This window comes from Silene latifolia, chromosome Y (assembly GCF_048544455.1).
Source record: "Silene latifolia isolate original U9 population chromosome Y, ASM4854445v1, whole genome shotgun sequence".
Taxonomy (NCBI): domain Eukaryota; kingdom Viridiplantae; phylum Streptophyta; class Magnoliopsida; order Caryophyllales; family Caryophyllaceae; genus Silene; species Silene latifolia.
Window position 1 is genome coordinate 224,443,616 of NC_133538.1, and position 72,089 is coordinate 224,515,704.

At 37.0% G+C, this 72,089-nt stretch overlaps 1 protein-coding gene, 1 long non-coding RNA gene and 1 pseudogene across 2 annotated transcripts; all 3 read right to left on the bottom strand.

Annotated features, from left to right (window-relative positions):
* Positions 1 to 10,740: 10,740 nt before the first annotated feature.
* LOC141630147 (uncharacterized) lies at positions 10,741 to 29,458 on the bottom strand. Its single transcript, XM_074443016.1, has 11 exons — positions 28,457 to 29,458; positions 27,982 to 28,326; positions 27,706 to 27,876; positions 26,707 to 27,546; positions 26,560 to 26,622; positions 26,330 to 26,333; positions 12,163 to 12,727; positions 11,970 to 12,051; positions 11,668 to 11,855; positions 11,452 to 11,565; positions 10,741 to 10,855 (listed from the first exon to the last, which is right to left on the bottom strand). Exons 1-11 carry the CDS (start codon positions 29,456 to 29,458, stop codon positions 10,741 to 10,743), a joined length of 3,489 nt encoding a protein of 1,162 aa, XP_074299117.1.
* Positions 29,459 to 30,426: 968 nt separating this feature from the next.
* LOC141630148 (thioredoxin-like protein AAED1, chloroplastic) lies at positions 30,427 to 36,727 on the bottom strand (annotated as a pseudogene).
* Positions 36,728 to 71,619: 34,892 nt separating this feature from the next.
* Positions 71,620 to 72,056, bottom strand: LOC141633645 (uncharacterized). Its single transcript, XR_012538424.1, has 3 exons — positions 71,982 to 72,056; positions 71,754 to 71,906; positions 71,620 to 71,673 (listed from the first exon to the last, which is right to left on the bottom strand). It is a non-coding gene; the product is annotated as an uncharacterized LOC141633645 (long non-coding RNA).
* Positions 72,057 to 72,089: the final 33 nt, after the last annotated feature.

The window sequence follows — 72,089 nt, forward strand, 5'->3', positions numbered from 1 at the left end:
TGAGCTAATAAGGTCTAAAAACCTGCAAATGCACAATAATACGCGCCCAAAGCTGCGCAAAACCCAAAATAAAGCCTAAAGCGTATAAAATCCTAAGCAAGCAAAATAAAATGCGAAGTTTCGCGCACACAAAAGCAATAAAAAGTGTCTAACAAAAGCAAATAAAATGTTTGTAAAACATGTGATCAACTAGTAGTTGATCAAGAATGGCCACTGAATGGCCCACTTCATCGGTTTCTGGCTACTAGAGGTAGCCTCAACGGTGCTTATCTTATCAGCTGCACCCTTCTTAGCTTCCACGTCCGTATGGCTCAACGGATCAACACTTTCATCATCTCCCCAGTCAATGACCTCTTCTTCACATCAAAGTCCAAGTCGGACTCCCTTGCCTTGACCGGCTCGGCATCAACTTCCTCATCAGTACCATAGCTGAGGCAACCAAGACCGCCTCGTGAGATGATTGGCTTCTTTGCTGCTGGAGTAACTTGCAATTCTTCCTTCCCCAAACCAGCTCCTACAATATCAGAAATAGACAAATCTTCCTCCAATTTGCTCCCAATCTGGGGCGGAAGGGTTACAACAGGAATGGGACTAGAGATAGGCATATCAGGAAGTATAAAATAAGATTTCTTTTCAGAAACCGTATTGCAAGTCACTGGCCACATGGGGTCTTTCTTCTTAGCAGGTTGGGCAAAAACAATGGAATGCTTCCCTACTTTAAAAGTCAAGGTACCCGAACCAACATCTATGACTGCACCAGCAGTGTGCAGAAATGGCCTACCAAAAATAATGTGAATATGGGCATCCTCAAGCATGTCAAGTACGACGAAGTCAACAGGGAAGAAGAACTTCCCTATTTACACAGGGATGTCCTCTAAGACTCCTATTGGCTGGACCGCAGATCGGTCGACCATCTCAGATTGTCATGTCCATCACATCGCGAACCTAGTCAATTTGAGCTTCCTAGCAAGACTCAAGGGCATTACACTTATACTAGCTCCTAAGTCACATAATGCCTTCTCAATAGAGAAGGTACCTATATTGCAAGGAACAGAAAAACTACCCGGGTCTTCTAGCTTGTGAGGTGCAGTGTGAGACAAATAAGAGCATGACTCTTTGGTTAATGTGACAGTATGCACATTTTCAAGTGACTTTTTCTTAGACAAGAGTTGTTTCATGAATTTAGTATAGGCAGGCACTTGATTAACTAACTCAAGGAAAGGCACTTGTACATTCAAGCTACGAATAACTTTTTCAAATTTATTGAAAGATACCTGTTCCTTCGTCGGCACTAGTCTTTCCGGATATGGGGCTGTAAGAAGTAGCTTAGCCCTCTCCTCTAAATCGCACATGCCGGTATCCGTAGACTTAGGCTGGAAGTTCACTACTTTCTCCTTGTTGAAGCTTGAACCCTCTTCAGACCGTCTCAAATGTGAACCATTGATCGACATCGGGTCGTACTTCAGAGCCGTGACTGACCTATTAGCACTCGGGTCTTTCCCCAATATTTTCAGGACTGTCGTGCCCCGAAACAAATGATCCCTCAAGTTGTCGGGCATCGGAGGACGAAAAATCTCACTATCAGCAGCGATCTCAGTCGATCGACCAGTGATGTCATCGATCGATCGAGTTGAACAGACCGAAGCTCTGTAACCCGCACTTCGATCGATCGACGGGTATATCAGTCGATCGACTGATATACCTGGTAGACGCCTTTTTCTTTCCTTTGCTCGTTCCAGCTTTGTTTTGACTCGGTTTTGCCTCATCTTTTGCAGCATCATCCTCGACCATAGTAGGCCCTTCCAGGGTGGACTCACTCCTCAAAGTTATGGCATTTAGGGTCTCTTTCTGGTCAGTTTGAGTCGGTAAGTGTCCTGGAGCTCGAGTGGTACTCTTGCTAGCCAATTGAGCAATTTGGCTCTCTAGCATCTTCATCCCGGCCTCTCTAGCTTGGGACTCCTTCAGCAATAAGTTCTTCAACTCGGTGAACTTGGAATTTTGGGATTGTTCTTCTTTCTGAGGAACATACGGAGGCTTTTGATATGGTCGCTTATGTGGAGGCACATAAGCTTGCTTCTGCTGCTGTTGTGGAGGTTGAGTCGGATTCAGGACATTCTGGCTACTCCACCTCAAGTTGGGGTGGACATTTGGCTCATAGTACGTGTTTGTCTGCCTATAGGGTTGAAAGGCAGCACAAGACTCAAAGGGGACAGAACAATTCTCAGAGACATGCCCCTCAGCTCCACATCTTCTACAGACGAAAGGACCATCTGAAACAGCATTAACATGGTACATCCCTCCTTTAGAAGCTCCTCCCAACTCATATTTGTCAAACCTTGCAGCGAGAGCTTCTAGTGGAGCAACATAGGAAGATTCAGCAGTTCTCCTCTGGTTTCCTCTCGAATTCCCATATTCAGCCTTATGAGTGGCCAAATCATCAATGATCTTCCACCCCTTAGTCTCTCCCATGTTCTCAGCAAATCGGCCATTGGCTGCAGCATCCAAAATAGCCCTCTGATCGTCATACAACCCATTATAGACCTGATTGCAAAGACTCCATTTTTCGAACCCATGGTGCGGTATGGTTCGCACCAGTTTCTTTAAACGGGCCCATGCTTCATGAAAGTTCTCATCAGGCCCTTGTTTAAAGCTCGTGATCTGAGCTTTAATGGCATTAGTATTCGAGGCAGAGAAGTACTTTTTGTAGAATGCCAGGGCTAAGGAATTCCAGTCGGTGATCCCATGAGCGGCTCGGTCCAGATCTCTATACCACTCTCTTGCAGCATCACGAAGAGAGAAAATGAACATGGTCTCCTTGATCTGGTCTTGGGTCACACCGGTCGGCGGGGGTATAGAGCATCAATAATCAATAAAAATCTCCATATGCTTGGCTGCATCTTCATTTGCAGCTCCCCCGAACTGGTTTCTCTCAACCAGGTTATTATAGGAAGGCTTCGGCTCAAATTTCCTCGCCTCCCTAGGTAGTTCGAATCCTTTGTAGAGATTCGCAGCTGTCGGCTCTAAGTGACTGGCAATGGTTGTGTAACACCCCCATACTCCAAGTGCCTTACCAGGACCACTCAGGTATGAAGATATTACCATCTCGGTTACCCGAGGCAATGATAATCAAATAAACAATAAAGAAACAACGTTTAAATAAGAATACTTAGTGAAAGGATTACAATCTCGAAACCAAAACCAAAAGTATAATACATGTTCTCAACTGACTGTTTACTATTCTAACTGAAATGTAAAGAAACTACTAAGCTACAGCGGAAGACTTCTATCATCATATCGTGGCAATCCCAGCCTATCCCAAGCACTCATCTCATACCGCTCAATATCCGCTCACCATCCCCGAATGGATCACCGCAGTTTACAAAACAACAACCGGGTCGTGACAAATCACACAACTCAATATATTAACAATAAGATAAACAGACATGACTTAATCACACACACAATCACACCAATTCCAAAGCAATCTCAATCGATCGTCCACTTTGGACGAGGCCCCCGATGGGGAACCGCAGCCTGCACCCACCAAATCCCCGCTCCACATAATGAGCGATAACCCTGTCCATTAATGTGCACATCCCTTCTGTGGCGGGTTCCACAGAAGGAGAAACTAGGGCGTAAAGCCACTCCCGCAAGTGACCTCACTCAGCCGAGGGCACGCCTCGAGAACCATAGACAACGATCACAATCATAATCACAACCGTCACAATACAACTACTATATCAAACAATCAATCTCAACACATCAACAATCATCCCATTATGGGACTAATACTGAGTAGGAAATCCTACCTGGAAAGCACACTATCATACGGTCTCTACTGCTGTATCAAAAAGCTTCCTCTACGAAACCTCCTCCTATCATACAACATACAAATGCTACCAAATCACATACTACTCAAAAACCCCCAAATCCCTATATTAGGGTTTAACCAAATCAAAGGAAAGACAACAAAAAGGGTACATAGATCTTACCCTCGACGCAAGGATCTCAACGGTATAACCAACGATGAGAACCGACCTTCCAAACTCCGGGATTTGCTAACGATGCGATTAGGATTAAGAACGTACTTGCTTTCTCTCTTTAACAGTAAATTAGGTTTTGCAAAAGTGTTTAGTAAAGTGACGACGAAGGTTATATATCTTAATCGCATAATTAACAAAACCCGAGAAAAACTCCCCGTAAACCGCCTACTCGATCGAGTACCCAAGGTACTCGATCGAGTACCCCCTTACTCGATCGAGTATGCTAGTTACTCGATCGAGTACCCAATAGGTCAGAAACTATTCTAAAACGCAACTCACCCTTACTCGACAGAGTAAGGCCTACTCGATAGAGTACCCGAAGACTCATAAATACGGAGTATTACAGGTTGCTTCTTCAGCCATGACTGGAATTTCTGGAGAAGTGACTGTCTCAGCTAAAGAAATTGAAGCAGGAGATGTAGGTGGATCTTCCTCGAACAGAGCGTTCCCGTAGTAGCTTGACAGAGTACTCAGCTCTTCCTCTATCGGTAATACCCTTTGTGATCGTCTCAACTCGCGCAAGGATTTCTCGATCTCAGGATTGAATGGTACTAGTTCACCACCCTGTGACCTGCGCATAAGAAGAAACTACAAAAAGAATAAAAGAAAAGTGTAAGGAACGGAAGTCCCTTAAACTAAAGAAAGACTAAATAAAAAACAACTAAAAATTAGAACAATTGCCTCCCCGGCAACGGCGCCAAAATTTGATACCCGTCGTTGTGAGTACCAAAATAAAATTTATAATTTCCTATTAAAACTAACCTAGGCTAGTGGTAACAGGGTCGAACCACAAGGAGGCGAATGTAATTTCTAATTGTCTAATTTAGTCTAAGGTAACGAAAGTGGGGGTTGATTTTATTTGGTCTATACTAAAAGCAATAAAAGGACAACAAACTAAATAAGCAGATAAAACAGATAGAGAAGGGGTACTAGGATGGTCAGTTCGTTATAGTTTCGGCGGCAGCATACTAAACAGGTCTAAATCAAACACATGAGGCGGGAAATAAAGAGGTCCTCTCGGTCCACTCTTAACAAATAGCATCTTTCGATCTCGCTATAAGTCCCTAATATCACTAATACTAACTTTCGTCCTGAAAAGTGACTAACGGTCTAAACTTTATCTATCTTTCGATCTCAGCATAGTTTAGTCATTTTAATTGGTGATCTAACAACTGTCTCTATCTTTCGATCTAATGGGTCAGTCAAATATTAAGTATTCAACTAGTCGCATGCATTCGATTCGTCAAACACAACATTTAAATCAATTAAAACGAAGGAAAACCTTACGAGGTCAATCGATCGACCAAGTACGTCAGTCGATCGACTGACATGCGAATCAGGCCGTGTTCATTATATTGCCGCCTATACTATAATTCCCCTACATCCTAGCACAAACTATTTAGCTACTCATACTAAGGACGATAACAACAATAAAACTAATAAAATAGACAGAAGAATTCATGCTTGAAATAATAGAACAAACAATTAGAATAAACGATGAATCGGTTTTGGGAAACTAACTAGCAATTCTATCTTACAAAGCAATAACAAAGCAAACTGAATTATTAGCAGAAGAATACCGATTGGAATTGTAGCAAGAGATCCAAAAACCGAATGCGAGAGTAATTGTACGAAATAGTATTTAAAACCCTAATTATTGAATGTTGGAAAACTAAAGAACTAGTAAAAACTGAATATATAATCTCATGTTCTAGGTTACGTTATATAGAAAATATACGTAACACTTATTATCAAAACCTAAAAACAATGGGCTTGAGTTTCCTCGATCTTTTAATTCTCGTCTGGGATAGCGGCTTGGTCGATCGACTAAGAGTGGCGGTCGATCGACTGAGTAGCAAATGTCTGAGAGCTTTCGGAACCCGCAAGTTGGTCGATCGACTGAAGGCAGTGGTCGATCGACTGAAGTAGCTGACACTTGACTTCCAATTTCTCGTGTATTTGTCTTTTTGGCCTTGAATTGTGCACCAAGCTCGTTCCTTAAGTAAATACTTCACGTCAAAATGCAATGCAGGATACTCGGGGATGGATTTAGCTCAATTTCCGTTGAATTCTTCACATTTATGCAATAATGTACAAAAACACGAAAGTAGACGGAAATAGGGGAAACGGCAGCTTAAACTACGCGAATGAGCTCTGAAATGCGTGGAAAATAGGATGTAAAACATCATATAAAAGACATGCATCATAACCGCTCCCGACCCGGTTTGGGCGGGGTGTTACAAAATGAAGCGTACAACTGTCATAATAAAATATCAAAACCATAACCGTCAGGGGAAGACTAGCTATCAAACTACGTGAAGACTCTATCCGAGCCGAGACCCGTGAGCTATCCATAAGTATACCTGCTAAGCAACTACTCACCACCCCCGAATGGATCACTACAGTTTTCAAAATATTTAAACGGGGCCAGTTACTGCATAAACAAAATAAGCCATACAACAGACAATTACACAATCACAATTCTCCAACTCTGTCATATCACCAAATATCTGACTACACACTAAAGTGTGTAGCCCTGCAAGAATATCCATCGCAACATATGTTCCACACTGCCAGTGGGGGCCCGCAAAATTTTCCACATAAGCGCCGCTCATCTCCATCGAGGGAATAACCCATGTCCATTAATGTGCACATACCCCTTGTGACGGGAACCACAAGGGGCGAATCAAGGGCGTGAAGCCACTCCCGCAAGTGATTCGACTCAGCCGAGGGCGCACCTCTCGAACTATAGACAAACACAACCAACCACAATACCAATGTAAATAATGCCAATTCCAATTAACGATACAATCATTATGCCCATCAATCAAACAACCATATTATAATATTTACACAACAATTGAGTAGGGAAACCCTACCTTTTCCCAATCCGCTATAACTGCAGCCAATCACACAAATATACAAAAGTACCACATCGTCACCTATAACAATAATCAACATCATAAACCGATATCTACCCAAAACCCCAAATCACCCAATTAGGGTTAGAGCAATCATAACCAAACGATGTAAAAACCACATAAGGAACTTAGGCAATAATTGATGATTGCAAGGATGTAAAAATCCCCAAAAACTACGAACTTTAGCCTTGGATTTGATTGTAAAAGTGGGGAGAAGAGAGCGTCGTTTGAAGTTGTGGAAGGTTTTGAGAGAATGAAATGAGAAACTGCCGATATAACCTTTTATACCTCCTCCACTATTATAATCAAGCCCGCGTCAAAAACCTGTAAAACCCGAGCTACTCGATCGAGTAACTAACGTACTCGATCGAGTAAATTGTACTCGATCGAGTACCCGCTACTCGATCGAGTTGCCCCCACTCGATCGAGTACATTTAAAGCAAAATGTACTCCAGAATCCGTAAATAACTTACTCGACAGAGTAAGTCCTACTCGGTAGAGTACCCAACAGCTCAAATATCGGAGGTATTATAGTCTTCCCTCTTTTAAAATGAACTTCGTCCCTAAAGTTCAAACCCAACCTATAAAACATGTACACCTAACACTAACTCCACCAACTATGCCTACCTACACAAAGCGGCTCGTGATATCTTATCAACTATAGCATAGCCTTTCCACACTAACTACATAATACTACTTCCTTAAATGCGTCTAACTCCGTCTCACTAATATATTATCCACTAGCAAATTCAATATCAAGACAATCCACCAAGCGAGATCAACCACCAAACGGAATGTTACACAAACATATTTAACTTGCTCGCGTACTATATATGTCGAAATACGGTAAAACAGACAAGCGTTATTATAAGCTAGGTAGCACGGACACTTCTCCTAATCAGCCGTCCCGTGTCCGACACCGTGTCGGACACCGACACTCCTCGGACACACATCGAAACGTGTCGGACACCTACAAAGTCGTGTCTAACTTTCTACATTTATTCGAGCACGTGTCCGACGCGTGTCCATGACATTTGGACATCATTTGGACTGAATGATGTTCTTTAAGCGTGAAATGAGCTGTCGAAAGAGATTGATTAAAAGATTCGTTTGCATGGTAAATGAAAACGAGTTATAATCAAGGGCAAGTTTTAGCTTTACTTATTTAAATTTAATATCAAATACTTTTATAAAAATAAAATCAAACGTTTATAATTATAAAATATATATTTTATTAAATTTAAATAACGTGTCCTGTGTCCTAAATTTCAAGGGATGCCGTGTCACGTGTCCGTGTCGTGTCCGTGTCCCGTGTCCGTGTCCGTTTTGGTGCTACCTAGATTATAAGTATAGATAATAATAATGAGAGAGGGGAGAGGGGAAGTATAATAAGGCTTTTATACGCATGTAGAAGACTATTTAAATATGAAATTTGCATTAGTGGCCTGAGTCCATTCAAGTGCTACATGTTTAACACTCGGTTTGAAATTTTAAAGTCCATTCATTCTCACCCCTCCCAACCAGCCAACCAAATCCTAAAAGGTTAAAAAGGCCGATGAGAAAAATGTTACAGTAAATATGGTACTCCCCCCATACCACACTAAAGGTAACGTAGGAAAAAATAGAGTATTTAAGAAAAGGTGGAAAAAGTAAGGGTAAAGTGGGGAAAAAATAGGTGGGATATGTAATTGTGGGTATAATTGTGGGTTGGAAGGTGGGGTATGTAATGACATTTTATGTAAATATCAAATGGGTATAAGGATAACTTGGTAATATTGTTGGCCACATAAGAGATGTTATCTTTGGTGTGGTACGTTCGTTTATAGTAAGTGTTATCTTTGTTTTGGTACGGAGGAAGTATAATGGTATAAAACTAGGACATTACCCATTTTATGATACATTTAATTTGGAGTTATCCATATTGTCCACACAGCTAAAGCTAGCTAAAAGTTATGGCTCCAATCAAACAACCAATTTTTGGACATAAATTGTAAATGTGATACATTTGCAAGAAAAATCTACATATCTGCAAGGAGAGGTGAGAAGTAAGTGGATTATACATCTGATATAGTACATCAGATGGGGTATAGTTTTTGAGCATTAAGATAAAATTTTTGTGTTTTAATCTAAAATTTTTGAGTTTTATTTTAAAGTTTTTGAGTTTATTTACTTAAACTTTAATCTCAAAAAGTTACATTATAACTCAAAAAAATTACATATAAGCTCAAAAAAATTTGATTTTTGATATTATAAAACTAAAATGTAATTTATAAACTCTATAGTACTCGAAAAAAATACACAAAAACCCAAAAAATTATTAAGTATGATGTAATTCTATAGTTTTTGAGTATTCTAATCAAGCTTTTGAGTTTTATTTTAAAGTTTTTGAGTTTTACTATAAAGTTTCTGAGTTTATTCACTTAAAAATTAAGCTCTAAAAAATTATAATAAAACTCAAAAACATTACCTATTAGTTTAGTTAAATTTGAGTTTTGACGGAAAAAATATTAAAATCTAACTTATAAACTTTAATATGCTCAAAGAAATATACATATGCTCAAAATCAAATAAAGTTTGAGACAATAAGCTCAAAAAAAATACATATATGCTCAAAAAATAAAAAAATTGGATGTAGTACATCCGATGTATGTTCCTTTTGGCCGGGTAGGGGCTTTTAAATGGGATTTGGATAAAAAAAAAAAGCTTTTCATTCGAATGAATACAATTTTGGACTCAGTTACCATCCCATCATACAAGTGATGGCCAATATTTTTCAAAAAAAAAAATTAAAAATTCCTCATTGCAAGTATATTGTGTACGGCCGTAAGAAAGCCAACCTGAAACCTGAAAGTCCATCCTTCTTAGCACTGCTATATAAATGATCACGAGCAACTTAACCGATACCCACCAAAAGAGAATTAGTGCAAAAGTATAGGCGGCTAAATTGATTTTGTGTCAAGAGGAATCAGGAGGAGCCCAATAGATTAGGTTGACAAGTATTTGAGAGCGGGCTTCAAGAGTGTTGACAAGAGACCAAGAAGAGCAGAGAAAATGAGTAAATGAAAGTCACTGCGTGTCGAAGGAGGTCTAACATTCAGTTGACCGAAACCACCAAATGATTCAGGAGAAAAAATCCGAGTAAATCAAGAGATTTATGTTTTAAAAGAGTATAGGCTGGAGGTCAAATTAAAGGAATAGAAGGTAGTAGAAATTGATAAAAAAACCTAGATATTGTAAAGCGAGGATAGTTCCACAAAATGTAGATAATGCTGCTCTAAAAATGATGGTGACACAAGCCACAAGAAGGCGGAATAAGGTCATGAGTATGTGTAGTGCATAACAATTTATAGTGGGTCAAGAAAATAAGAATAAGATGAAGGTAAGAGCACTTTTTAGAATAAGTTAAGCCCAATGAGATATAACATGTATAACAGTCAGAAAGGGTTAAAAGGAAAATGAGTAAGAAGTGTTTTGATGATGAAAAAGGAGCACAACTCATTGCAAAAACGTTCTAAGACTCATTGACAATAACAAAAGACATCTAACGCGTAGTTAAAGTTGGGAGAAGATTAGGAGATGTCCAAAAATAAGGGATCTAAGAGGCCTAATAAAGGAGTATAAAAGTATCTCATTAACAATGGTGTGGTCTTTCCTATAGCAAATACGAGAATGTTTGTTATGGTATTAGCGCATCTTAACTCAAAAGTAGTGCAAAAGAGAAGTAGTGCAAAAAGTATAGGGGCTTAGGCGCTACATTGATTTTCTGTCAAGGGTAATCAAGAAGGGCTAATAGATTGGGTTGACAGGAGTTCGAGGGCATGCTTCAAGAGTTTTCGGAAGAGACCAAGAAGAGCAGTGAAATTGAGCTGAAGAAAGACATTGGGTCTAACACTGAGTTGACCAAAGCCGCCAAATGAAATAGCAGAAAATATCAGAGTAAATCAAGATGAGTTGGAATGATTTGGGTTTTGAAAGAGTTTAGGCTGGAGGTTAAATTAAAGAAGTATAAGGTAAGGAGGAGCTGGCAATAACCCTACACATTATAAAGCAAGCGACCGTATATCCCTCAAAATGTGGAAGTGCTATCTTAGAATGACGGTGACACATTCCACAAGAAGGTGAAATAGGCAAACCCCGAGAGGGGAGGGTAACATTATATGGTGGTACACCTCCATCAAGCAAGCCACAAGAAAAGAGAAATATGGTGTTGGTACGACTAAACCATAATCACTTAAGGTTTGGACAAAGAAAAGAAGGGTATGGTGAGGGTTAGACCACTCTTTAGAATAAGAGAGACCCAAGACTACTCTCTTAAAACCTTTAAAGGGAAATTTTATTTTACCAATTAAAACTCTCAATTTTTTTTTATTTTTTTCTTGGTGAAATGTGAATATATATATATATATATATATAATAATAATCCAACCAGTAAATCAGCATTGTTACACACTACTCACAAGCATGAATACACTCGCAGCTTAGCTTACAGCATGATACTAAGCTTAAATCTAGACGACTCCTCCCTGCTCCTATACAAATTTTGAGTGTCGCGCATAATTTCATTAACTATGTACCATGGAGCAGGAACCCTATTCTCCTCCCTACAAATATTCCGTGCCATCCATATATGTTAAATCAAATCCACCACAGCTGCATATACTAGCTACTTCTTTAACAGAGACCTACACCTCTACGCAATACACCAAGGCAAAATACCAGTAGCAGGCAGAGGTACTCCTAGCCAGTCCCGCAACAGAGTCCAGCATCTGACACTAAAATCACACAAATAGAAAAGATGTTGATGATCCTCCATATGTGTCCTGCATAGCTCACACAGGCCATCAGAAATAACACCAAATCTCATCATCCTGTCCTTAGTGTAAAGCTTCCCCTGAATCATTAACCATCCAATAAAAGAGTACTTAGGTAGATTTAACCTATTCCAAATCATATGACACCAATTCACCCTAATCTGACCCCCCTACAACCAAGCATAGCCACTAGCCACTGTGTACTGCCCCTGATTTGCACACCAGACATCATTCACAAAGCCAGCTTTCACCCTATCCTTGACCTTACAGATTGTCCTTCACACCCAGCTCGAATTAGAAGTAGGAGTGTAATCAAACCAGTGTCTTCCTTTCATATATATATGATCCACCCAATTAATCCATAAGTGGTCACTTTTGGAAGCTAACCAAGCAGTGTACTTAGCAATCTCAGCAGTGTTCCACAGCCTGTAGTCCACAATCCCCAAACCTCCATATTTTTTCCCCAGACAAATCTTTTCCCATGCTACAGCAGGAGCTCTACCATACTGATCACTGCCAGCCCATAAGTAATTCCTACATATGCTTGTGATCTTATCAATAACAGTGACAGGAATTATGAAGATTCTATCCCAGAAGACATGCAGTTGAGTGAGTACAGCTTTGATAAGAACTAGACGACCAGCATAGCTAAGCTTCCTAGCCCCCCATCCTCGTATCCTCTCAACAATATTCTCTACCAGCCTAGAACAATCTCCCACCGCAATTCTTTTGTAAGAAATGGGAATTCCTAAGTATCTGAAAGAGAATTGACCCACCTTGAAACCAGACAGTTGTAGGATATATGCAACCTCCCCAGCATCCATTCCATTAAAATAAATCTCTGACTTCTCTTGGTTCATTGCTAATCCTGAGGACCCAGAGAAGGTGGCAAAGGCTCTCAGAATAACAATAAGTGAGTGCCTGTCCCCTCTACAAAACATCAGAAGGTCGTCTGCAAAACACAGATGAGACAGCTTGTAACACCCCCTCATACCAAGGTACCTTACCAGGACTACCCCAGCATGAAAGGTTGTTAACATCTCGGTTGCCCGAGGTTAGTATATATAAAAAGCAACAGTCCAAACACATTTATTAATGTACGGTAGTTATAAAAGTTACATAGTCTCCAAAATCTAATAAACGAATTATCCAAAAGGTAACAACTACCAAAACAATAACTAAGGCTCGTGATGGTGTCATCTAATCCAGCGTGGTGACTCTCCCATGACTGCCCCAAGCTCAATAAATGTATCACCTGCCACAATCTGCTCACCATCCCCGAATGGATCACCGCAGGTTTCACAAAACAACAACACGGGGTCAGTACTATTCAATCAATAAAAGACATCAAACATTACTACCAACTGATCATCGATCTCACACAGTAACCGACTACACACTTCGGTGTGTAGCCCTGCCAGATTACCCATCGCAACAGGTAATCCTCGCCGCCAGTGGGTGACCGCAGCCCATCCCCACCTAGTCCAGCTCATCAACGAGCGACTAACAATCCATGTCCCTTAATGTGCACATCCCCTCCAGTGACGGGTTCCACGGAGGGCGAACTAGGGTGTGAAGCCACAACCGCAAGTGACTCCACCACAATCACACACACAGCATCACAGCTGTCACAACACCACAACCGTCACAACACAACCACATCAACACCGTCACTACAACACCCAACCACCACATCGTCACCTACAACAATTATAATCAACAATCAACACACATATAATGACCAAACCCTAAACCCCCAAATTAACCCAAAACAAAAATTAGGGCAAAACCCTAAAAGACAACTTAATGAGACTCATGAAATCAGAGACTTACCGACATAATCGACGCAAGGCAAGATTCGTTAGACTCACGAACAATCCACGCAAATGAGAGGGAGATTTGGAGAGGATTAGAGTAACGTTGTGTAGTTTAGGTTTTGTAAAATGTTTTAGAAACTGTAAAATGCGTCTCAATATAACTCTAATCCTTTCTAAATCAACCGCGAAAAATATTACCCGTCAGACCGGATACTCGGTCGAGTATAGAGTATACTCGGCCGAGTATCCTCTACTCTCGAGTATTACCCATACTGCCGAGTATTCCCGGGCGCGATAGCCAAACAGAATACCCAACACACTTTACTCGACCGAGTAGGCCATACTGCCGAGTACCACCTATAAAATCCGTAGTGTTACAATCTTCCCCCTTAAAAAGAACTTCGTCCCGAAGTTCCAACCCAACCTATAAAACATGAACACCTAACACCAGCTCCACTAACCACGCTTACTAGATAACATATCCTCTCGATATTGACTCCATAATATTATCAAATAACCACAATATAAAGTTGCCAACCTTGTCTCACTTCCATAACACTCACTAGCAACTCCATACCAAGACAATCCACAAACAAGATCAACCATTGAAACGGAATGTTACATTCTACCACCTTTAAAAGGAACTTCGTCCTCGAAGTTTACTCACACTCATCAACATCATCATCCAGCTGCCAAAACTCTCGAACTCATAAATATCATCATCCACTTTTATCAACACTATCGAAAAAAATTCTCACACTCCTAAACATCGAACTACTACAAGCACAGCCATGGCCTTTTAACACTATCAACCACTATATGTACCCATCCATTCCTTATGCTACAGCAACACTCTACGTCCAATAATATTACAACATGCACAACCCTCAAACGCTCTTTGCCGCATCCTACTCCTCTTAAGACACATGTTACGTCCTCGTAACTCACTATACTAGATCCTTAGCTATACCTCTCATTATCTTCATCACCACCACATGTGAAAGATACCCGCCTATAATCTAAACACTTACTATACCTATATCCAAGGCTCTCTTACTTAAATAGTTCTCATATCTCAACTCATTCTGCACTCCATCTAACCAAAACAAACACATTACCGAGACATGACGTATCTCTCTATATAAACTATATAAAACTCTTATCGCCAAAAGCATAACTCACGATCCACACTTGTTACGTACACTCACACTCGATCCTCAAGTTCCTTTCTTTCATTACCGCAAGACTCATACATAACTTAACACGACACTAATTACCCAACACCCTACACTCACTGTCTCAACAAAGGATTATGAACCACCTGCATATATCAGATCATTACCACACATGTTCTACAAATCACTTGCCATTAACATGTCTACCAAAGCCTCATCTAGAACAAGATCAAAATTACTGTAACAACATATCCCAACTGTGTCCCATCAACAAAATATCACTATACCATGACAACAACGAAACATATACAACTCTCTTTCATATCATACTCTACCCTCATTCTCAAACTGAAACTGGTAAGAAACATCAACAAACAAACAACAGTCTACATGTCTAACCAAAACTCACAAGAAACAACAAAGAATAAAACAACAACTGTGCATAACTGGTCCAGACTTTCGAAACTCAAATCGTAACCACCCCGTATACTCCACCACAACCGGTGACGGCATCGCAACACCGCCACCAACAGCCGCACCGCAGCGCGAAAATGCCCGCATCACAACACGAAGTACCGTGCCCAGATCACCACCCGAGGCACAACAACCACATCGATAAACATCACGCCCCCATATAATTCCCACAAACACTGACTCAGTATAACTCTCCGGACAAGAAAACTTACTCAAAACTGCTATACTTGACCATAACACAACATTTTATGCGGAATAAATATACAAGAATCTCATGCCTATCATCCATACCTTTTCACGGAATAAACATGTATCATCAATACACATACTATTTTAACTACCCATGCCAGATCAATCAAATTATTACCTTTTGAACCCTATTCCAATAGATTGTCGTACCCAACATATATCACAAACATTCATATAACAACTTTATGACTATCACACCCTACCGCTTCTCGTGAGGTCAGAACCTCAAACAAACATTTATACACATCATAGACCCATAATCACATCTAGCTAGTCAATCTTGATCACGTAAGTTACCACCTGTTAAAATTTACCTCTCACCCGAGCTTAACTCGTACACCCCTCATAACATATTCTCCCATTCGCATAATCATCACCCCCGCCAAATGTAACCATATCGTTAATACTCAATTACTAACAACCGCCTCATATAACCACATCAAATACTCTCTCACAACCATACATATCTATCTGGTCTCTACAAAATCAACCTCATTAGAACAACTAGTTTTCCTAAAGTAACATCATCCTCAACCACTAGTGACAATACTATGGCATCAACATCCTTCATGTGACCACTCTCTTACTATCACTTCGTAATATCACAATCCGTTTTCTCTCTTTGGTTATCATCCCAAATAACGAACATCCAATCCATCAACAAGATTTACCTCAACATTATTCCCAATTCTATCCTTTATCATATCGTTACCTAACTCTCCACCAAAATCTCAGATCGTGCAAACACTCTACAAGCTCCTTATTCCCTTAATACCTCGAAACTCACGGCTAACACGTCGTCCTGCTCTCCTATATAACCATTAACTCACACCCTCTAGTGGGGATATCGTACATTTCATAATTTCCTACCTTCATGCTCCTTAACTCCGGTCAACGTTCTCTCAACTTACTTCCATCTCTCTTTCCCTCCTTTTACACAATAATGCCAATTAATAAGTCATCTCCTTTCTCTTTCTACCTAACTCTTTAGTCATTTGTTTATTTTCCATAGCTCCACAACTCTAATTCCATTAATTCTTCTCAATATCTAATCATTCTTCTTATCATTTATCATCTCTCTTCTTGCTTCACACTCACCCTTGTCACCATCAAGTCCGCACACTAACAGTTACTCTTCAATTAGTCATATCTCCCTTTCGCATCTCTAGAAACCAAAATTCACTTCATACCGTTTGTCCAAATAATTACACACTAGGCTCACCCCTTTGATATTCCAACTTCCCAAACTTAGCCACTATCTACAAATCCACATCGCGACATAACTTCCTTTAAGTTCACTATATACCTCTCTTTCCTATCTTCTTACAACAACCTTCCATTACATATATCCTTAAGCAACTCTATCTTAGCTGTCTTCCTCCATAAATCCTTACACATCCAAATATGCCACTATTCGTGTCCCTTATCTCAATCTTTCATTCTCATGCTTCTTTACACTTACATCACCCTTGTCCATATACACTTACTTTTATACTACTCAACACACGACTATATCACTCATCATATCTCACAAAACATGCTCTTTGCCTCAATTAGCTCACATTCTTCCTTTTTCTTTTTCCACTATCTCTCATATGTCTTCCTTATCCAACACATGTCCCTCATAAGCCGGCATTCTCCCTATCATAGTATTTGGTAACTTACGTATCAAGACCGTCTCACATATAAAAGAATGCGTTAAGACTCAAAACATACATGTGTATATATACCCTATGACTCAAAACAATGTAAAAACATAGCCACCGGCTCAAAACAAAAGTAAGAACATAGACACCGACTCGAAGTGGTCATCCAATGAGGTACTCGGTCGAGTACATAACATACTAGGTCGAGTACAAGGTACTCGGTCGAGTAACTATATTACTCGGTCGAGTTTTCGACTCCAGAAGCAAACTCAATTGTCGCAGAAGGATTACTCGGTCGAGTATTGGGAATACTCGGTCGAGTAGACCTTACTCGGTCGAGTATGAGACTACTCGGCCGAGTTCACGACTACAGACGCTAAATAGTATTATCACAGAGAGATTACTCGGCCGAATATGGAATACTCGGTCGAGTATAAAAGATACTCGGCCGAGAAGGGACTACTTTGTCGAGTATCGGCGCAGTTCTCAGCACCGACCAGTTTTCGTAAAACAGTCATATCTCCCTCGTTACTAGGTCGTTTTGGGCGTGTGACATATCGTTAGAATCGTAAGAAGACAAGCTATCACCTCAACTTGGAATCACAGCAATATCATTTCTAGAACTAGACTTATGACAGTTTTAAAACAACCCTTCCGTAATCGTTCTTTCTACAAATCAAGTTTTCTAAGCCAAAACAACTTGAACATACATAAGGCAACAATAACAATTCAATACTTCAAGAAACCAGTACATAGAGGCACTTTTATCATACTCACATTAAAATTAAACACGACATTCACATATATAGACGCATGCCCTTAATCACATGCTTCTACCAACAATCAAGCATTAAAATCATCATGTTCACATGCACATGTACCACTACCATACTTCATGTTCAACATTGTATTAAACAGGTAACATGATCACATTCTTCATGCTCAATATCAACCAGATACAATTTCACAATTCACCTTTCATATTTTACCATGTTCCAACACTTAACATGCCAACATATTCATGCTCAAAGTTTAACATCAACAATCCTCGATGCATCTTTCAACAACTATCACATTCCACTTCTTTCATCATTTCATCCAACCATGCACAAGATTCAAACTATAGATATCAAACTCACATGACTCAAACATACAAAAGTTTCCCCCCATGTGACCGGCTTGAGATCGTAAGGGCCTTAATGCGACTTCGGGACGTCTCCCAAGTCTTTGCGGCAGCTCCAAACAACTCTCCCGGGGTTCATTTTATTTGGACTCCCTAAGTTCATTGGGTTCATTTGTTTTAGGTGCCGGAATCGTCGGCTCTGATACCACTTTGTAACACCCCCTCATACCAAGGTACCTTACCAGGACTACCCCAGCATGAAAGGTTGCTACCATCTCGGTTGCCCGAGGTTAGTATATATAAAAAGCAACAGTCCAAACACATTTATTAATGTACGATAGTTATAAAAGTTACATAGTCTCCAAAATCTAATAAACGAATTATCCAAAAGGCAACAACTACCAAAACAATAACTAAGGCTCGTGATGGTGTCATCTAATCCAGCGTGGTGACTCTCCCATGACTGCCCCAAGCTCAATAAATGTATCACCTGCCACAATCTGCTCACCATCCCCGAATGGATCACCGCAGGTTTTACAAAACAACAACACGGGGTCAGTACTACTCAATCAATATAAGACATCAAACATTACCACCAGCTGATCATCGATCTCACACAGTAACCGACTACACACCGAAGTGTGTAGCCCTGCCAGATTACACATCGCAACAGGTAATCCTCGCCGCCAGTGGGTGACCGCAGCCCATCCCCACCTAGTCTAGCTCATCAACGAGCGACTAACAATCCCTGTCCCTTAATGTGCACATCCCCTCCCGTGACGGGTTCCACGGAGGGCGAACTAGGGTGTGAAGCCACAACCGCAAGTGACTCCACCACAATCACACACACAGCATCACAGCTGTCACAACACCACAACCGTCACAACACAACCACATCAACACCGTCACTACAACACCCAACCTCCGATGATCAGCAGATAACAATCATACAGAGTACAATCACAATCTTAAATCAATTAACAGTAAACTGAGTAGGGAAACCCTACCTTTTCGCAATCCAATATGCTCTAATCAATCATACAATATGCATAGCAATTACCACATCGTCACCTACAACAATTATAATCAACAATCAACACACATATAATGACCAAACCCTAAACCCCCAAATTAACCCAAAACAAAAATTAGGGCAAAATCCTAAAAGACCACTTAATGAGACTCATGAAATCAGAGACTTACCGACATAATCGACGCAAGGCAAGATTCGTTAGACTCAGGAACAATCCACGCAAATGAGAGGGAGATTTGGAGAGGATTAGAGTTACGTTGTGTAGTTTAGGTTTTGTAAAATGTTTTAGAAACTGTAAAATGCGTCTCAATATAACTCTAATCCTTTCTAAATCAACCGCGAAAAATATTACCCGTCAGACCGGATACTCGGTCGAGTATAGAGTATACTCGGCCGAGTATCCTCTACTCGGTCGAGTATTCCTGGGCAGTAGCCAAACAGAATACCCAACACACTTTACTCAACCGAGTAGGCCATACTCGGTCGAGTACTAGCCTATAAAATCCGTAGTGTTAAAATCTTCCCCCCTTAAAAAGAACTTCGTCCCCGAAGTTCCAACCCAACCTATAAAACATGAACATCTAACACCAGCTCCACTAACCACGCGTACTAGATAACATATCCTCTCGATATTGACTCCATAATATTATCAAATAACCACAATATAACGTTGCCAACCTTGTCTCACTTCCATAACACTCACTAGCAACTCCATACCAAGACAATCCATAAACAAGATCAACCATCGAAACGGAATGTTACATTCTACCACCTTTAAAAGGAACTTCGTCCTCGAAGTTTACTCACACTCATCAACATCATCATCCAGCTGCCAAAACTCTCAAACTCATAAATATCATCATCCACTTTTATCAACACTATCGAAAAAAATTCTCACACTCCTAAACATCGAACTACTACAAGCACAGCCATGGCCTTTTAACACTATCAACCACTATATGTACCCATCCATTCCTTATGCTACACCAACACTCTACGTCCAATAATATTACAACATGCACAACTAGGGATGGCAATGGGTAGGGTCTGGGTAGGGTCCGCCTAGACCCGGACCCGACCCGAGATTTTTCCTTTGGATCCGTACCCGACCCAGACCCGCAAGGGTCTAAAATTTGAAGACCCATACCCGGACCCTATGGGTAAGGGTAGGGTCTGGGTCTACCCGCGGGTTCGAGTTTCAGCCACTTTAGTAACAAGATTAACAGCTATATGGTCTATAATATTAAAAAAAAAAAAAATCATACTACTTTAACATTATGAGTTTATTAATCTGCCGTTAATGGTGGTTGTCGGTCGCCGGCTATTAGAGAGGTGGTTGCCAGTCGCGTATCAGTGTTGTGGTGGTAGTTTTCTTGTGTCAGTGGTGGAGTGGTGGTATTGCCACAAGAGTTTGGTTGAGTTTTATCACTTTATGGGATGAGGAAAGAGAAAAAGACTTTAGTTGGGTTTCTACAGTCTGCCAGTATGAATTCAGAAAAGTTGTAATTTTGATTTTTTTTTTCTTTAATAAAGGGTCTAAGGGTCGGGTATGGGTCTCATAACTTAGACCCGGACCCGAAATATTTTCTTAAGACCCATACCCGACCCATACCCATTGGGTCTGAAAAAATGAGACCCATACCCGACCCATTAGGGTCCGACCCTCAGGGTCTGGGTCGGGTCCCCGACCCACTGCCATCCCTATGCACAACCCTCAAACGCTCTTTGCCGCATCCTACTCCTCTTAAGACACATGTTACGTCCTCGTAACTCACTAATACTAGATCCTTAGCTATACCTCTCAGTATCTTCATCACCACCACATGTGAAAGATACCCGCCTATAATCTAAACACTTACTATACCTATATCCAAGGCTCTCTTACTTAAATAGTTTTCATACCTCAACTCATTCTGCACTCCATCTAACCAAAACAAACACATTACCGAGACATGACATATCTCTCTATATAAACTATATAAAACTCTTATCGCCAAAAGCATAACTCACGATCCACACTTGTTACGTACACTCACACTCGATCCTCAAGTTCCTTTCTTTCATTACCGTAAGACTCATACATAACTTAACACGACACTAATTACCCAACACCCTACACTCACTGTCGCAACAAAGGATTATGAACCACCTGCATATATCAGATCATTACCACACATGTTCTACAAATCACTTGCCATTAACATGTCTACCAAAGCCTCATCTAGAACAAGATCAAAATTACTGTAACAACATATCCCAACTGTGTCCCATCAACAAAATATCACTATACCATGACAACAACGAAACATATACAACTCTCTTTCATATCATACTCTGCCCTTATTCTCAAACTGAAACTGGCAAGAAACATCAACAAACAAACAACAGTCTACATGTCTAACCAAAACTCACAAGAAACAACAGCAACAAAACAACAATCTGTGCATAACTGGTCTGTACTTTGAAACTCAAATCGTAACCACCCCGTATACTCCACCACAACCGGTGACGGCATCGCAACACCGCCACCAACAGCCGCACCGCAGCGTGAAAATGTCCGCATCACAACACGAAGTACCGTGCCCAGATCACCACCCGAGGCACAACAACCACATCGATAAACATCACGCCCCCATATAATTCCCACAAACACTGACTCAGTATAACTCTCCGGACAAGAAAACTTATTCAAAACTGCTTTACTCGACCATAACACAACATTTTATGCGGAATAAACATACAAGAATCTCATGCCTATCATCCATACCTTTTCACGGAATAAACATGTATCATCAATACACATACGATTTTAACTATCCATGCCAGATCAATCAAATTATTACCTTTTGAACCCTATTCCAATAGATTGTCGTACCCAACATATATCACAAACATTCATATAACAACTTTATGACTATCACACCCTACCGCTTCTCGTGAGGTCAGAACCTCACACAAACATTTATACACATCATAGACCCATAATCACATCTAGCTAGTCAATCCTGATCACGTAAGTTACCACCTGTTAAAAGTTACCTCTCACCCGAGCTTAACTCGTACACCCCTCATAACATATTCTCCCATTCGCATAATCATCACCCCCGCCAAATGTAACCATACCGTTAATACTCAATTACTAACAACCGCCTCATATAACCACATCTTATACTCTCTCACAACCATACATATCTATCTGGTCTCTACAAAATCAACCTCATTAGAACAACTAGTTTCTCTAAAGTAACATCATCCTCAACCACTAGTGACAATACTATGGCACCAACATCCTTCATGTGACCACTCTCTTACTATCACTTCGTAATATCACAATCCATTTTCTCTCTTTGGTTATCATCCCAAATAACGAACATCCAATCCATCAACAAGATTTACCTCAACATTATTCCCAATTCTATCCTTTATCATATCGTTACCTAACTCTCCACCAAAATCTCAGATCGTGCAAACACTCTACAAGCTCCTTATTCCCTTAATACCTCGAAACTCACGGCTAACACGTCGTCCTGCTCTCCTATATAACCATTAACTCACACCCTCTAGTGGGGATATCGTACATTTCATAATTTCCTACCTTCATGCTCCTTTACTCCGATCAACGTTCTCTCAACTTACTTCCATCTCTCTTTCCCTCCTTTTACTCAATAATGCCAATTAATAAGTCATCTCCTTTCTCTTTCTACCTAACTCTTTAGTCATTTGTTTATTTTCCATAGCTCCACAACTCTAATTCCATTAATTCATCTCAATATCTTATCATTCTTCTTATCATTTATCATCTCTCATCTTGCTTCACACTCACCCTTGTCACCATCAAGTCCGCACACTAACAGTTACTCTTCAATTAGTCATATCTCCCTTTCGCATCTCTAGAAACCAAAATTCACTTCATACCGTTTGTCCAAAGAATTACACACTAGGCTCACCCCTTTCATATTCCAACTTCCCAAACTTAGCCACTATCTACAAATCCACATCGCGACATAACTTCCTTTAAGATCACTATATACCTCTCTTTCCTATCTTCTTACAACAACCTTCCATTACATATATCCTTAAGCAACTCTATCTTAGCTGTCTTCCTCCATAAATCCTTACACATCCAAATATGCCACTATTCGTGTCCCTTATCTCAATCTTTCATTCTCATGCTTCTTTACACTTACATCACCCTTGTCCATATACACTTACTTTTATACTACTCAACACACGACTATATCACTCATCATATCTCACAAAACATGCTCTTTGCCTCAATTAGCTCACATTCTTCCTTTTTCTTTTTCCACTATCTCTCACATGTCTTCCTTATCCAACACATGTCCCTCATAAGCCGGCATTCTCCCTATCATAGTATTTGGTAACTTACGTATCAAGACCGTCTCACATATAAAACAATGCTTTAAGACTCAAAACATACATGTGTATATACCCTATGACTCAAAACAATGTAAAAACATAGCCACCGGCTCAAAACAAAAGTAAGAACATAGCCACCGACTCAAAGTGGCCATCCAATGAGGTACTCGGTCGAGTACATAACATACTAGGTCGAGTACAAGGTACTCGGTCGAGTAACTATATTACTCGGTCGAGTTTTCGACTCCAGAAGCAAACTCAATTGTCGCAGATGGATTACTCGGTCGAGTATTGGGAATACTCGGTCGAGTAGACCTTACTCGGTCGAGTATGAGACTACTCGGCCGAGTTCACGACTACAGACGCTAAATAGTATTATCACAGAGAGATTACTCGGCCGAATATGGAATACTCGGTCGAGTATAAAAGATACTCGGCCGAGTAGGGACTACTCGGTCGAGTATCGGCGCAGTTCTCAGCACCGACCAGTTTTCGTAAAACAGTCATATCTCCCTCGTTACTAGGTCGTTTTGGGCGTGTGACATATCGTTAGAATCGTAAGAAGACAAGCTATCACCTCAACTTGGAATCATAGCAATATCATTTCTAGAACTAGACTTATGACAGTTTTAAAACAACCCTTCCGTAATCGTTCTTTCTACAAATCAAGTTTTCTAAGCCAAAACAACTTGAACATACATAAGGCAACAATAACAATTCAATACTTCAAGAAACCAGTACATAGAGGCACTTTTATCATACTCACATTAAAATTAAACACGACATTCACATATATAGACGCATGCCCTTAATCACATGCTTCTACCAACAATCAAGCATTAAAATCATCATGTTCACATGCACATGTACCACTACCATACTTCATGTTCAACATTGTATTAAACAGGTAACATGATCACATTCTTCATGCTCAATATCAACCAGATACAATTTCACAATTCACCTTTCATATTTTACCATGTTCCAACACTTAACATGCCAACATATTCATGCTCAAAGTTTAACATCAACAATCCTCGATGCATCTTTCAACAACTATCACATTCCACGTCTTTCATCATTTCATCCAACCATGCACAAGATTCAAACTATAGATATCAATCTCACATGACTCAAACATACAACAGTTTCCCCCCATGTGACAGGCTTGAGATCGTAAGGGCCTTAATGCGACTTCGGGACGTCTCCCAAGTCTTTGCGGCAGCTCCAAACAACTCTCCCCGGGTTCATTTTATTTGGACTCCCTAAGTTCATTGGGTTCATTTGTTTTAGGTGCCGGAATCGTCGGCTCTGATACCACTTTGTAACACCCCCTCATACCAAGGTACCTTACCAGGACTACCCCAGCATGAAAGGTTGCTACCATCTCGGTTGCCCGAGGTTAGTATATATAAAAAGCAACAGTCCAAACACATTTATTAATGTACGATAGTTATAAAAGTTACATAGTCTCCAAAATCTAATAAACGAATTATCCAAAAGGCAACAACTACCAAAACAATAACTAAGGCTCGTGATGGTGTCATCTAATCCAGCGTGGTGACTCTCCCATGATCGCCTAAGCTCAATAAATGTATCACCCGCCACAATCCGCTCACCATCCCCGAATAGATCACCGCAGGTTTTACAAAAAACAACAACACGGGTCAAGTACTAATCAATCAATATAAGACATCAAACATTACCACCACCGATCATCGATCTCACACAAGAACCGACTACACACCGAAGTGTGTAGCCCTGCCAGATTACCCATCGCAACAGGTAATCCTCGCCGCCAGTGGGTGACCGCAGCCCATCCCCACCTAGTCCAGCTCATCAACGAGCGACTAACAATCCCTGTCCCTTAATGTGCACATCCCCTCCCGTGACGGGTTCCACGGAGGGCGAACTAGGGTGTGAAGCCACTCCCGCAAGTAACTCCACCACAATCACACACACAAAGATCATGTTGTCACAACACCACAACCGTCACAACACAACCACATCAACACCGTCACTACAACACCCAACCTCCGATGATCAGCAGATAACAATCATACAGAGTACAATCACAATCTTAAATCAATTAACAGTAAACTGCGTAGGGAAACCCTAGCTTTTCGCAATCCGATATGCTCTAATCAATCATACAATATGCATAGCAATTACCACATCGTCACCTACAACAATTATAATCAACAATCAACACACATATAATGACCAAACCCTAAACCCCCAAATTAACCCAAAACAATAATTAGGGCAAAACCCTAAAAGACAACTTAATGAGACTCATGAAATCAGAGACTTACCGACATAATCGACGCAAGGCAAGATTCGTTAGACTCACGAACAATCCACGCAAATGAGAGGGAGATTTGGAGAGGATTAGAGTTACGTTGTGTAGTTTAGGTTTTGTAAAATGTTTTAGAAACTGTAAAATGCATCTCAATATAACTCTAATCCTTTCTAAATCAACCGCGAAAAATATTACCCGTTAGACCGGATACTCGGTCGAGTAGAGAGTATACTCGGCCGAGTATCCTCTACTCGGTCGAGTATTACCCATACTCGGCCGAGTATTCCTGGGCAGTAGCCAAACAGAATACCCAACACACTTTACTCGACCGAGTAGGCCATACTCGATCGAGTACCAGCCTATAAAATACGTAGTGTTACACAGCTTCAGTGCTCTGCATAATGGGTGGAAAGTGAACTCCCTCCTAGCAGTGGCAGCCATGAGAATCCTACTTAAGTACTTAATACATATTGTATACAATAGGGGAGAGATGGGATCCCCCTGTCTAATCCCTCTCTTGCCTTGAAAGTAACCAAAGCAAGAGCCATTGAGTGATAACGTGAAACATGGTGAAGTGACACACACCATGATCAAATTAATGATCTTCTCAGGGAATCCTAACGCACCCAACATCTGCTCAATGAACTCCTACTCTATAGAATCATACGATTTATTTAAATCCACTTTCATCAAGCACTTGGGTGAGCAAGATTTCCTTTTGTATAATCTCACCAGGTCTTGACAAATCAAAATATTGTCAACAATTTCTCGTCCTTTAATAAAAGCACTTTGATTTTCACTAATGATGTGAGGAAGAACAGTTGCCACCCTATTACAGAGCACCTTAGAAATTGTTTTATAGATTACATTGCAACACGCAAGTGGTCTGAAGTCTGCAATAGATGTAGGCCGAGCTTTCTTAGGAATCAAAGTTAATGTAGTAGCATTAACATGTCTCAGCAATTTCCCATTAGTGAAAAACTCCAGAACTGCCTGAACCACATCTTGGCCAACCACTGGATATGCATTTCTAAAGAACTGAGAGGAGAACCCATCAGGTCCAGGGGCCTTGTTTGCAGGGATAGAAAACAAAGCCTCCTTGACCTCAGATTCAGACACAGGCCTCAGCAGTCCAGTCACATGCTCACCAGTCAGAGTCCTACCCATTTTAACAACAGGAACATGAATAGTATTGACCTTCTTGCTAGTCCCCAGCAGCTGGATATAATACTCAACAAAAGCTGGTTCAATTACATCAGGATCAGTGTGAGTAACTCCCCTCATATCTTGAATGCTTAAAACCTTATTCTGAAGTCTTATAGCCTTGATCACACTATGAAAATATTGAGTGTTCTCATCCCCACATTTCATCCATTGGGCTTTAGCTTTCTGAACTAGGAACTTCCTCCTGGCCTCATCTAATTCCTTATAAGCATCAGCAACTGCTTTTGCTTGTGCCTGCAGCTGGAGATTAATGGGGTTGCCCTGCAACTTCTTTTGAACCTCAAACATATGCATCTTAGCCACCTCAGCAGATGTTTCAATATTGGACAATCTATCACTATTCAATTCCTTCAACGGTCATTTCAAAGCCTTGAGCTTCTTGACAATTTGGAACATTTTTACACCATCAATTCTAGTATCCCAAACCTTTCTCATAATATTAATAAACCCATCAGCATGTCCCTACATATCAAAATATTTGAAATTGCTTCTCCTCTTTTCCACTACAGGTCTAAGCACCATTGTACAAGGGCAATGGTCAAAGATCCCTTCAGGATGAAAAGTAGTGAGTGTATCAGGGTATCTATCCAACCAATCATCAGTGATCAGAGCCCTGTCTATCCTACTTAAAACCATGGCTCCCACCTCATGTTTATTAGTCCAAGTAAAGAATGCTCCCTGAGCAGGAATGTCCATCAGTCCACAGTAGGCCACACAGTCCTAAAACCCTTTGAGTTCAGCATTAGTAATTTCAGATCCAATTCTTTCATTCATTGCTAGTACATTATTGAAATCTCCTAACACTACCCAAGGCCCATCAATGAGCCTACTCATAGTACACAGAGACTCCCAGAGCACCTCCCTTTCTCCTATTCTGTTAAATCCATAAACCATTGACATCCACCAAGATTCATTAGTAGGTAGATAAGTGACGTTAGTATTAATAACTTGAGCTTCAGTACTATGGACCTCCACTTTGTAGTTAATGTCATCCCAAATTATCCAAATTCTTCCTCCCTCATGACTAGCTATATTTGTTACCAATGACCAGTGAGCACCAATGCCTTGATGTACCTTTTTTATAGAAGCTAATCTAACCCTAGTTTCCAAAAGACCAAAAACTCCTACCTTATTATTATGCAGAAACCACTTAACTTTCTTCTGCTTATTCTCACTATTTATTCCCCTAACATTTCAACATCCTATGCTACCCATTTTCAATCAGTGAAGAATCCTCCTCTTGTTCACCACCACTCACCTTCCTGATTTGGATAGAATGCTCCAACATCTCCAAATAAGTACCCCTACCAATGCCAGTCCCAAACCCCCCTTGCCTTGTCATCTGGGTTATAATTCTTGTAGGAGAGAATGATGGGTGAAATGAGAAAGGCAATGGAGTAATTAATCCATTGCCAAGTCCCATTGTCACCGTTGACACCCTGGGAATTGTAACAGGCAGTACTGGATCAGGAGCTTTTGGAGGAGCTGCCTGAGTACCACCCCCAGTCTTCTTAGGGACCCATACTTTCTTAGCTTTAGGAGCCTCATTCCTCTCCTTCCTCCTACAGTCCCGTGCTATATGCCCCATGATCTTGCACTCAGTACAAATCACAGGCTTCCACTCATAATGTACTATTTGCCTATGATGTATATCCATTTCATCATCAAATTCCACAACATCAGGCAGTACATCCCCCACCTTCACTTCAACCATGACCCTTGCATACCCCAGAAAGGTTTTCAGTTGAGTGTTACTGTCACATCTAACTGGAACACCCACCAATCCTGCAATCTTTTTCAAGGAATTGCCCCAAAACTTCAATGGCAGGCCATAAATTCGAATCCGTATAGGAACCTTATTAACAGCCTCCTTGACTAGCTTAGTCGTTGGCGTCCATTCCTTAACAACCACAGGCTTGTTATCAAAGATGATGGGACCAGCCTGGAGCACTCTCAATTTCATTTCCTCAGTTTTAAATCTTACTACAAAAATTCCATTAGAATGAAAAGAGAGTTTCTCATAATCAGTATACCCCCAAATTCTCTTAACAAATCCGTCAATAACTTTCCACGGTGGGTTAGCTCCCAGGACATAACAATAAACGGCGGAGGACCAATACTTTAATTCATCATCAACATCCGAGTTAGTAAGCTGTAGAGAACTTACCCTAGACAATGATTCAGAATTAGAGTCCCCATTCTTGCTACTCCTTGAAACATCAACCCAATCCTCAGATTCTTCCTCAAGTATTGATTCCATCACATCATTCAAATTTTACGGCCTTAGAATAGAAATTGGCTCAGATGAAACATCCTCATCAGACTGATCATCTGAAACCCTAGAAATTACACGATATCGCGAACCATTATTTGTAATATGAGGCGTATTACTAGTATTTTTGTGTTTTTCTGTATTAAATTTTGTATTATTAGATGAAGTTATTCTAATTAGTCTACTAGATTTAGGATCATTCTTACGTTTACGCGCCATTGCTGCTTAACGAAGAAGAAACCCCAAATCGCCTTCTCTCTATATTAAATCGCATTCTCTCTCTCTCATCTAATATTATTTAGTTCTCTCTCAAAATAATTATCTAAAAGAAAAAGATGCGTCATTTAAAGCTAAGGTTAATTAGTTTAGCTAATAAAATTACAAGTTGAAGCAACAAGAATCGTTACTCAAATTTTGTTAGTAAATAAATTGTCCTACAATCCTCTTTACACTATAAAGGTTAACGTATTATATATTTAGCCTGTTATTTTAAAATCCGTGCGTAGGCACCATACTAATATATCTTATTTTCAGTAGTTAATTAGTTAAATACGTAAATGTTTAAGTTAATTGATTAATCTGCGGTATTCTCATAGATTTCTCTTCTTGGAGAACCATACAATGCCGATGGAACAGATTTTATCATTCAGGCATCTGTGATAGCTGGTGGTGCACTTTATCGACAGGTGCAACTTTAAATGTTTTCTATGTGCATTAAACGATATCATAATTCAGTTGTACCGATTCAGCTTATTTGGTCCTGTAAGGCTAGTAAGAAAAAAACTAATTGTAACTATTTGGACAAGTTTTTAACCTATACTCTGTAAGTCTGAAGTAATTTACAAGGTGCGGTTAATAGAGGTAGATGGTAAATGTTACTGAAACTATTGTCGTAATCGTATATCTATTATTTTATGACTATCTAATATAGTCGTTCAATTGTCATACTTCTGCTTATGACATTAGCGTAGCCTATACAGTTGAGTTACTTTGGTTGAATACATATCTTAAGATAACTAGAGAGGTATGAAGCTCAATACAATAGTAAATACTTGCAGGATTCATGCAATCGGAACTTTGCTGCAAACATTCAGCACGTCATCTAACGGGATGTGGTCACTTGTTCCTTCATCCTTTCGAGCATACAACAAGCGTTTTCCTTTGAAGACAAACATTCCTCCCTGTCAAGAGGCGGAATTGTTTCTTTAGGAGATAATAGGCAAAACAACTCGGTAAACTGACTTTCTTTATGATTCATCTAAAAACAACCTGTACTGTGTGCTTAACAAATGGTAAGGTTGCATACAATGGCAAGGACTAACAATTACATAGGGTTTGAAAAGCTCACAGGTTTGAGTAGCTTGACTAGTTTCTCTGAACAATACGAGTGTTAAACGTATTTAGTTGGTAATGTCGTTTCTATATTGGAACATCTCAAGAGTAATCACTGAATTCATTCAAACGAAAGCCATTCTACATGTTGTAAGACACCACTCTTGTCATCAGGTGTGGCTTCAATTGTGTAATTCTTCACAACTTTCTACATAGAATCAAACCTTGAGAATACTTTTGCATGTAAGATCAAACACAAATTCATGCGCATTGAAGATTTATCAGATAAAGAAGCCATTTTAACAGAAGATGTGGAAAAAGGAAGGATAAAGTAATTTGTAACTAGAGTTCCAAGCTTATACTGGCTGGGTTGAAGAATGTACGACCGAAACCATAGTATAATCCCAAGGCATATGCATATGCCTGTATTAGGAAGAGTCTTGGATGAAAATCCTACTGAAGTCACAACTTCAATCAATAACAATGGCTACTAAAACGGGTGATTACCTTGCGTTCAGGATCGGCATAAAGGTACTCCATAGGAAATGGTAACTGGAAAAGCAAATGATTTAGAAAGCCTCTAGTGGAAAGAATTCAAGAAAGTACAAGATTATAGAAAGACCCTTCGAATAGATTCTCAAAACCCAACGAGACCTTGAAAGCTGCTTTTTCAAGGGGTCCTTACACAACAGTATGCGCAGCCTTTTATTTTAAGGCTAAGGCGATTAGGCTATTAAAGAAGGCGATCTTGTCAAGCGCACTTCAAAAATTTAAAGAAAGACAATCAAATGCAAATTAAGCTTCCCCGGACAAATCTAAAGTAATCCAATGCAACCTTTCAACCTCGGAACGACCTATGCGAGAAATCCTAAAAAGGTTAACTCAGTCTACCCTACCAACCCAAAGAAATACGACCTCTCTGAGATATACGGTTTATGCCGGAAAGTTACGAAGTTGGACTAATTTGGAATAATCAGATAAACCGAAGTACCAAAAAAGTTTCTTTTTTCAGAAAATGAAATATTATCAAATTTGGTGAGCAAAACATTTAGGTTTATTTTGAAGAGAAACATGGTTGTCTATTAACAATTATGTGAGACAATCCTTTAAAACGAATGATTGTGCATCTCTTTATTTCTAAATCTTGCATGCATCGTGGGACTGGCGTCTCATAAGTGATAAGCCACATTAGATAAGAACTAGCATATCAATGGCAAAGCCTTTTTACAAGAAACACCAAACAAATTAAAAATACAAGCTTAACTCTACGTCAGACAGAAATCTATTGGCCTGCTACATTACAAGATGGGTGAGTTGTACATGCATGCCAGGCTTGAGAAACCACACTCGGACTCTAACGTTAAGTGAAGAACCAAGTATGTACGCACCTAAAATAATTAATTAAAAAATGAAGTTTATAAACATGAGATAACAAAAGAGCCAATAAGCAACCAGGACTATTCCAAATAATTAATTAAAAAATGAAGTTTATAAGCAAATGATTGCTATCTGTAATTCTTCGAATCCTGCCAGAGGGACCAGCTTTGTCGCGTTTAAGTAATTGGCCAAAATTGAAAAGATTAGAACACCAATATACTATATCAATCATTTTCTTTCTCCACGTTAAATAATTTAAATAATGTAGGCCATTTAATCAAACTATTACCTAAGCACCAAAAACTAAAGTCAAAAGCTGGTTATGAATAGGTAAAATCATGAACCACAACAGCAGGCGTGGTTCCATCGAGATCTTCGTTAGTTTTTAGTAACATTAACAATATTATCTGAGTGTTTCAAAAGCACCGGCCTAATCGCCTTCAACGGGCCAAGTTTTTTTTTTACATACAACAATAATACAAGCAGTACATCCATCATAAAATACTGTGATAAGATGTACTTTGGGAAACAATCTGCATCGCACTCTTTTAATACTTGAATGTCAACTATTTCAAAGCCATAAGTGGTCCATCCTATCCTTCCATTGTTGATAAGTTAATATCTTGATGAAGTAATTTTTTTGTTACCATTAGACTAGGTGTACTACAGTACAAGAACATATCACTTGTCTTCGTTTAGGTTTTTCTGTTAATCTATCAAGCCAGCACTAATATCGATGCCACTGACTAATACTTCAAGATCATATGTAATCTAAGATGCAGTTCAACACTTATGCTAAAGCATGAGTGTGGCAGAAAAGTACTAGTCCAAGCCAAAAAAAAGAAAAGAAAAAAAGGTACCCGATCTTCCCTAGCACTTGCACTTCCCATGCCAACAGCAGTAAGCTTAACATTAGCCAAGTCAAATCTGGCCATAGATTCTTTTAAAGTAGATGCAAGCTCCCAGCTTTACAAGACAACAAAAGAACTGATATCAATATCCCACTATGCGAATTGCCAAGCGGTAATTTAAAATCTGGACCATGTATTTTAAAGTTGAAGGACAAGTTACCAGCAAGGCATCCAAAGTGCCTCAAGTGTGCAACTACTGCAATTCCCTGGACATAAGACAAATCAGTTTTTAGCTGCCAGTAATACATTATTAAAAAATGGGACCACACATGAAATGAAACTAAAGTATCATGAGATAGAATAGATAGCACAGTTTTTTATTTGGTCCTAACTGCCATAACAAGTGTTGAATTTCAAATCTTAGAGCTAAACACAAGTTGTCACTCCATAGGTTGATATGCTTCGTGAGAAACTAGCTTTAGGAAATGCAAACTCGAAACACAAGTGATACTTGCTGCATATTTTAGATGATAGGAAATTTATGGGTAGTTATCGAGAAAACAGCATTTCTTATGCAAAGTCCTGTAATAAGAGTGTAAACGAGCCAGTTTGAACTCCAGCTTTGATGGGTTTAAGATTAGCTCAGAAATAGGAGCATCGGCTCAGGCTCAAACTCAAATCCCACCAAGCCTGAAAAATTGAAGCTCGGAAACGGCTCAAAGAAAAGGCAGGAGCCTGGAGCTCTCAAGCAAAACTCAACAATTATTTTCTTTCTATTTAACGTTTTCATACAAATAACAATAGGCCAATTTAGTTTATAGGGAAAGGAATATGAGGCTTATTGGCTAAATTGTAGGGCATAGAAGACTAAATATAATTAAGAAAAATAATAAACATAGCTTTGCTCAGCTTGGTTGGCGTTGAGCTTAACTTGGGCTCAAGCGATTGGATTGAGCTTAACTCAGGGCCAAGCTTAAGCAAAAATTTGACCAACCTAATTTCAATAAATTGTTGAGCGAACTCGGCTTATTTATACGCCCCTATTCTCTAAGAGCAGTTCTAGGGTAAGATCACATATAAGATCTTATACAGAACGATCTTATCTATTCTCCATCAGCGTAATACACCTTACCTTACCAATCCTCCCTTTTTTCAGTTTTCATCCTTTAGGGCTTGTTTGGATAGCAAAATAAGAGGGAAAGGGAGGGTAGTGGGAAAGCAAAGGGAGGGGAGAGAAGGGCAGGGAGAATGGAAAGTGCTTGTTTGGATACATTTTCCATTCAAATCTTTTCTATTGTGGAGAGATTTTGATTTATCTTGTAGGAGGGAAAATGGATCCCTCCAAATCGCTCCCCCTCCATTTCTCTCCACCCCGTTTTGTTATCCAAACAAGGAATTTTGTATACTTCCCTTCCCCTCCCCTCCTTTTTCCTCCCAATCCTCCCATCCAAACAAGGCCTTAATCTCTCTCCTCACCACACATCCCACCAATAGTGTCGCCTAAAACTGACGACCCAACCCTCACTCCCTTCGAGAACCACCTACTCAACAACCTTAAAACACCTTTAATTCATAAGCAAACGCGCCCTCACCTCTGATCCCCACATCACCACTCCAACAGCCCAACACCACAAGAAATTGCGTCTAGTACTCGCAAGCCCACCCCCAGGCCTTACCAATGACAACCACCTTAACTCACTCCTCAAAACCATTTTGTCATTTCCCCCATTCTTAAGTCCCTAACTACTAAAGTACCAAGCCCCTCAACCCCATAACCACTACCATAAACGCCATGGTCCGACAGCCACAACTCACGCCTTCCCGATCATAACCACCCTCCCCTCCTAGGCTTAACCAATACTCGACTATTTTCTGAAAAGCGTACCCTAAACCCATTTTCTGGAATACTTTGTCGGTTTTGCCCCCGAATCCGAACCAAATGACACCCTAAGAAGAAGTCATTGGTAAAGACTTTTAAACATAAGGGGTTAAAAGAGGTTGCAATGACACCGAACTGTGATAGTTGACAGCGTGGCAGGCAGCGCGATTGATATAGGACAAAGGAGAACCCACCCCAAAAGCTAGCTCAAAGGGTGGTAGAGCCCTTGTTCTATATAAATCCCACATTAACCCCCCATTTTATCGATGTGCGACTAATGTCCCATACCAAGCAATGGGATCAGTCCTGTAACATTTGTCCCTCCTTCAGGACCAACGTCCTCGTTGGGTCACGACTGGCTTTTCCAGGCCACCCACTCCGAACCTGGCTCTAATACCCCTGATATAGGACAAAGGAGAACCCACCCCAAAAGCGAGCTCAAAGGGTGGTGGAGCCCTTGTCCTATATAAATCCCACATCAACCCCCCATTTTGATCGATGTGGGACTCATGTCCCATACCATAAATGTTCCAGGACTGATCCCATTGCATGGTATGGGACATGAGTCCCCCATCGATCAAAAGGGGGGGTTGATGTGGGATTTATATAGGACAAAGGCTCCACCACCCTTTGAGCTCGCTTTTGGGGTGGGTTCTTCTTTGTCTTATAGGAGAACCCACCCCAAAAGCTAGCTCAAAGGGTGGTAGAGCCCTTGTCCTATATAAATCCTACATCAACCTCCCATTTGATCGATGTGGGACTCATGTCCCATACCATGCAATGAGATCAGTCCCGTAACATTCGTCCCTCCTTCAGGACCAACGTCCTCGTTGGGTCACGGATGGCTTTTCCAGGCCACCCACTTCATAGGTTACCCATTCCGAGGTCGGCTCTGATACCACTGATATAGGATAAAGGAGAACCCACCCCAAAAGCTAGCTAAACGGGTGGTAGAGTCCTTGTCATATATAAATCCCACATCAACCCCCCATTTGATCGATGTGGGACTCATGTCCCATGCCATGCAATGGGATCAGTCATGTTTAATGCTACAGGACTGATCCCATTGCATGGTATGGGACATGAGTCCCACATCGATCAAATGGGGAGTTGATGTGGGATTTATATATGACAAGGGCTCTACCACCCTTTGAGCTAGCTTTTGGGGTGGGTTCTTTGTCCTATATCAGCGATCAGTTAGAATGTTGTTGATGGAATCCTAGTTAGTGGAAGGGGGAAGAAGTTGGGGAATTTATTTGTTTCTCCCTTTTATTTTCTTGTAAAAATGTTTAGTACCGATGTTTTTGAGAAGACCGTCTCATCCTAAAATTTGGCATCCTCTAATCTCTTCTCAAATGAAATCAAACTAGTTGAATTATATTAGACGTAGTTGTGGAACAGAACAAACTCTACCGTGCTAAATTGAACTGAACTAAATCATCCTAACCGATGCGCAACTCTACTTAATTTCCTCCCAATACAATCGTTATGTTAGTTATGAATCATGATAACGACTTTGTGATTCACTTAACCTTATTGTAAATTATCTGCAAACCCTAGTACACTTTATCCAATCCAATTTCACACGAAATAACACATGAATATACTAAACCTAAAACTGAATTGAAACTAAGGTTCATAGAGTAAATGCAATCAAAACATCAAAATCACGAACAAATAGTGCAATTAAAATGAATAAAAGCAAAGAAAAACCTCATTTTGATCCCAACGATCCTTGAACATGACGGATTCAACAGTAGCCTTGAAAATGGAGACATCGCCGATAATTTCGCCAATATTATCTATTACTTTCGCCATTCAACTCCACTTTACCAATTTCATTTTTGTACACTATTCACGAATGACTATTCAATTTTTTACGGTTAGTGATGGGAAAACTAACGGTATTCTAACGGTTAATCCGTCAATAACAGGTCCTAATGGAAAATCCGTCAGATACTTTTGGCGCGTTGACAAAATCAATGGTGCTAAATAGTATGTGATGCAAATTCCGTCAAAAAATCCATATTTCTGACGTAAATTCCGTCAGATGTTTCTGAGACACATAGGTGCATTCCAGCTGTGATCAATAAGTGACCTCTGATGGAATTTCCGTTAGGAAATTTATTGTACTGACGAAATTTCCGTCACATCCACCTTTTACTGTGCACTCCAGTTGTCAACAATAAGTGACCTCTGATGGAAATTTCGTGAGGAATTGTGTTGTACTGACAGAATTTCTGTCAGATGACTCATTTATTGTAGTACATTATTAAGGTTGCATTATTGAGGGTGTCTGACGGATGTTCCGTCAGGAGTACTAAAACACTGACGGATGTTCCGTCTGGAGTACTAAAACACTGACGGAATTTCCATCAGATTCTTCTTTTATCCCAAACCCGCACAATCTCCTCGACACTTTACCAATTTTCCCCCCAAATCAATTAAAACCCCATAACCCTAACCTCCTAAAACCCGACACCACCACCACCCTCCTCCACTTTCGGCGCCACCGCCACCACCAACACCACCACGCCGTCGTCATCACTATTAGGTAATTAATGGACTTCTTCCCTTCCTCTCTCCTTTCTCTTTTTCCTTTTCCTTTTCCTTTTCTTGTTTTCATTTTTTTTTGCTTCCACCGCCATCATGCCGCCGCCGCCGTCCTGCTTGTCGTCTGTCGCCTTCTCTTTCTTTCTCATTCTTCCTTTTAAATTATTTGTGAAGTTAATTAGCTATTGTTTAATCTCTTTTTAATTATTTTTTGTATAATTAGCTTAATTGATTTAGGATAATAGTTATTGTTGTAATTGTTGTTGAATTATTATTGGTGTTGATGCATGTTGACTTAGACCATCTCCAACAATGAATATTTCTCCTCCTCATCTCACTCTCTCTTATCACTTCTCACTCATCCACTTCATTATTCCTCAACTTTTCAATTTACAACCAAAACACTTCTCCAACAATAATTTACACTTATTCCTCATCACTCTCTTTCATCATTTATCTCTCTTACTTTAACATACCCCACACATTTTTTTTACATTAAAAGCTATTTTCGTAATTTGTTCGGGTTTTCAACTCGATAATTAATCGACTTCAGTTTTATTATAGAAAAAATGGTTAAAACATTTTTTTCTCTTAAAAAAAAATATTTTTCAAGACAATTTCTAAAACATAAAAATTTAAAATTTAAAACATTATTTTACAAAGATACATTAATAATATTTAAAAAAACACACCAATATTACATAGATAAATTAAAACGATAAAGAAAATACAATAAATTAAAATACCGTTGAAAAAGAAAATAATACAATATTAGTTATGGTCACCAAATTTTTGCCAGATATTTTCAATTAGATCTGCTCTTAGGACTTGATGTGGCCTTGCATTTCTTATACGATTTCTGTTTTGAATATACGCAGTTATAGGAGCTGTATATCCAACTTCATACTCGGGAATTTCAACACTAAGATGACCTTCCTCATTCCCGTTACTGTCGAACTCAGTACGGTCAGAGTAGTTAGCATACGTATCCCTTTCATCTTCCACTACCATGTTAAGTATTATGACCCAACATTTTAAAATTTTGCGCATCAGTTGCTCGCTCCAAGTAAGTGCTGGTTTACGAATGACTGCAAATCTAGCTTGTAGTACGCCGAATGCCCGCTCAACATCTTTACGAGCCGCTTCTTGACGCTCTGCAAATAATCTATCCTTGGGTGCTTGTCAGTTTTATTTATGTGTTGTCAGTTGTCAGTTATCAATGTAATCGTTTTTATCAATGTTATTCAATTACCTCATAAATTACGAATCTTAAACGTCCATTAGAAAAACGATATCTAATAGAGTAAAGTAAATCATAGAAAGAAGAAAAGGAAAAGTATGTCAATATATATCAAATATTATTACCTATTTGTAGAGAAATAAAAATAAAAATTATGGTGTAATTATTTTTTTCAAAAAAATTAATTACATATTAAATATTGCCAAAAATAAGAAATAGGTGTAAAATTAATTAGTTAGGTAAATGTGTGTATACGCAAAATGCAATTACAATGCGTATTTTTAGAATAAAAAATTGAAAAATGCAGGGAAAGGACATGATAGTGGACATTCACACGCAGCGTTTGTTTCCTCGGTTTGTCGCTGCATCGCTTCATCCTCACTAACATGAGGATATATCCTCATCATTGGACCGCCTTTTTCTCTCTTCCTCAATTTTTCGCAGAGTGTAATACTCATGGTTGTGGGTGCTCTTAGGATAGAAACTCATTTTGTTTAAATGTATGTTGTGTTGTGAAAATTTTGTGAGGTGTTAAAAATATTGTTAAAAAGTGGAATTATTGTTAATTAAATTAGCTATGTAATCTTATTGTTAAAAATTGGAATTATTGTTAATAATATTGTTTAAAATGGAATTATTGTTAATTAGATTATTGTTAAATTTTGTGAAATGTTAATGTTTTTAAAATAATAATTAGACTTAATGTTAATTAGACTAGATGTGTAAAATGAAAAATTAGTCATATTAGTTTTTTTTAATTGAAAAAGTAGTCATTGTTGTTTGTTTTGTTTTTAATATCGTTAAAATTATTGTTCATATTGACCTAGTACCCGTTCAAAAATTACTCACTTGGAGTAATTTTTAAATAGTCCCCGTTTTGGGACTGTCTTTGTACGTTTCGAGTCACTTAGGTAGTAAATATGTACTTGTGATTTGTTAATGAGGAAAGAGTTTGGTGACAATTCCTTTAATGTTCTCTGAATGCATATGTGGAGTAATTATTTATTCTACATTGTGTATTTGGAGAACGGACGGGAATTGCTGCCGAATTTTTTTCCTCATTAATAAATCACAAGTACATGTTTGCTAGTGACTTGAAACGTACATTGATGGGTTTAGGTTGGAGTGATAAGGACCCAATTCAAAGAAATAAAGATTCTTTGTAGACAATCGTCATTTATATTAGTTATAATGTTTAATTATTGTGTATTATTTTTGATTGTGATTGTTGTTAAGTTATTGTCTTTTTAATGACACACACACACACACACACAAATATATATATATATATATATATATATATATATATATATATATATATATATTGAAATGTAGATACATAATAACATGAAAAGATTAGAACGACAGTGCATGTATGAAAGATTAGACGAAAAAAAGAAACCCAAGAAAGCATTTGCAGAGGGGGTGAAAGATTTTATTAAATTCGCGGAAGAAAGTAGTGAGTATAAGAATTTAGGTAAAATGAGGTGTCCATGTAAGAAATGCAAAAACCTAGGTTTTAAAAGGAAAAGTGATGTTAATATTCATCTTTGGTCGAATGGTTTCGCTGATAATTACTATGTATGGACATATCACGGTGAGAAACTACCTAGTAAAGCAAGTACAAATGCTAGTGAGAATTCTTACCGTGAGTTCGCGGAGAATGCATTGCGTGACACTGTTGAACAAATTTTGGAGGATCGAATCAATCCCGATGACCTTAACGATGAAGAAGTGCGTTTTGAAACCCTGAACCCCCAAGTTTCTTCCTTCTTTAAAATGTTAGAGCAAGCCGTACAACTAGTGTATGAGGGAAGTAATATGAGTTTGTTGCAAGCAGCTCCTAGGTTGTTAGAACTCAAATTTAAGAACAACATATCTCTTAGATGCGCTAATGGTTTTGTGTTGTTCGTTGGTGACCTAAATCCAAAGGAAAATCAAATGGCACGCAATTTTTATGAGATTAAGAAAGTTCTCAAGGGACTCCAACTATCCCATGAGAAGATTGATGCATGTCTCAATGGATGCATGCTTTTCTGGGAGGAAAATGCTAATCTTGAGGAATGTACAAAGTGTCGTGCATCTCGGTATAAAGGTAAAAAGAATTCAAGGGGGAGGCGAATTCCTTGTAAACCATTAACTTATTTTCCGCTTGCGCCAAGGTTACAAGTTACAACGACTATATGCAACCAAGCACATAGCAGGTGAGATGAGTTGGCACTACAAAAACTCCCGATTAAGAGAAATGGGTACAATGGTACATCCAAGTGATGGAGAAGCGTGAAAACATTTCGATAGAGAGCATCCAGATTTTGCAAGTGATCCCCGGAATGTTCGACTAGGTTTGTGTACGGATGGATTTCAACCATTTGGGCAATTCGGGACGAAATACTCATGTTGGCCCGTGATTGTGACTCCGTACAACTTACCTCCTTGGTTATGCATGAAGAGACAATTTCTGTTCTTATTTGTGTTCATCCCCGGTCCTAAGAACCCTAATTAAAATTTATATGTCTACCTCCAACCGTTGATCAAAGAGTTGAAACAACTTTGGGAAACCGGCGTGGACACCTACGATGTCTCTAAGAAACAAAATTTTCAACTAAAAGCTGCATTAATGTGGACGATCAACGATTTCCCGGAATATGGCATGCTTTCCGGTTGGTCCACAAGTGGGTACCGTGCTTGTCCTTATTGTCCAGAAAATGACAATAGATCTTTTTGGCTTAAAAATAGCAAAAACGTTTGTTGGTTTGATTGTCACCGTGAGTTCTTAGGACCTGATCTCCTTTCCGCACACAATTATAAGCATTTTCTAAACAACGGGTGATGAAGTGTGGAATTCTGTAAAACACTTGCCAAAAATAGTTGATGCTTCTGATCAAGAATTGAAAAGTTTGAAAGATAAGAATGAAGATTGGTGGAAACAAAGCATATTCTGGGAACTTCCCTACTGGAAACATTGTTGATTCAACACAACTTAGACGTTATGCACATTGAGAAATTTTTTTTGAACAACTTATCAACACGATGATGGATGTACCAGGTAAAACTAAATTTGGCCCTAAGGGTAAAGACGACTTTAATGAATTTTGCTATAAACGGCCCATATCATCTAGGTTGGTTTTAGAAACCACGGAGAAAAAGGCTCTATGTGACTGGGTTGTTAATTTGAAATTCCCGGATGGTTATGCTTCAGATTTGAGTCGGTGTGTTGACCATAAAAAGATGGTGTTGCATTCCATGAAAAGTCATGATTGTCATGTCTTTATGGAACGACTACTCCCTGTTGCCTTGAAACAGTTGCTCTCGACAGGTTCTTGGAATTCAATAACTGAGATAAGCCAATTTTTTAGAGACCTGTGTACTTCTACGATTAGGGTTGATTCTATGGAACGTCTAGAGTCAAACATTGCGGAGATAATAGGCACGTTAGAGAAGATATTTCCCCTGTCTTTCTTCAGTTCCATGGAGCATTTGCCTATTCACCTACCTTATGAAGCGAAAGTTGGAGGGCCTGTTCAATATCGATAGATGTATCCATTTGAGAGATTTCTTAATCATTTAGAAAAAAAATTAGCAACAAAGCTCAGATGGAGGATTCAATATGCAACGCTTTTTTGTAAGAGGAAATTTCAAATTTCTGTTCCTTTTATTTCGAAGATCACATTGACACAAAAGTAAAAGACTTAGATGTTGGTGTAAATTCCGATGACCGGTTAAATTCTAAGTTACCCGAGTTATTCAATGATGACATGGGAACTACAACCGTGAAATGTATTGAGAAGCACTTGACTTAGAAAGAGTATGAAGAAACTCATTTTTATGTGCTACGGAACTGTGGAGAATTTTCAGGGTCTTATGAAAAGTAAGTTAGTTATTTATCATTACTCAATTGTTTTTTAATTATCAAATTAGATAAAAGTTATAGGTAATACATAACTAAAACATGCTTTTGGTACTTATAGGGAATTTGAGACACATATCAAACTCACATTTCCTGATGTCACGTCCTTTGATGATGTTTGGACAAAACATAACAAAAGTTTTCCGAAATGGTTCCGAAATGAAGTAAGTGATGATACATTTTCTTTGAAATTAAACTACACATTTGAATTTCTTATAAAATATTGAAAAGAATATAAGACCTTAATTAACATTTTGTTTTATTCATAGGTTCATAGATGGAAGGACCCTCTAATAATAGCTTTAGCATTGGGTCCTAGTAACATGGTGAAGTCTTGGAGATGGTATTCCATCAATGGATATAAATTTCGAGCTTGTAAGGAGGGAGTTGATGTTTCGAAATCTATCTTAAGCAATGGGGTTTCTGTGAATTCAATTGAAGGGTTGGACTACAATGGAACCCTAAATAAAGGAATTGAGCTTTCTTATTATGCCGAGCAAAGGTATATAGGGTCATATTGTTTAAATGTGATTGGTTTGAAAATTCCCCACAAGGACTTAGTATCCATAAGGTTTATGGACTTGTTGATATAAACGAGAAAAAGAAACTTCGCGGACATAACCCATTTGCGGCAGCTTTTCAAGTCGATCAAGTTTGTTATGCTCCTTATCCAACCGTTAAGAAAGGTAATCAAGGTATTCAGTGGTCCGCGGGTTTTAAAAACAAGGCAAGATCACAAGTTGATGCTCTTGTTGAAGAAAGTGTCTTTCAAGAAGATGTGGTTGTGAATGATAACTCAATTTCACTCATTTTGGTGGAAGATATAGAGGATGAATATGAATACGAAATGGTTGCGGAAAGAGGTCAAGGGGAATATGAACAGGACGTCGGAGAAGAAGGGGATGAAGATGAAGTTCAAGAACTTATTCGAGACAAAAATGAGGAAGAAGAGGAAGAAGTAGGAGTGCTTTTTTCAGATAATGAACCTGTTTTGATTTGTAGTGACAGTGGTAGTAAGGAGGACTAGTTGTAATTGTAATTGTAAAAAGGTTTGAATTTTAAACATTCAATAAAATTTGCATTGTTTATATATAGTTAGTGTTTGTTTTCATTGTTTATATATAGCCTGCAGAAATGGTTGATTTGCACTAACGATTTTACTTTGGACTAACAATTTGCATTGTTTTTTAGCAGTGACTATGCTGAATTTTTTTCGACGCATTTTAGGGGGGAGTGGTAGTAGTGGATCTCGTCGTGATCAGGAGAACGAGGAGGTTGAGGATGACGACCCTACAACTCCAGGAGCAGGAGGGCATGCAGGTGATTCTCTCAGAGGACCGTTCTCGGCGAGGTCGTTACTGGTAAGTTTATGTTAATTTTTTTTTAAATATATATATGTATATATATATATATATATATATATATATATATATATATATATATATATATATATATATATATATATATATATCATTTACATAATAATGTTTTATTTTCAAATATTTATGTGTTTTTAAGGTGGGATGACTCAGAGATCAAGTAATATGTTACCTGGTCGTTCACCCGTAACCTCGGAGATGAGTACTTCACTAGGTGGGGTGAAGCAAGCCAAGCACAACGTATGAAGATGTGAAATTATTTTGTGGTAATTAATTTGACAATTATCTATAATTATGTATTTCAATAATAATTTTCTTAATTATATAATAATTTTCTTAAGTTTTATATAACTAATTTGACACTTGCTTTTGAAACAAACTCATGTAAGATCCGTCGATCATGGCTATGATCCTGTGCCTGAGTGGCAGACTAGGGTAACAATGCGGATTACCTCTCTTATTAATGGATTGAAGTATAATAAGAAAAAAACAGATTGTGTAACACCCGCTAATTTTCGAGTTTGATTTTAGTAATAACTTTCGAGTCGATTTGTAAATTTAAATATTTTTACTTCTAAGAATGAATTTTTTAAGAAACTACTTCTTGAAAAAGTTGAAGTTGTTTGGCCTAACATTTGTAAAGTAGTTTCTTAAAAAAATGATATGTTTGGCCTACTTACTTTTATCCTACTTTTTCACTTTGTTTTTTGTTAACTATATATATATATATATATATATATATATATATATATATATATATATATATATATATATATAAGACATTAAGACGGTCTCACAATGTAAAACTTTTATAAGTTAAAACTCATTTATTTACATATGAGACAGTCTCACAATGTAAGACTTCTATAAGGAAAAAAATCATCTTTTTACATATAAAAGGACCTTGTCTTACACTACGAGAAATTACTTAAGTTAACCATTCATCATCTTTACAATAAAAGGATCGTCTCACGCTTTAAGACGATAAGACGGTCTTACACTACGGTACGGGATATTACCTTTATAAGTTGAACATTCATGTTTTTTACATATTAAAGGATCTCTCACTCTATAAGACAGTCTTATGCAATAATTATTAAATTAATAATTCTTTTTTCATCTCAACTCATAAGACTGAAAGAAATTGCAATTAACAAAAATATCATAAGACCAAAACCATAACAATTAATTTTGTGAAAGACCGTCAATAATGGAGATGATTAGCAAAACATCCATTAAGTCAAGAGTAATTCCACTACAATCAAAATCAATTTCTAGGAGCGATTAGTAAAAGAAATAGTCCGTAGGCATTAATAGAGTTAAAGAATATTATGATTATTATAGAGTATAAATCATATAAAAATGCAAAAAATAAAAAATATGAAATTTAATAGGGAACTTGGTGAATAATAATAATAATAATAATAATGTGAGAAGTAGAAGTAGAAGTAGAAATTTGGTGCTTCTCCTTTTAGTGGCTTACTTTTAGATTTTAACTTTTCAAAAGTTATTTTATACACAGCAAAATTATAGCGTTTGGCCTAACTTCTACTTATTCAGTTAGAAAAGCACTTGTAAAGCTTGGCCAAACACCACCTTAATGTTTCGAAACTATTTATTAACTTTTGGCTAAAATTCCATTTTTGTATTTCACTGGTCCGAGATTAATGTTCTTTCGAGGACTAAATTTTTATTTTTAAACTTGTGCCGAAAATATATATTCTTGTCGTAAAAGCATTTTAATAGTTTTGGTCGAAAACTGTATTAAACTTTCCGAGACCTATTTCTACGTAAGTAATTTTATTTATAATCGGTATGACGAAAATTAGTATTTCCGATTTAAAAACCGCTTTCTTTCTACCGCCATTTTAACGACGTTAATATTTTAATAGTCGTGATTTTTTTATGCGGACTGTTATATCATTTTACAATTTATATAAATTAAGACTCGCCTCCTTTTCGTCCTTTTTAAAGTTAACAACTAGTTTGAATATTATGTCACAGTTGAATCTAGCCACAGTTTTCGCTACAACTCACCTCAAGTTTGCACTTGGTCAAATCTTGTGTAAACTAATCCCTATTTCTTGTCATATTGACGGAGGTTGAATGTAGAAAAATATCATGTTTTCTTTCTTTTTAGCCTTTGGTTGCTACTAGGAGTCTCTTAAATATTTAGCATATCATCTTATATTTCTCTTTTTCTTTATCAGTTTTATCTTACAAATAAAAACAATACAAAGCCCTCAACTTTTCTCTCCTATTAGTCGTGCATTATACACAGAGCATCGACCGTAATTCTTTGTTCGCTATTCTTGTCCAATTTTTGTTAACATCGCAAGGGTAGGAAATCGTCATCGTTCTCCTTTTCTTTTCCCTCTTACTCGTGACACATGGGATATTTTTAGCATGTGTATTTTTATTCTTGTAGGCTACCAAGAGGATCCCAACGCCGACGACTATATTGTAGACTTGGAACTTGACGAATAATGTAACTCCGACGTTACTCGATATCGCGTGGTGTATTTGTTGTAGTTGCATGTACTAGGAATTATTTTGATGATGAGTATACAATTTTCTTGTTTACCGCATAATTTCTGTTGTGGAAATTCTGATCGTTGGTGCAAAGTTCTTGTTTTATGACGATTTTATGAATCTCACCTAATGTATTGTTCTATAAACTTTTCGAAAAGAAAATCTAGTAAACGGGCCGAGACATATTAATTCTTAGAAGATGATTTTGTTATTTTAGTATGTACGTGTGGTGGTGTATTTGCTGCTTCGTTCCTTCCCATTATTAAATTTTAATTCATGTTCGTCATTTGCTTACTACAAACCATCATATGTTTAAGAATCCGTCTTTTGTTTTAAGGAAACCCGTTTAGCTATGAGTGATTTACAAAGGTATAAACTTTCTGTTTTGTGATGATTTTAAGTCTAAAAAGTTGGTTTCACGTTTTGTTTTGAAACGCAAAATAAGTTGCGAAAACAATATGCTAATTTCTGTCTTTGCGTTAAAAACCGAGTAACCTTGCCTTGTTTATAGTTGCTTCAATAAATGGCAACTTATAAAATTTATTGTCTCAAAATTTATAATTTGAAAGTTTATCCTTGAATCATTACATTTTATTAATTTATTTACATTTAATAAATTTTACAGTTTTAAATCGTTTAACGAGAGATATGCATGTAAACGATCAAAACCATTCCATTCTGCCCAACTCAATGTTTTTAACCATGTTGTACGTTGAAAAGGCTATACAAGTCTCTTTGGCTTAATAAAATATTTATTACGTAATTTTTGAAAGCGTTACTTTAAATTTTGCTATCACTATAAATAATAAATTTTCTCTCGTAATGCCTAAATAATATATTTTTGCTATAAGATTCTAAGTCACTATTTTTCTAAATATGGTGACCTTGTTAAATTAATTGACCTTATATCTTTTAAACTCTTTTACACTTGAAAGGAATTTTATTAAATTTGCTTTGAGAATAAAAGTTTAGTTGACTTACGAACCTCTGAGATAATTTTATCTGAATAATATACTATCCTTGGGATATTTTTTTTAGTTTGGAATAATTAAAGTAAGGGCAAAGAATAATGAACTAAGGCATACGGGTTCTTATACAGCTATATGATTGGGTACCCTAGTGGGAGGTACAGATTGTCGTAGAGTCATGTTGCGGTATCAAGGAGAATAGCCAAAGTTAAATATCTAGCCTGCAACTAAATTATTTCCTTTCTATCTTTTGAATATTTTTGCTTTTAAGCATGCAGCACGTTGGTTAACGTGATTTGGTAATCATATTTTGTTACTTATGTTTTATAACATTTCAATTTACTTTGATATATTATTTGCATCTGTAAGATTTATATCATATATGTGATATGGCTGGGAGAACGTCGAGTTACTCCTCACTGATTGTGGCTGTTATGTTTATAACATGACGGGTGTTAGCTTTGCTGGGGATTTCTGTGTGAGCTAGCGAGTAGTTTGCAGATTCTACTCTGTTTTATGCTTTCTTTTATGGCTTTTAGTTTTAACACTTTTGAGGAATTTTATTTTCGCCATTTTTATAAAAGTGGCAATTGTTTAGACTTGACCATTTGTTTATTTTTTTATCCTTGAGAATTTTATACATTCTCATTTTATAACAGTTAGAACTTTTATCTTTGTGTATTTAATCCCATTCGACAGTGTTTTCGCCACTGTTTTGCACTAGATTTTATAGGGGATTACAGTTGGTATCAGAGCATCACTGCTCCCGACGCTCACACATTGATCTTTAGGAAAATGCCTAATAAATGATTTGACCAAATAAATGATTTAGTGAGAGATGGGTAGAACCAATAAGGACTTGGATGTTAGTCTATGTGTTCTTGCTAATCAGTGCTTAGCATTGACTATGTGTTACGCTTCTTTTAAGATGTCTGGAGGACGCGGACGCGGTGGAGTGCCCGATCAGAATGCAATAAACCAAGCGATCATTGACTCACTTAGCCAGCTGACAAACAGAATCGAGAACATGGTTCCTCACGGTAGAGCAAATGGTGGACAGCGAGAGTTTAGCTTCTCCCGCACTGTTGGGCAGAAGGCAAAGAGCAGATTGAATTACTTCAAGGGGACTATTGATCCTGAGGCGTTAAGGCTGTGGATTAGGCAGATGGAGAGGCAATTCGAGATTTGTGAGGTTCCGAATCAGCACAAGGTAAACCTGGCCGTCCATTATCTACAGGGAGAGGCTGATCATTGGTGGAGAATAGTTGGTCCTGCCGCTGTACTTGCACAAGGATTTGGTTGGACAGAGTTCGTAGCCATGCTTGAGAATAGATTCTATCCTGAAGAATTGAAGCATAGAAAGATGGATGAGTTTATGGAGTGCAAACAAGGGAAGAACATGTCAGTTCAAGAGTTTACCGATCATTTCAACAAACTGGCACACTTTGCTGAGGAGCTGGTCCCTAATGAGGCCTGAAGGGTTTTCTATTACCGTAGGAAGCTGAATGCTGAGGTCACTGATTCGATGCCACGAGACCTTGATACAGTAGAGAAGGTTTACAATGCTGCTTTGTTAAACGAGAGATCATTGGAGCGAATCAAGGAGGAGGCTGCCCCTGCTAATGCTCCATCTCATAAGAGGCCCTTTTCCTCTTCCTCTTCTTCTTATTCTGCTCCAAACAAGAACAACAAGTCTTATGGAGGTTCTGAGTATAAGAAATCCTATTCTGCATCCCGCGATGACTGGAAGAAAGATGATAGGAAGAAAGATGACGGGAAGAAGGAAGTGTACTGCTACAGTTGCGACAAGCCCATTCATCCTGGAGTTACTTGTAAGGGCATGACCATTGTTTGCTATAGTTGCGGCGAGCCTGGCCATAAATCCTTTCATTGCCCTAAGAAGAAGACAGTTGATGCTTCTACTGCTAAAGCGACTGTGTCAACGGCTACAAAGTCTAAAGCAGCCCATCGACGCAAAGGTCGTATTTATCTGCTGAGTCGTGCTGAGGCCGAGGCTGATCCTGAAGTGGTTACTGGTATGTACTTAATTCCTAGTCTTCGTTCTTTTGTTCCTTTGGCATAAGTGCATCTATCTCCGCCATCTTTTCTAGCTCTAATTCGAAGCTTTCTTGTTTCTTGTCATGTCAAGCCTTATCATTAATCCTTGACAGAGCCTTTTTGACTTTTGAATTATTCACTTCCTCTGTATCTTATTAAATTTATTAAACTCTTTTACACTTGAAAGGAATTTTATTAAATTTGCTTTGAGAAATAAAAGTTTAGTTCACTTACGAACCTCTGAGATAATTTTATCTGAATAATTTACTATCCTTGGGATATTTTTTTTAGTTTGGAATAATTAAAGTAAGGGCAAAGAATAATGAACTAAGGCATATGGGTTCTTATACAGCTATATGATTGGGTACCCTAGTGGGAGGTACAGATTGTCGTAGAGTCATGTACATGTACTTAGACTGGGACTACGCACTGCGTGGTAAGACGAGTGCTGTTATAGTTTGTTGTCTAGTGAGTGGACTTGGAGTTGGTCACCTTTGCGTGACACTGGGTTCCCGAAACTAGTGTAAGATGTTGCGGTATCAAGGAGTATAGCCAAACTTAAATATCTAGCCTGCAACTAAATTAATTCCTTTCTATCTTTTAAATATTTTTGCTTTTAAGCATGCAACACGTTGGTTAACGTGATTTGGTAATCATATTTTGTTACTTATGTTTTATAACATTTCAATTTACTTTGATATATTATTTGCATCTGTAACATTTATATCATGTGATATGGCTAGGAGAACGTCGAGTTACTCCCCACTGATTGTGGCTGTTATGTTTATAACATGACAGGTGTTAGCTTTGCTGGGGATTTCTGTGTGAGCTAGCGAGTAGTTTGCAGATCCTACTCTGTTTTATGCTTTCATTTATGGCTTTTAGTTTTAACACTTTTGAGGAATTTTATTTTCGCCCTTTTTATAAAAGTGATAATTGTTTAGACATGACCATTTGTTTTTTTTTATCCTTGAGAATTTTATACATTCTCAATTTATAACAGTTAGAACTTTTATCTTTGTGTATTTAATCCCATTCGACAGTGTTTCCGCCACTTTTTTGCACTAGATTTTATAGGGAATTACAGATTGGGTGCCTGATACTTGGTGGGAGAACCATAAGACAACGGAAGAAACCAATCCCAATTTTGCCAAAATCACAAAAATAAACAAGGTAAATCGGAGGTCGGGTGCTAAAGATGGGAAGGCATTGAGCACCCACACTCTTGGTCGGAAGAGTTGCTCCGATGCTTTTAAGGAATTGGTGACTATTGTTTATATTGCTTTTAAAAAGTGGTTAATATAAATGATTGTCGAATATACTTGATTTTACTTGCTTTCATGCTACTTTCAGGGTGCAAAGGCCACCCCGTACAAGCTCTTTCAGAAGACGAAGAAAAATAAGAAGGGCGAGTGGGTTAATTCTCGAGCTGCTGAGATAGACATAAGTTATTGTATTCAATTTAATATTTATTTTTATTACAAATAACGGTAATATCTTTCTTAGAAAGATAGGTAATATATATATATATATATATATATATATATATATATATATATATATATATATATATATATAGAAGAGATCAACTAAGGCCAACATATGTATTTGAGTCCATAAGTTCTATTAAGGGCCCTTGGATGGTGAAAATGGATGGCCAAGATCAACCTCCAAAAAGTGTGTTTATGGACTAATATCACTCATTCTCTCCTCCACTAATCCTTCTAATTAATCACTAATTCACTATAACTTCTTTTCCTCTCATCCACTTCTCTCACATATCACACAACTCATCTCCTCTCTCAAACCCCAAAAAATAAAAACCCAAAAATCCAAATAAATAAAAAACCCCAAAAACCCAAATAAATAAATAAAACCCAAAAAATCCAAATAAATCAAAAAACCCAAAAAATCCAAATAAATCAAAAAACCCAAATAAATCATTCATTCCTCTCTTACTCATTCACCACCACCCACCACTATCCTACCCGACACCACCCACCGTCACCCACCTCCACCACCGTCGTCGGTAAATTCTATAAACTCGTTTTTTTTTCGTCTCGGTTTTTTTCGTCACTTTTTTTTTTTTTTGTTTTTTCCAGATTTTGTGTTAAATTTGTTGTTTGGGGTCGGTTTATTTTATTTGTTAATTTTTGTTTGTTTTTGTTGTTACTTATTCTTTTCAAATCTCTTCTTGTTATACTTTTTTTTTTAATTTCGGGTTTTAAATATCGTTTTTTTTTTTGTGATACTTTTTATTTTTACAAATGTCGTTTCTTTAAAATTTGTCTTGTTATATAAATTTTTCAGTTTTAGTCTTTAAATTTAAATGCATATATTTATTTATTTTTTTCTCAAATTTCAATGTTTATAACTCCAATCTCTTATTTTATAAAATTATTTAAAATTATGTATAACTTCAATCAACATTTTGTATAACTTCACTGACATTATGTATAACTTTAATTTATATTATGTACAACTTCAATGATATTGTGTGCAACTTCACCGATATTATGTATAACTTCAATGAACATTATGTATAACTTCACTGATATTATGTATAACTTCACTGACATTATGTATAACTCCACTGACATTTTGTATAGCTTCACTGACATTATGTATAACTTTAACTTACATTATGTACAACAATGACTTTGTGTTAGTTTCAAATCTTAATTACATTTAGACAAAAGTTATACTATTATGGATTAAAGTTACACGATTTTTGGACTAAAGTTATACAAAAAAGGACTAAAATTATAATATTATAGACTAAAGTTACACAATTTTGGACTAAAGTTATACTATTATGGACTAAAGTTACACAATTTTGGACTAAAGTTATACAAAAAGACTAAAGTTATATAAAAATGGACTAAAGTTATACAAAAATGGACTAATGTTATACAAAAACAGACTAAAGTTATACAAATATGGACTAAAGTTATACAAAAATGGACTAAAGTTATACAAACTTAGTCCAATTTTTTGTATAACTTTAGTCCAAATTTGAATTGATATAAGTACTGTTTGTATAAATTTAGTCTATATTTGTATAACTTTAGTCTGTTTTTGTATAACTTTAGTCTTTATTTGTATAATTTTAGTCCATATTTGTATAACTTTAGTCTGTTTTTGTATAACTTTAATCCATTTTTGTATAACTTTAGTCCATTTTTGTATAACTTTAGTCCAATTTTTTGTATAACTTTAGTCCAAATTTGAATTGATATAAGTACTGTTTGTATAAATTTAGTCCATATTTGTATAACTTTAGTCTGTTTTTGTATAACTTTAGTCCATTTTTGTATAACTTTAGTCTTTTTTTGTATAACTTTTAGTCATTTTCGATAAATTAGTTGGAATTTATATAATTTTTTGTAACTTTAGTCCAATTTTTTGTACTCCCTCCATACTAGACCAATGATAACATTGACCGTTTTGCCACTATTCATGGTCGTAGGGAATCTTCGATATTATTCTTAATATATAAGACAAAATATAGTCATGTGAGATCTTGTTTGATTTATCGTCATGAATGCTATAAGAATATCAATTTTTAATAATGCGTAACAAAAGATATTTACGTTGCAAAACGTGTCTCGACAAATGTGAAAAAGTCAATGTTACCATTGGTGTGGTACGGAGGGAGTATAACTTTAGTCCATATTTGTATAACTTTAGTCCAATTTTTTGTATAACTTTAGTCCAAATTTGAATTGATATAAGTACTGTTTGTATAAATTTAGTCCATATTTGTATAACTTTAGTCTGTTTTTGTATAACTTTAGTCCATTTTTGTATAACTTTAGTCTTTTTTTGTATAACTTTTAGTCATTTTCGATAAATTAGTTGGAATTTATATAATTTTTTGTAACTTTAGTCCAATTTTTTGTACTCCCTCCATACCAGACCAATGATAACATTGACCGTTTTGCCACTATTCATGGTCGTAGGGAATCTTCGATATTATTCTTAATATATAAGACAAAATATAGTCATGTGAGATCTTGTTTGATTTATCGTCATGAATGCTATAAGAATATCAATTTTTAATAATGCGTAACAAAAGATATTTACGTTGCAAAACGTGTCTCGACAAATGTGAAAAAGTCAATGTTACCATTGGTGTGGTACGGAGGGAGTATAACTTTAGTCCATATTTGAATAACTTTAGTCCATATTTGTATAACTTTAAAGTTTAAAGGGTATAACTTTAGTCCATATTTGTATAACTTTACACTTTAATGTTAAAAAGGTATAACTTTAGTCGTAAATAGTCCACCATAATAACAAAAAAACGTTAATCTAACAAAAAAAAACCCGTAAATCTAAGAAAAAAACAAATAACAATGATCACTGAAGTTGCACATAAGGGCATTGAAGTTGTACACAATGACCACTGAAGTTGTACGAAATCTGAAATAACAAAAAAAAGAAACGAAATCTAAAAAAATAAAAAACGAAAACCAAAATAAAAAAACGGAAGCAAAGTGGTAGATCTACAATAATTGAAATAAAATTTGGTAACTGAAGTGTATAAAATTTATATACCGTGTGTATAACTTTAATGCACGCAGTGTATAACTTTAATAGACAAGATGTATAACTTTAGTCCAAAATTTGTGTAACTTCAATTTATACAATGTATAACTTTAGACATTAACAGTATAACTCTATTTTGATTATTGTATAACTTTAGCCCAAAATATGAAACTTAAAAAAAAAAAATTAATTTCCTATATAGACTTGAAAATTAAAAAGAAGAAAAACCGTAAAACTAACCAAAACTAGATCTACAATAAAAAACCACATAACAATGACAAAAACCAAATAACAATAATAAAAAACCAAATAACAATAACAATAAGAATAACAAAAAACCAAATAACAATAATAAAACCAAATAACCAAATACCAAATAACAATAATAAAAAACAATAAACAAAACAAAAACAAAAAAAATAAAAAAAACAAACACTGATTGGAAAACACAAAACAGAGAACACAAAAACACAAAAAAACCAACAACCTTAGCCACACAAATCTGAAAAAAAAAAAACAAAAAAAAATGAATAAACCCAACATCACCAACAACAACCACACACACGAACCACCACAACCAACAACAACCATTCCTCATGCTCATATTTGACAAACAAAAAATAGAAAGGAGAAGGGAGAGGCAGCGTCGGGTTGGCCGGGGGCGGCAAGAGGAGCCGAGTATGGTGGTCGGCGTTGTTCGTGGGTTGTGGGGTGGTTCGTGGTGGTAGAAGGCGGGTTTGGTGGTAGGCGGGTTTGGTGGTGGCGAGGGGAAGGCCGGGTTTGGTGGTAGCCGAGTATGGTGGCAGGCGGGTTTGGTGGTGGCGAGGGGAAGGCCGGTTGTGGGGTTGTTCGTGGGTTGTGGGGTTGTTCGTGGTGGTGGAAGGGTGGTGGAAGGGTGGTGTTGTCTTGAAGTTGTTTTTTTTTTGGTTTTTTTTTTGTTTTAGTTTATTTTGGTTAGGTTTTTTTTTGAGAGAATGGGAGAGAATGAGGGGATGAGAGAAGTGTGAGAGAATGAATAATGAGGAAGTGAGTAGGGAAATTAGAATGAGGAAGGAGTTATACAAGATTAGAAGGAGTTATACAAGGATTAGGGAGGGAGATTAGGGAGGGAGATTTGTGACCCTTCAATGAGATGTAATCTCATCCCTCCATCCCTTCCATCCAAAGGCCCTTATAAAGACTTAGAGACTCATATGATATGAGGGCCTTACTAGAACCCTTCTCTCTCTCTCTCTCTCTCTCTCTCTCTCTCTCTCTCTATATATATATATATATATATATATATATATATATTGAGTCCATAAATTCTATTAAGGGCCATTGGATGGTGAAAATGGATGGCCAAGATCAACCCCAAAAAAGTGTGTTTAATAGCTAATCTCACCATCTCTCTCCTCCTTCACTAATCCACTATAATTAATCACTAATTTACTTTTTAATTTGTTTTCCACTCATCCATTTCTCTCTCATCTTACACATTTCATTTCTCTCTTAACTCAAACTCTAAAAAAAAACCCAAATAAATAAAAAAACCCAAAAATCCAAATAAATAAATAAAACCCAAAAACTCCAAATAAATCAAAAAACCCAAAAAATCCAAATAAATCAAAAAACCTAAATAAATCATTCATTCATGTCTTCCTCATTCACCACCACCCACCACTATCCCACCCGACACCACCCACCGCCCACCTCCACCGCCACCCACCACCAACCTCCACCACCGCCGTCGGTAAATTCTTTTTTTTTTTTCCAGATTTTGCGTCTCGGTTTTTTTCGTCACTTTTTTTTTTTTTTTTTTTCCAGATTTTGGTGATATACTTTTTTTCATCTAAAATCTACTAAAATATTTTTCATAAAATTTGTTATTTTAATCTTAACTATATAAAAATTCTTATATTTTGTTGATTTTTAATCTTATATTTCACATTTTTATATAAAAATGATATAATGACTAAAGTATACACAGTTATGGACAAAAGTTATACAAATAAGGTCTAAAGTTATACAAAAATTGACTAAAGTTATACAAATATGGACTAAAGTTATACAAATAAGGACTAAAGTTATACAAGAATTGATCAAAGTTATACAAATATGGACTAAAGTTATACAAATAAAGACTAAAGTTATACAAGAATTGACTAAAGTTATACAAATATGGACTAAAGTTATACAAAGAAGGACTAAAGAAACACTAAAGTTATACAAAAGTGGACTAAAGTTATACAAAAATGGCCTAAAGTTATACAAATAAGGACCAAAGTTATACAAAAACGGACTAAAGTTATACAAATAAGGACTAAAGTTATACAAATAAGGACTAAAGTTATACAAAAATGGACCAAAGTTATACAAATATGGACTAAAGTTATACAAATAAGGACTAAACGTATAACTCCACTCAGTAAATGTATACTCAGTAAATGTATAACTCTAGTAACGATATGAGTAACTTCTACTCAATGAATGTTTAACTCCAGTAGGAATGTGTGTAATTTTTGTATAACTTTAGTCAATTTTTTGTATAACTTTAGTCCAATTTTTGTATAACTTTAGTCCATATTTGTATAACTTTAGTCCATATTTGTATAACTTTAGTCTATTTTTGTATAACTTTAGTTCATTTTTGTATAACTTTAGTCCATATTTGTATAACTTTAGTCTATATTTGTATAACTTTAGTCCAATTTTTGTATAACTTTAGTCCATATTTGTATAACTTTAGTCTATTTTTGTATAACTTTAGTTCATTTTTGTATAACTTAGTCTATATTTGTATAACTTTAGTCCATATTTGTATAACCTTAGTCAATTTTTGTATAACTTTAGTTAATTTTTATCGTAAATAGTATGTGTCGTAAATTAACTAAAGTTATACAACTTTAGTCCAATATATAACCGAAATCCTAAAAACCACCAATACTAACTTTAAACCAACAATAATAGATCTGAAAAAAAAAGCCATTATCTAAATATCAAAATGTAATATAAGACATATTTGAAATAAAAAAAATATAAAATAAGTAAATAACAACACATAACAAAATTGTATAAATTTAATTTTTGAAGATTATAACTTTTGTCGTAAATAGTATAACTTTAATGTTTGAAGGGTATAACTTTATTTGTAAATAGTGTAACTTTAATGATTTAAGGGTATAAATTTAGCCGTAAATAGTATAACTTTAATGTTTAAAGTGCATAACTTTAGTCGTAAATAGTATAACTTTAATGTTTTAAGTGTATAACTTTAGTCGTAAATAGTATAAATTTTATAAAAACCAAATAAATATGAAAAATCGTAATTAATCAACAAACATTAAATCTGAAAAAATTAAATAACAAACCGTACTCCTCAAGCTCTGATAAACACATATAATAAACTAGATCTGACAACTAATAATAATAATAAAAAAAAAACAAATAACAATAACAAAAAAAACCATAATAACAAAAACAAAAAAACCCATAATAACAAAAACCCGATAATCTAACAAAAAAACCCGTAAATCTAACAAAAAAACCAAATATAAAAAAACCAAATAACAATAACAAAAAAAAAACAAATAACAAAATCATGATTCATCAAAAAAAAATTAACAATGAAATACAATACAATAACAATAATTGAAATAAAAAACGCCAGATCTAAAAATTTAAATACTTAAATTTGAAAAATTTATATATCGTCTGTATAACTTTAATGCACGCAATGTATAACTTTAATAGACAAGATGTATAACTTTAGTCCAAAATTTGTGTAACTTCAATTTATATAATGTACATAACTTTAGAGGTTATACATATTAGGAATCTGAAAAAAATACATAAAAATACGGTTTTTTATGAGATGAGTAACTTTAATAAAAACAAAATCGCTAAACAAAACAAGACCACATCATGATATTTTGAACACCATAAATACATGTGATGCGTTATTCTGTTTTGTGCTATGAAACGATATTTGATACACACATATAATAAACACCATGAACAAATGATAAACACATAAGCACTCCTCAAGTTTCACACTTCAAAAGAAAATTTCATGTGCAATGACACACCAACCAAAGACGAGATTTGATTTTTTTTTATGCTTTATTTTGTTTTTTTAATCAAAATGTCAGATGTTTTAAAAAAGACAAGTATTTTCGAGAAAACAATCATATAATTGCAACCCTTATAAAATTCCGATGACTGTAACGACATGCTTCAGAGGCGGTGACGGCGTGAGACGCGGCAGCATGGGGTGGCAGTGGCTTGAGATCTCGTAATTTTGAGGAGTTGGTGTTGGTGTTGGTGGATCTGAGGTTTTCTTAACAAAAAATAAAGTGGAAGGTGGTGACAGCGTGGATTACGGTGGAGGAAGAAGAAAGGTTGTGCGTCGATGGTTGTCGCGGTGGTGGGCGTGGTCACCGAGAAGGATGACGGCTGGTGGAGGATTTGTGTTTATTTTTTTGGTTTTTGGTTTTTGTTTTGGTTTTTTTAGTTTGTTTTTATTTGGGTTTTTTTTGTTTTGAGAGAATGAGAGGAAAATGAGAGAGAAAGAGGGATGAGAAAAGTGTGAGAGAATGAATAATGAGTGAGTGAGTTGGGAGAATTAGAATGAGGAAGGAGTTATACAGATTAGGAAGGAGTTATACAGGATTAATAAGGGAGATTAGGGAGGAAGATTTGTGGCCCTCCATCAAGATGTAATCTTATCCCTCTATCCCTTTCATCCTAAGGTCCTTATAAGTTAGGGACTCATAAGATGTAAGGGCCTTATGAGAACCCTTATATATATATATATATATATATATATATATATATATATATATATATATATATATATATATATATATATATATATATATATATATATATATATAGAGAGAGAGAGAGAGAGAGAGAGAGAGAGAGAGAGAGAGAGAGAGAGAGAGAGAGACTAGTTCTTATAAGTCCACAATTTTGGTTGAGTCCCTAAGTCCTAATCTTAGCCACTCATTTATTTAGTGTAACTTCAGTATTTTATGAGTGTAACTTTAGTGTATGAATGTAACTTTAATACTTTATGAGTGTAATTTTAATTAAAATTTTACATTTTTTATACAAAAATTTGAATTTATGTTATACAATTTTATTTTGAATATAAAAATTTGAATTTTTATAATTTTAGTTATTTATGTAATTTCAACACTTTTGAATTTACGTAATTTTAACGATTTATGTAATTTCAACACTTTATGAGTGTAACTTTACTATTATAGAAGTGTAACTTTAATATTTTAAAGATGTAACTTTAATATTTTAAGGTCATTTTTTATGTAAAAATTTAAATTTATATAATTTTTATTATAGGTTTGTAACACCCCGGCCCAAACCGGGTCGGGAGCGGTTACTTATGATAGCTCACCAGGCTGTGTACATGGCCCACAGATCAACACGGGTCCTTTATAGCGCATTTTGTCCTCACTCATGCGCATCCCGAAAACCTTCCCAGGAGGTCACCCATCCTAAGACTACTCCCAGCCAAGCACGCTTAACTTTGGAGTTCTTTCGCATGGATGACCATAAAAGAAAGTGCACTTTGTTGATATGAGTAGTACTTTCAATCCCTTTAAGCACTAGTCATTTAAGCCTATAACTGGACCTCTTCAATTACCATAGGGTGTTACAGGTTGATTTTATATAATTTCAACACTAACTAAATGTAACTATAGTCATTTACGAGTGTAACTCTAGTCTAGTACGAGTGTAATTTTAGTCCGATAAGGTGGAACTTTAGTCCGAGTGCAACTTTAATTTAATTAAAGTGTAACTTTAGTCCGACAGAAGTGTAACTTTAGTACTGAACGAGTGTAACTTTAGTCCGACAGAAGTGTAACTTTAATATTGAACGAGTTTAACTTTAGCCAAACCAACTCGTCCACAAACATGACCACACCACCACCCTTCTTTCTCACCGACCACCACAGCACGCACCTCACGGCCTTCTGATCACCAATTATAACAATTTCAATTGAAAAAAAAAACAAAAAAAAACATAGATCTGGACAACACCATCGTCCTTGCTCGCCGGTTTTACTCCCCACCGCCACCAACATCTGATGCACCATAGGATAAGATTAAAAAAAAAATCATAAAAAAACCGAGATCCACCACCACCCTCCTTTCTCGGCACCTCCATTGTTTCAATTCTAGTGTTTTAGATCTAGTTTTTTTGGATCTCATGTTTGGTGGGGGTGACTCGTGGTGGTGATGTCGACGGAGGAGAGTGAAGGAGGGACGTTTATGGTAAATTTTTGAAACAAAATGAAAAATATCAATTTTTTATGTGTAGATCTGAAAAAAAAAGAGAAAGGATAAAGGAGAAGGGGTGGCGGCGACGTAGAAGGAAGCGGCGGCAGGTGGTGTGTGATATGGTCGGTGCGGCATCGTTGGAGTAGTGGTGGCGTGGCAACATTAGCGTGGTGGCGGCAGTGGAATGATGGTGGTGGCGGCGGTGGAATGGTGGCGGCGGTGGGGTTTAGAGAGAGATGAGAAGAAGAGAGAGAAGTGAGAGATTTGTGTTGTGAGGAATGAAATGAGAGATTAGGGTTTGTGGTATTTATATAACAACCCTTTATTTTAATCTAATCCTAGCCATCCATTATTTAGATCTAAGGGCTTGGATGAGGACTCAAGGACTCACCTAAATAAGGTGGACTTATAGGATCCCTTTTCTCTCTATATATATATATATATATATAGAGAGAGAGAGAGAGAGAGAGAGAGAAAGAGAGAGGAGTTCTTATAAGTCCACAATTTTGGTTGAGTCCCTAAGTCCTAATCTCAGCCACTCATTTATTGGATGTAACTTCAGTACTTTATGAGTGTAACTTTAAATATTTAAGGCAATTTTTATATAAAATTTGAATTTATGGCTATTTTTTTAGACAAAATTTTGAATTTATGACTATTTTTTTTTTTTTTGAATATATAATTTTAACGATTTTTGTAATTTTAACGATTTTTAATATTTTAACGATTTTTGAGTGTAACTTTACTGTTTTTTATGTAATTTCAACACTTTATGAGTGTAACTTTACTGTTTTACAAGTGTAACTTTAGTATTTAAAGAGTGTAACTTTAGTATTTTAAGAGTCATTTTTTATGTTAAAATTTAAATTTATGTATTTTTTATTATAGGTTGAATTTATATAATTTTAACACTAAGTTTACGTAATTGTAGTCATTTAGGAGTGTAACTTTAGTTCGATATAGGTGTAACTGTAGTCCTTTACCTGTGTAACTTTAGTCCGATATAGATGTAACTTTAGTCCAAAATGGGTGTAACTTTAGTCTGAAACAAGTGTAACTTTAGTCCGTAAGGAGTGTAACTTTAGTCCGTAAGGAGTGTAACTTTAGTGTAACCACCTTGTGCACAAACATTACCACAACCGCCACCACCCTCGCCGCATTATGACCACCAACCACAACAAATTAAATTAAAAAAAAAATAAAGAAAACCATGACCACCACCATCAGCAAACCAAAAAAAAAAGAATTGAAAAAAAAACAGATGGAGGAAGCATTTCGGCATCACCAATCACAAGTCGAGACCCACTGCCACGCCACCAGTATCACCACAAGAACACCAACAACAACCGCAAAAAAAAAAATAAAAAAAAAAAAATAAAAAACCGGATCTGACGAGTGGGGAAAGAAAGAAAGGCAAACAACCCACCATAAAACCAATAACAACCGCAAAATATCGTTGCAACTTTAAAAAAAAAAAAAAAATAGCAGATCTGACGGCGAAAAAAAAAAACGAAAAAGGAAAACAGATCTGACGGGAGGAGAAAGAAAGAAAGGCAAACAACCCACCATAAAACCAACAACCACCGCAAAACATCGTCGCAACTTTAAAAAAAAAAAAAAGGCAGATCTGAGGCGTGCGGCAGCAAGGGCGGCGTCACCGTGGCTGCGTGATGTGGCTCCCGACAATGGAGGACATGGAGGGGTGTCGGGTAGTGGCGGCAGCGGGGTGAGAGGGAGGTGATGAGTGTTGTGTGGTGGGTGTTGGAGTTGTAGAGAGATGAGAGGAAATGTTAAGATGAGAGGAAGAGAGAGAAATAAAAAGTGAGAAATGAGGCAGTGAAATGAAATGGATGTGAGAGATTAGGGTTTTGTGCTATTTATATCTTAGACCTCTATTTTGCTCTAATCTCAGCCATTCATTATTTAGATCCAAAGGTTAGGATGAGGACTCAAGGACTCACCTAAATAAGGTGGACTTATAGGATCCCTTTTCTATATATATATATATATATATATATATATATAGAAGAAGGATCAAGTGAGTCCACCGAAAATCATTGAGTCCATAAGTCCTCTTTAGGACCATTGAAAAGATGAGACGAGAGGCTCATATTGAGGGGTAAAAAGGAGGGATTAATGCTAAATGGAGGGGATTGATACTAATTAATCACTTTTCCTCACTACCATCACTAATCAACCTCCTAATTTCATTATATAAGCCTTCTTTTTCCACTCACTTCTCTCTCCTATCACACAAATATCATTCCCCTAATCTCTCTAAAACTCAAAAAACCAAAACAATTCCAAAAACCAAAACAATTCCAAAAACCAAAAAAAAAAAAAAAATAAAAAAAAAAAAAAAAAAAAAATCACTCCTCTCATCCTCACCCCCAGGCCCCAACTACCACCCCACCCTACCCCGACCTGTTCACCACCACCACCCCGACCTCCCTCGTCTCCACCATCCCACCATTTCCTCTCCACCATCATCCCGCCACCTCCCTTCCTTTCTCCCTTTTTGGCCAGATCCGAGCTCACCACCCTTACTCACCACCAACAACATCCACAAGAACAACCCGACAACCACCCACAACAAACAACCACAACCCGCGGCTCACCCACACCCACCACCATCACCCAGACCCAGACCCACCATTTCCAAATCTGAAACACCCCCGACTACCACCCCGACCTCCACGACCCAGCTTCCTCCTATTTTCGTTCTCCAACCAACACCACCGCACCCCCTGCCTGCATCCAACCCACCACCATTTCCGACTGCCACTACAGCCCCTGCTCCCTCCTTCCTCTCTCCGTCGCGGCTCCACAACCATTCAGATCTTTTTTTTTTTTTTTCTGATTTCTTATGTTTTTTTTTGATTTTTCTATTTGATATACCACTATTAGGCATGTCGTTTTGCTTTCTATGTTTTGGATCTTCTTTTCCTCTTTTTCATTGTTTGTCATTGTTTGGCATTAGGATTTGCTGTAGAGTACTACTCAATTTTTTTATTGTATGTTTACAAATTTTCAGATTTCTTTTGTTGTGGGCCTGATTTTGTTTTGTTTTTTTTTTTTATTGTTTTTCAATGTTTGGTTTTTGTTTTTAGTTTTAAAAATTTTCAGATCTGTTTTTTTTTTTCAAAATTTCAATTTTTTTTTGTTTTTTTGTAGTTTTTTTCGAGATCTTTCTTAATGGAGAGTCTCTAGTTGATCTTATTCGTAGATTTAATAAATATATAGTAGAATTTTGAAAAAAAAAATCGTATTATTATGATTTTTATTCTTAGATCTAATAAATATATTTATTATTACTCATATTTTTTTACATTTACAATCGTACTTCTATACATTTATACTCATATTTCTTTACATTTACACGCATTTTTCAGATTTACACTCATATTTCTTTACCTTTACACTTATATTTCTTTACATTTACACTTGTATCTCTTTACATTTACACTCATTTGAAAAGGACCATATTTTATTAAAGTTACACTCATATTTCTTTACATTTACACTCATATTTCTTTAAATTTACACTCATATTACTTTACATTTACACTTCTATCTCTTTACATTTAAACTCATTTGAAAAGGACCATATTTTATTAAAGTTACACTCATATTTCTTTACATTTACACTCATATTTCTTTACATTTACACTCGTATCTCTTTACATTTACACTCGTTAAAATTTTATAAATTTGCACTCATATATTTTTGTGGATATGAGTTGGTGGTGGAGGATGGCGGTGGTGGTGTTTGTTGGTAGTCGGACTAAAGTTTTACTCATAAAGGACCAAAGTTCCACTTAAAGGACCAAAGTCACACTCAAAGGACCAAATTTACACTCTAAAACCTTCAAATTTACACTTAAAATACTACATTTACACTCGTAAAACATCACATTTACACTCGTAAAATGTTAAAATTATATAAATTCAAAATTTCCGTCACAAAAAATAAAAAAAATCAAATTTACACTCTTAAAATGTTACATTTACACTCGTAAAACATCAAATTTACACTTGTAAAATGTTAAAATTATAAAAATTCAAAATTTCCGTCACAAAAAATCAAATTTACACTCTTAAAATGTTACATTTACACTCGTAAAACATCAAATTTACACTTGTAAAATGTTAAAATTATAAAAATTCAAAATTTCCGTCACAAAAAATCAAATTTACACTCGTAAAATGTTACATTTACACTCGTAAAACATCAAATTTACACTTGTAAAATGTTAAAATTATATAAATTCAAAATTTCCGTCACAAAAAATCAAATTTACACTCTTAAAATGTTACATTTACACTCGTAAAACATCACATTTACACTTGTAAAACTCATACAACATTACATTTACACTTCAAATCAAACTCAAAAATCGATTAATTAGGGGCTAGAGAGAGAAAGAAAAAATTAATTAGTGTATAGAAATTTGATTAGTGGTAATTTTTTTGGGTAATTTTCAATCTCAACCACCCATCTCAATCCAACCATCCACAGTTTTTTCCTTTTCTTTTTAATAGCCCTTAATCAAATGCATCTCAACCATTCATTGAGTCCATCCAAAGGCCCTTAGAGGGACTTATGGACTCAATTTGAGAGGAGGACTCATTATAACTCCTCTCTCTCTCTCTCTCTCTCTCTCTCTCTCTCTCTCTCTCTCTCTCTGTATATATATATATATATATATATATATATATATATATATATATATGGGCGGGTTCAGGTACAAACTGCCTTAACGTACGAACCGTACGAACTAGCTTAATAAGGGAGTTTTTTTTTTTTTTTTTTAAATACACTTTATTTACTTACCATATACACCTCTTATTCAGATACATCTTATAACATATCTAGATACACTTTTTCTACACCAAAATTTTAGAAGCACTTTTACACTTTTTACACTCAGATACACATTATATTACTTCTCAGATACGCACTATTATACTTCTAAATACACAAGTTCATACTTCCGGATACACATTGTAATATTACCGGATACACATTGTAACACTATCGGATACACGTGTATCCACCAGAAATACCATGTGTATCCGGTGGTAATACAATGCGTATCTGAGCTTGTATTTTGTGTATCCAACGCGACCACCACCATACATGTATCCGGCAATTATACCATGTGTATCCGGTACTAATACCTCCTGTGTCCACCAAACCCCCACCATTGACAGCACCACCACCCCCACCACTGTCGTCACCACCATGACAACCACCATGACCACCACCACGACCACAACCATCACGAACCTTACTCACCAGTACAATCAAAAGATGCCGGCGACACCACCGGTCATCCAACATTCCGGCAACGTCACGGCAACTCCACGCAGCAAAACAGCCTTATGTCGCCCCCTTTCCTTTTCGATGAATCACCCCCGCCGCCACCACTGCCACCACCACCACTGGCATCAAAACAATCGCCTTACGACCACTAGCATAAGTTGCCTCTGCCACCACAACAAATTAAAAAATGTGTCTGCCAATATGATAAAGTGTATCTGACATCAAATTTCATGTACCCATCTTCATCAATGACTACCTGATATCGCCGGTGACCAACCTTAACCACGCCGGTGATATTCCCGATAGCCATTCTCATCTCCACCCCAATTACGCTGACCACTGTCACCACCCCCATTCTCATCTCCACGATCCCGCCTACTCCCACCTTTACTCATCTTAAATCAACCACCACCAACCCTAGATTCACCATTGTATTGAGCTCGCCCACACCATAACCACCTTGGATCTACTCTTTTTTATACAATAACTTTCTCTATACAATAGATCTACGAAAAAGTAAGGAAAAACACAAGAAATAACAAACACCGACCACCATTAACAGCGCCGGCGACACCATCTGTCACCCTAAATGATGTCGTCAACCTCAAGCTGCTCATTCACGACGCTACAACCCTCATTTAACGCCGACTGAACACTCCAACGAAGACCATCATTACTATTACTTCATTGAAAATCAATTTCATTTTAGTAGATCTGGAATTAAAATCACATTTTCTGAGAAATTAAAACAGGCGAGATTGACAGCATCGGCTAAACTCTGGCAGCTAAACTTCGTCAGCTAAACTCGCCGGAGTGAGTAGACGACGACGAGGTCAGGATGTGACTCAGGATACAAATAGATCTCGACGAGGGTGTTGAATATTATTTGATGCCGGAGTTTGTGATAGTGGATGAGAGTGCTATTATTGAAGACGCAGAGAGATAAATGAGAGAGGAGATCGAAGAGGCGTTATATTAGGAGATAAGTTGTCGAGGTTGTTGATCGATGATGGAGGGTGGAAGTAGTGGTTGGAGAATGTCAGATGTGTGAGGGGGTATGCGAGAGTACGGGTAATTGGAATGCGGGTTGTGTTGAATTGGTGAGGATAAAGCAATATAAGGGCCAGCGTGAGATTCAATATACACCGTTCATTGGACTTTATCTGATGACTCTTATTAAGTTCGCACAGTTCGCACCGTAATTTAGTTCGTACGGGATCCTGATTCTATATATATATATATATATATATATATAGATTTAGGATCCGGTGAGAACAAGCACTCGGTGCAAACGGTGAGAACGAACTAGAACCATTGGATTGAAACAAATTGAACGGCCGAAAATAACATAAACGACCTTGCCCATATACCTTTGGCACTTATAACAATATTTTCATCAAATTTCTTTCTCTCTCCTCTCATTATTTTCCTGCACTTTCATTTCTATACCTTTTCCCCAAAATAAGATTTTCCCAAATTAATTTCCCTAAAATTAATTTACCCCGATTCAATCGTTCGTCAAAATTCAAGTGAATCGAAAGATTATGATGTAGAACGACGATTATTCTACTGCAATTCTTCAGTTTAGTTTCCGTTTTTGAACATTTTTTTCTCATTTTCGCAGGTAATTTGTTTCTGTAGCTTGATTTTCAATCGTTTTACTCGATTTCGTTCAATTTTATGATTTCGATCTCAACTATCTACTTTATTTTCTTCCTCATACATACTTGAATTCACCTTGTGCAGGATCAATTTGTTTGCTCGTTGAGTATTCGTTAATCAGGTAACCCTTTTTTTTGGTACTTCGTTAATTTTTCGCATATAATAGGATATAATGGAGTAATTATGTTGTAGATGCACTATTTTACTCATCTAGATACATTAATAATTTGGATAGACACAGTGCACAGCGGAGTATGATTTGGTGTCCAAATTTTTATTTACGATGTAGCCGGTAAATAGAGATAGGAATGGTATAGATTGTGTGAAATACATACAAATTTTGTAGATTGCTGTTTCTTTGTAAGCTTTTTCAACAAAAAAAAAAAGTGGTAATATCTATTTTAAGGGCTTTATAGCCGCTAGGTACGTTCTAAAGGGTTCTAGTTACGTTTAATCAACTACTAGGTACGTTCCTGGTTTTGGTTTTGTGTTGTGCTACGATATGTTTCTGCAATTATACTAGCAGCTATTAAATATTATCCTAAATTGTTTTGTGTCGGCTGACTAAAAGTATGTACATCTATTAGTACTATGTTTGAGGTAAGCTCATTAGGTCTCATAAAAATATAATCAAATGGAGTAATTGTGTTGTACTTTCTTCATACGAATCATGTGTCTACCTTTATTCATGTATCCCTCTGTCTCAGAGATTTGTTCACACATTGAAATAAAGAAAAGAAGACATTTATTGACATTCATTGTAAAATTATCTTGCATTTGTTCCCACTCGAGTTGAGTTCATCAAGAAGCTTATTGAAGTTGAGTTTTGTGGATGCACGCTTTGCTTGTTTATACTACGTGGTTTAGAAAAGGTGATGATGTTGTACTATTATACTCTTTGCCGCATTTAAGCGTGGTTTAGAAAAGGTGATGATGTTCCATATACGTAGGTCCATGTATGTGATTGTCAGATACGTTAATAATACGGCCAGCTACGTTTTTCTAGTTTATAGGTGTAACCATGAAGAGGACCAGATCACACAAGTTGGCAATTAGACGTAGCTGACACAAGTAAACAACAAGACGTAGGTGGCATAAGTAAACAACAAGACGTAGCTGCCTGAAAGGAACATTTCCCGGTTTTAAAGACAAGGATGAGTCCTAACTCCCTCCTGCAGTTCATAAATAAATAGTGGTCTGCTGTGTAGATTTTGTTCATAAATAGTGGTCTGCTACCTCAAAGGGACATTTTGTTTCCTCATGTTCATGTTTCTTCTATATAAAATCACTCAAACTATAGCCTTATCTTTCTGTTCACATGTCTGCTGTGTAGATTTTTTGAGTCGATGTGGAAGTGTGCACTGGCAGACAGAAGCAAAGTGCGTGGCAGCAAGCAATCAAGCAAGGAGTCTGATTGTCTTTTGTCGGAATAGATGATGGTGTCAGATAAGGACTGCTCAGTTAGGGTTGTGTTGTAATGATTTAGTTTAGGGGTGTAATGATGTAACATAATCCGAACTCGTTCAATGCGCAATGAACTCAGTGGTTCCTAATCCCGACTTCCTTATTTTTTGGTTTGATTTACATGAAGTCTCTGAAGTTATATGGCATGTGTGTGAGGCTATCTCCATTTGATTTAAAATTTAGCATACTAAGCTAGTATGTAAATAACTCAAGCATTGACAAACCGAAATCTCTTTTTGAATACAGTTACAATAACAACTTACCACAATGAATTAAGGTGATAATACGTCTTCGACTAATTAACGCCAATTAAAGCTTTATGGTGCTGCAGCTTACGGAGTACAATCTGTGTCACGGATAATTGAGATGACACAAGAGTTTCACAAACGCAAGTATGAGATACACCCTTCAATCCAGATACGCCTTTTAATCCGGTATGTTTTCAGACACGCCCTTTAATCCAGATGACATATGACTACAATCTATATGGTTTCAGTCTTCACAAAAATTGCTTGTGCTCATGAAATTATGACCAGAATGTACATTCGATACATAATTCTGGTAGATACGCTATTTGCCTTATGTAGTCACACAAAAAAATCGTGTAGATGCTCCAATTATATAGGTAAAAAACATAGCATAAAAAACATAGCATAAAAAACAAATTCTACAAAATCCAAAGTTCTTTGGTAAAATAAAATATAATAAAAAAAATCCTGAATTTCAGTAAATTCCATCTATTTCTTTTGTTCCTGCAATCTCTATGTTCTCCTCTTCAATTCTCCAAACTCGTCAATTCTTCAAACCTGCATCAAAGCCTTATAAATTTAAAGCTACGTATTTATTTAGATTCATCAATGCAAGTATATATGAAGAAAAAAAATTATTCAGATTCATCAATGCAATTATAAATGATGAAATGGACAACTGTATAGTTTACAGCAACTACACACATGTAAATACTTCAGACCATAGGTTTCTAAGCTTGTTTTTCCGAACCTCTAAAGCGTTGCAATCATCGATCAAAGTCTCAGGCACATTACTACAAAGTGACTGACATGTTTTGAATTTGCTCCACCTACCCAGCAAATAATGGATTGGAACTTTTTCGAATCTTTGTTCCTTCAACACATAGAGAGCATGTCGGCACAGAATACCATGTCTCTCAAATTTTTTGCACGAGCAGCTCAACTTCACTCCATCAGAAATAAAACAAACATAATATACCTTATTTCTCTCACGATCAATAATGGGAATGCTATCAATTCTATCAACCCCTAAAACTTTAACGCCACAAGTAAAACATGCAGCTTCCCACTCATATTGAAATTCAGAAAATACGGTCGGAATGTAGAACTCAGAAGACTTTGCCGTTTTATAATTCTTTGTGTTGACTTTCTCATTTTAAACCCAGAATTGGCAGCATAAGTTTTATAGAATTGTATTCCGTCCTCTAATTTGTCGAAACTCATACCCACTTCAGTCTTCAAATTCGGTGCACAAACAGGTATCCTTTCTTTTAAGTCCACAACTAACAGATGGCATACATTATAACAGTACATGAATCAGCAGAAGCCGTTAAAACTGAAACGCATCGATTAATTGCTAGATAGACTAATCAATTACGAAAAAAATATGTGACTCTTCATTGTTTAAGTTTGTGTCGGAACTAATTCACATCAATTAGATTACCAAAATACAATAATCACTGATACATTTGCTAAGAATATGATTTCAACACAAAGAAGTGGTAATAACTATTTTGGTGGCATTATGTGAGATTCATTAATTTATGAAAAATGAAAGGGCGCCACCGGGTGACACCCAATTTGGGCGCCACCCTCTCACAAGGGGTGAGTGGGGACCCCTTCAATTAAAAATGTATGTGAGAGGGTGGCACCCAATTTTATTATATACTTAAGGTTCTATTTAGCAACTAAGTACGCTTTAACGTGTTCTAGTTACGTTTAATTAGCTTCTAGCTACGTTTTTACAAATATATTATCAAAGTTAAGACTGCTAGACTACCATCCATAGCCAAATGAGGATAAAATAAATGAGAAGAAGAAAGCATATTACATCAAAGTACTCGTTCCAATAACAAAAGCAAAAAATGGGTTCAAACGGAAGACAAAAAAGCACATACCCTATATCTATCAACACAGAATGAAAACTTGGCATAGAACGTGAAGTCCAGAGAGGATGGCACTATGCAAAACAACTCCTCTTAACCTTGGAAGCTTTGCAGCTAGGTGTAGGGTGGGTCCACTTCCAACCGATGTTGCCGTATAAAATCAGGTCTTCTTGACTAGTTCCATATTCATCTGAAGACACCGATAAATGACCTCTATATCCGTATACGTGTTGCCCTCACTTGCCTGCATAAAGGGAAGACATCAGAAAGCAAGGACTCAGAGAAGGAAAAAAGTAGCTCTATTAGACTTCTAACTTCAATGTAACTAGATAAATAGCCACCATATACCAAAGCTAAATATTAATTACCTTCAAACGAGCCGCATCATTAAGTGGCCTGGAAAGATCTCTTAACTTCACATTCTCCATCACGAATGAGGTAACACATAATGGTTTGAAGAAAGGCTGAGAAGATGAATCTACGACAAAATATAGTTGCAAAACACATTAGAATATTTTAAATTCGCATTCCCTTGAGAAATTGTTTTGCAAATCGGAAGGAAGGTCGGTAAGTGTTTACCAAGAGATTAACATACCAATGTTTAGAGATAGTCCCATCTGAGTAATCCCCTCCGTAACTCAATACCATCTGCGATTCCCTTTGCCCAAATCCTCAGAAAAGAAAGATCTTCCAATTATAACATACCTGTTTGCCAAGAAACACAAATTCAGTAAAAAAGAATACAACGAAAACGAAAGAACACAAGTACAATTAATTTTGATTACTCTTTTAAACTCTTCGCAGCTCGCAAGACAACATCAAGAACTTGTATGGCATCTTGTGGTGTTTCAGTGTTTCTCCCGAAGAGAAATTCCTTCAAATGATGGACATCAACCCTTGAAGCCAACTTTACAGAAACCTCAAATTTCCTCGATTCACTGCCAAACAAACAAAACAAGTCAGTTTGTGTTTATTCAGTTGCAGCCATTAGAGACTGAATGTGTCACACAAACCTGCTTGAACCTCCTTTACATTCCCTGGGCAGCTCAACAACAAATTCTTTTGAAGTGAAGGGCAAAGGGCCAACAATGTCTCATATGGAGAAGTTATCATAGAATCAA

Coding starts and splice junctions, on each gene's coding strand:
- LOC141630147 (XM_074443016.1), bottom strand. CDS start 29,458: ATGGAATCAATACTTGAGGAAGAATCTGAGGATTGGGTTGATGTTTCA. Junction 11,566..11,667: donor GCTACTGGTATTTTGCCTTG/GTGTATTGCGTA, acceptor GAATATTTGTAG/GGAGGAGAATAGGGTTCCTG. Junction 10,856..11,451: donor TTTAAGCTTAGTATCATGCT/GTAAGCTAAGCT, acceptor TGGTCAACTCAG/TGTTAGACCCAATGTCTTTC.